The sequence below is a fragment of the Lygodium microphyllum genome, chromosome 24 (assembly GCF_053477565.2).
Source record: "Lygodium microphyllum isolate KBCC chromosome 24, Lygodium_microphyllum_v1.1.10, whole genome shotgun sequence".
Taxonomy (NCBI): domain Eukaryota; kingdom Viridiplantae; phylum Streptophyta; class Polypodiopsida; order Schizaeales; family Lygodiaceae; genus Lygodium; species Lygodium microphyllum.
The window spans coordinates 6,422,454-6,494,542 of NC_141158.1; the positions used below are offsets into that span (position 1 = coordinate 6,422,454).

The 72,089-nt window shown below is 40.3% G+C and overlaps 1 protein-coding gene across 2 annotated transcripts; it reads left to right on the plus strand.

Annotated features, from left to right (window-relative positions):
* The first annotated feature begins 18,092 nt into the window (after positions 1-18,092).
* On the plus strand, positions 18,093-47,565 carry LOC148014814 (uncharacterized). 2 transcript variants are annotated; one of them, XR_015688334.1, is made up of 6 exons: positions 18,093-18,601; positions 18,859-19,171; positions 19,321-19,531; positions 45,255-45,499; positions 45,633-46,372; positions 46,490-47,564. XR_015688334.1 is itself a non-coding variant. In XM_087665284.1 (5 exons), the coding sequence occupies exons 1-5, from the start codon at positions 18,456-18,458 to the stop codon at positions 45,816-45,818; spliced, it is 1,101 nt and encodes a 366-aa protein (XP_087521410.1). In that variant the 5' UTR covers positions 18,093-18,455; the 3' UTR covers positions 45,819-47,565. The 2 variants fall into 2 exon arrangements, 1 of the variants encoding a protein (XP_087521410.1); XM_087665284.1 differs by having other exon boundaries at positions 45,633-47,565.
* The last annotated feature ends 24,524 nt before the right edge of the window (positions 47,566-72,089 follow it).

Consider the following 72,089-nt stretch of genomic DNA (forward strand, 5'->3'; position numbering starts at 1 on the left):
AGTAAGAAGCCATTGGAATTAATCCACTCTGATGTGTGGACTATTAAAGCTGCATCTCTTGGAGGCTGTCACTATTTTGTCACTTTTATTGATGACTATAGCAGAAAAGTTTGGGTGTATTTTATGAAAAAGAAAAGTGAAATTTTTGGGCATTTCAAAACTCTTAAAGCTATGCTTGAAAAAGAAGCAGGCCTGCAAATAAAATGCCTAAGGTCAGATGGAGGGGGAGAGTACCTCTCAAATGAGTTTGCAAGGTTCTTGCAGGAGCATGGCATAAAGCAGTAATATTCATGCAGTCATACCCCACAACAAAATGGAATTGCAGAAAGGAAAAATAGGCATATTGGAGAGGTATCTCGTGCCATGCTCAACGAAAAAGACTTGCCAGATTTTTATTGGGCTGAAGCAGTTGCTACAGCAGTCTACATAATGAACAGGACTCCCACTGCAACAATACATGGGATGACTCCAGAGGAGAGGTATACTGGTAGGAAACCGGATATTTCTCATTTGAAAATTTTTGGTTGCATTGCCTATGTTCATGTGCCAGATGAGTTGAGATCCAAGTTGGATCCAAAAGCTGAGAAGTGCATCTTTATTGGTTACTCTCTACAGCAGCAGAAAGGGTATAGATGCTATAACCCTTCTACTCGTAAGTTTACAATGAGTAGAGATGTTGTTTTTGATGAGATGAGTAGCTGGTATAAACCAATAAATGTGATTGATGATGTATTGCCTGTAAACGAGGGGGAGATTGGATAAAGGAAAAGTGAAAATGTTTGAAGATGTTACTGGGCCACTTACTTCTAGTTGTGAGTCACCTAGGAGTGATACCTTAGACAATGAACTTGGTATACCATCAATGACTATGCCAAGAGTTAGGCAAAACAAGTATGTACCATTGTATTACGAGCGGTGATCGATGAAAATCCTCTCACACAACCCAAGACACATGAGAAAAAGGAGTGTTGGTATAGGTTTGTAGCTTGATGCTAGTATCCAAGTAGGTCAATTTTCAAACCTTAATCAAATTTGAATGTAAACATGGTCCATCAAGAAGATAAGGCACGTAACAAAATCCATTCCCAAACCACCACTGAACCACCCAAACAACTATATGAAATCCTTTATACACAAGGAACCAAATATTCAATTATAGTCATGGAAACACGACCATTGAAACATTACTGGCCAAACTATATCCTCCTTTGATATATATTTGTCTATAATACTTCAAGTCATTTCCAATCTTGTTAGCCATGATGGTTTCACACTTTATGTATTATGCCCTTAGCATGGTTTTACTTTAGCCATGTTAGTTCTATATGTAAAGCTGCCCTTAATGCCTCATGAAGTGTAGTTTTGCAGGCAATTGTAAAAATGTGACATGATGAGGCACACTATGTCATTCTCGTTTTTGGGCTCTTCTCTTATGTTCACGACCTATGTATGATGGATTCTCATTATTATGCAGCAGATCTGATAGTTGGCACCATCATTCATTGTGTTTCTGTTCTATTCTCGTTTTAGATCAATTGAGAAATGAGATCATGGTAGGATGTAACATTTGTGATTTATGCAATCCACTATTAAAATTTGTAAAATATGTGATTAATAGTGAGATTAAACAAAATCTAAATTAATAAGCTATAAGGATAAGTTACAAGGTAGTTAGAGTTGATAAATGGACAAAGACCTTGTAATTGTCCATTTTTTAGGACAATTGAATAATGAAAACTAAAATAAGCAAAGCATATGGATTTTATTGAATGCTGCAAGTAATAAGATGGATAACAATAGGTTCAATAGTACTATGTGTACATATCCATACAAAGCATTTTTTATTTCATGTCCATTCAAAATCTAAGACTATTACATGTACAAACATCTCTTTTATTTATATACAACACGTTGAACAACACTATGTTTCAACGAGCCTCTCTTTTTTCAAACACTATTCTTCTTTGCAAAACTCTACCAACTTTTCATCTATGATAAAACTTATAGAATTTCTATGTTGTCTCAAAAATATTTGTCTTTATCAACTTTATCACATTAAAACCTAGCAGTTCACCTATGAATGCTCCACCAATTGTGATGTTTATGTCACTATTTTCAGTTTCAATGATTCCTTTTAGCTTCATCCATAAAGTTAGTCATTTTGCATTGTAGATGTATTGCAAAACACACCTCGACCACCACCATCACCATCCATGAACAAGAAGGAGAGGGCTGCAAAGAAAAACAGGGAGGGAAGCCGCAAAGGTGAAGAAGGAGGGAGGTGCAAAGGGTTTCATCTTTGAGCCTTTGAGGTAAGTGCATTGCCTCTCCTTTCTTTGTTTTTCTATTTTCTTCTATTCTCTTTTTATTTTTGTTTGTGAAGAGATGCATTGAGAGAGAGAGAGAGAGAGAGAGAGAGAGAGAGAGAGGGATTCATGAAAAATAGAGAGGGAAGGAGAGAGAAAAAAGGAGGGAAATAAAGAGGAAGAGAGAGGGAGGGAGGGAGGAAGAGAAAGAGAGATGGAAGGAGAGGGAGGGAGAAATAAAGAGAGATAGAGGGAGGGAGGAAGAGAGAAATAGAGGGATGTAGAGAAGAGACCCATCCTCCAATCTTGGAGCATGAGACGGAGGCAATGATCAATGCATTAATGCCCATGGATGATGGTCATCCAATACATTGAGAAAGGAGGCATCCATACCATTATACGATGAGTACTGGGTACCTTTCTTAAAGATACTGCTTGCACTCCTAAGTGTACAAGCAAAGTACAAATGGAGCAATGCAAGTGTGACTAAGTTATTTAGGTACATACTACAGTCCTTTGTTTTTTATTCCATTATAAAAATGATTTTCAGTTTCTTCAAAGGTATTTGGGTTTTTTTCCACGTTACTAAAATATTACATACTACCACCTAGAAACACGATACCCGAGTCTCGTGACGATACATTACTAATGTTACAGAAGCTTGGCATGGACTACAATAGCATTCATGCACGTGTCAATGATTGTGTGCTATTTCAAGGAGACTATGGGACCCTAAAGATATACACGAAATGTGGCACTCACAATGACAAGACCTGTAAGGACAAACCATCCGTCAAAAGATTCTCAGACATTTTTCACTTATATTGTGCATCCATCACATGTTTCTCACGTTAGGCATGGCAAGCTTAACAATATGGCATGCACAAAATAGATCCACAGATGAAATCCAACAAATACCAACAAACTCATGAGTATAGAGTCACATTGACTCCATCTTTTTTGTCTTTGCACAAGAGCCAATAAATCTTCGCCTCGGTCTTGCTATGGATGGCATGAGTCCATTTGGTCTCCACTCAACTTCTTACAATGTGTGCCCAATAGTCCTTGTAAACTACAACATCCCGCCATGGCTTTCTACCAAGAAAGGACACCTAATCCTTAGCTTGCTCATTCCAAGTGCTATAAAGCCGAGAACATGGACATTTATCTCCATTCATTAGTTGATGAGCTCAAGATTTGTGGGAGGAAGGGATTGATGTGGAAGACATGAGCAAGCATGTTGACAAGTGGTCCATTAAGATACGAGCCATTCTTATGTGGACCATGCATGACTTTTCGAGGTTTGGGGAGTGCTCAGGTAAACAAGCTTCTATTCTAATAGCTGATATCTAACATGGCTTGTTTACTTTTGTGTTGACTAGAGAGGGATATTGTGATAGGTTTGATTACCTTAAGTTATCATGCATGTCCATTGTGTAGTAGAGACTACAACTGGACTCTCGAAGGTCGCAAACTATGAAGAAGATGGTATATAAGAGGCATGCCATATTCTTGTTGAAGGGGCATGATTTGAGGGTAAGTTTCCTTGGACGACTCTAGCATGAATGAATGCCCAAAGCTGGTATCAATTGAAGATTTTCCATGAGGAGTCGCTTCCAAGAAGAATGCAATGGTTCTCAGTTTTCTATGAGTTGCCATGTTGCACCCATTTATAGATCAACCATTTGTTGAATCCCATTCATATTTTCAAGAATATCGATTGTTTATTGTGGGACCATATCACAGGAAAGAGAGACATTGTAGGGGCATCGTTAGATTTAAAGGAGGTAGGCAAGATGGAGGTGCTTTGGCTATAGCCTATAGCCATGGCTATAGCCAATTGGTTGTAGTTGCAGCTCTAATAGTCATATGCAACTATCTCGTGCTCCTTGGGTCCTATCCACTAAAGAGGAATGCATGGTGAAGCAAATTATCAAGTCTATCTACACATCAATGGATATTATACATTCTCTCATGTTTGCTTTTTCTAAAGATGATCAACTAACAGGACTAAAATCCCATGATTGGCACAAGATATGCCAATTTTGTCCTGGCCTTAATAGTAAATACAACCATTATTTTACTACTTTGTGTCGATCTAATGTTTGTAATGCTTTAAATTTTTGGCAATTCATACTACCGATTGCGATTGTAGGGTGTCTCACTCCAATGATACATTCCGTGATTTATAAGTTGTCGAATTTAGTGCAATGAATCTCACAAAAGGAGATTAAGACGTCCTCCATTGAATCCCCAAGGCAAGGAGCATCAAAGATAGTATATCTCTTTGAGAAGTACCTACCCACGAGCATGCTCACAATACAAACTCACCTCTTAGTACATCTCATGGATGAAGTGGAGATTGCATGACCCATCCATACCCAATAGATGTTCTTCTTTGAATGCTTCATGAAAACTTTGAAGGGCTTTGTATGATAATGTGCTCATCCAAAGGGCAGCATGGCTAAAGGTTTGGCTAGTATTGGAGGCATTGGTGCATATTTCGGAGTGGCTGCTATAAGATGATAATAGATTGATAAGAGATGTGGTGGTTGGAAATGGGATAGAAAAGAGGATGGATGGTACCATGGAGGAGAAAGTGAATCATTTTTATATGTTGTACCATGCATCCATGGAGAAGTTGCTCGATAGATATGAGCAGGGCAGAAGGAAATGGAAGGCACCATGATTATTAGAATTTTGACGTAGCATACGCCATTGGCTAGTTTGATATCCAAAGGGCATGGAGGAGTTCCCACAGCTTATGCCTACAAGGTGGTTGCATGATGCCTTGACCGTAGCTTTATAGAAAGGGGTAGAAGTCTCTAGGGAGGAGTAGGAATTCTCAAGGGATGCAGTCCGAAGGTGACCACATGCTTTCTTTATTATTGTATCTAGATTTTGTACATGGTTACTAACCTAGCCATTTCGATGTACAATATAAAATCTACAATGTGTTGTGGTTAGGTGGACGACATTTTTGAGTCAGTATGTCGACAAAATGTGGTCCACGATAGACTATGGTGCAAAGTTTGAGCAAGACAATTGACATCAGGCCATAGATTTGAATATTGTAGTAGATGAGATGGAGTATTTTGGCAACCTACAAAGTGTTATTTCAGTAGATTACTATAACTTCTCAATTATCATATTCGATGTGCAATGGTTTAAAGTGCCATTGTAAGGAGTAGAGGCAACCGTTTGATGAGAATCGTTTGGATTTTTGGGGGTAGATTTTAAGAAAAGATGGAATGATTTGCATGACATGTTTGTCTTGATAGGTCATTGTGAACACGTACATGAACTTTTTTGTTAATTTTTCCACAACACGAAATAGTCACAAATATTGATTCATTCTTTGTGGCATGCATATATGTGATATTGAACATGTAATCTTCTATCCAAACCCTCGGCAACCTCGTTGGTGGTATGTTGTGCCATCAACACCTCAAAGCACTCAAGTGTATGATAAAAGCAATGTCCCTAGCATGGACAAGGAGAGTATGTAGATAGAGGAGTCGATGTTGTGGGGGGTGGAGGATGAGGAGGACTTGGAGCGTGCGAAGGAGACAAGCATAGTAATGTAGATGAAGAGACATGAGTACAAGAAATTTTCTAGAATGAAGTGGACTCCTCTTTCTATAGAGATCTATGCATAGATCTTCCAGTGTACACCGAGCTATGCCAAGAGCTTGACATGGAGCCATAGGACCGATGATATTTGCATCCGCTTGTCAAATTCGTTGATAATTCACTTTTACTGGGACTTTAGTATATGCTTTTTAACTAACATCCCATTTTACAAAGTAATGTTATCGTGCTTTACATTCACCCTTATATTGATTATGCTACTATGATTTTCCGGCTATGTAGGTTATTATTGATTATCCAGATAGCAAGATGAGGCAAGGGATGACAGATGAGGAGCTATAGGAGATCTTCACGCACATATCTCCGAATCAAATGGCATGCTTCAGAGATATGGAAGACTAGGAGTTGTCTCAGTCATCATCTGGGTGTTTTGCGCATTCTACCTTAGTACGCTTTGACGCATCGATCTCTAACAAGAGGATTCAATACTCTAAACTAGCCATGGAGGGAGGCTCGGGGATGCCTTGCTTGACCGGCAAAGATGGTGGTTGTAGTGTATGCCTTGGAAAGCCGTAGACTTCCTCTCCTCATTGTTCTAGGGGTGGTTCTGAAAGTGTTGCGGAGAAGCAAATATTGTGACCCCACAAATTGCTACTCCTTGATCATGTACTAGTTCTAGAGAGGTTGGCTCAAGTGGGTGTTGCGAATACACTAATGCAGTGTCCCTATCTCACCGATCAAGTGGACACATATCATCTCTAGGGTTCGATACACTTGTAAGGATGTCTACTCGCTTGACTTCAGGTTTCACTTAGCCATCTGTAAGTAGCACCCATATGGGTGCTACTCCAAGAGATACACTCCGAGAGATACCACCCTTACAGGTATGCTAGATGAGAAAGGGTCTCTTGGTTATGCCCAGGATCATAGTCGTAGGTAGAAATTCGATGTTGTACTCATGAATGATGAGGGGAGGAGGGTTATGGCACACATTAGGGAGTTTTGCCAATAAGTATTTATGGCACCAAGGTACGAACACCTAGTGGATAAGAAATTCAATGTTGTACTCATGAATGATGAGGGGAGGAGGGTTATGGAACACATTAGGGAGTTTTGCCAATAAGTATTTAGGCACAATGTTCTAGACCACTAGAAAAATATACACGAGGGGAGTAAGGACTATGTGGTAGCATCCTTGTACAAGGAGTTCTTGGTACTTATAGCAACGGACCAATTTTCCATAGGATAGATGATGGATTGTATGTGTGCATACATATCACATATACGATCAAATGCATGCAAGGTAATCAAGAGTGGTGCTCCAAAACCTGAGGGGTTGGACACAAAGGATTGGTGGAGAGTCATGGAGGAGTCCACATGCTCTTTGGGACGATGGCAGTAACAACGAGAGATAGCAAGTACACAGTTGGAGGCAAGGGTTGTGCATCATCTAGGGAGTGACAGACATAGAACTTATTTGGAGGATTTTATAAGTTTTCTATTGGTCGTGCTTTCTAATGTAGCACACTACTTATACTAATAACCTTATTTCTAACAATGCTACTTTTTTTTTCTTGCATTAGTCAATCACAAACTGCAATTCTCAAGTTTGGAGACTTGGTATGTAGAGAGACATGGTCTCACTACACTCATCGATAGATTACATGTGTACGGCGGGCAAGTAAGTCATGTCGATTTTTTATCTTTTATTATTAGTTGTTTGGTGATGCATTATGTATTATGGATTTATCTCTGGTTGTTTATATTGTTGATTTGGGTTTTTTACAAGCCGGATTTCTACCACAAAATTTGGCCAAAACCCCTATCAAGAGTGTTACCCATAGCTTAAACCCTACATCTTATCACTTTGGGTTTACTCTTCAAGCACTAGGTATACTACATTGCTTCTCGGTTATGATAACTCTAGCAAGTGGAGAAACAAGTTCTTAGGAGGGATGTCAATGTAAAGGGTAAAAGGGATGGATTATCTTAGTGAAGGTGGAAATGGATTACACCTAGGGGTTGAGTGAGTATATAGATTTTTTCAAAGGACCAACCTCCAACTACACTTGGGTTTCACCTGCATCACCAAGATTTGGGATCTATCACCTCATTAGAGGACACCTCACCCTTGAACACAAGTCAATGTCCACATTATGGTGTCATTTGGATCTTACACAAAAGCTTATAAGCATGGACCCCCTCTGTCACATGCTTATATGTATATAAAGAATTAAAGTCAAAGCAGCTTTTGGAAGTTTTTTTTAATAATTTAAATAAATACCATGAGAAATATAATTTCAAGAAAATTTCCATGTAGCCTGACCGGTTTCAACCTAATCTACAAAGTTGCAAAAGAAACTTTTTTCAGATTCTTCACTGATTTGAAGTTACGAAGGCACAGACTGCTGGCTGCATGCAATTTTCTTCTCTCTTTCACCCTTATCACCTCAACTTCCCATTTTATCATTCTTATAAATATATTATAATAATGTGCTTTGGGCACCCACCTCTTGTAATTTAGCTCCATTTCTCTAGCTTGTCTACCACCACCCTTGGCTTCTTACATGATGACCAAGGTGGGACTTGTCCCATCCACTATTCTCTATATTATCAAAGATACCATACATAATCTAAGATTATATTAATCAAGAAGATTAGCTTAATCTAATCCCTCATGGAGGCTATATAAGGTGCCCATGGAGATGTAAAGAAAGACAATGACAAGCACATGAGAGCACTCTAAATCACCAAGCCCAAAGGGGAGCCACTAAGAGCACATTATGCAACACCCTCATGCTAGTCCATTTCTTTGAGGTAAGTTATGAGTGAGTCTCCTTTTTTTATGTAGCATTCCATGAATACATAATGGCAAGCTTCCTCTACCTCTTCTCCTCTTATCTCCCTCTCCCTCTCTCTCATATTCTAATATGATGTCTAGATCATATGGTGTCTAGATCATATGTACTCTCTTCTAATTCTCCCTCTACATTCATACTTAAACTTATTAAGTAAGACTTGCCATATGCTCTATTGGTGGAGAATCCTTATTTCCTCATGTTATATATATGTTCATGGGAGAAATTAGGAGCCATCACCTCTCTTAACTTTCCATCATCTTCATTTTCCTTAAGATGGGCTACAAATTCTCCCTTGTGAAGTTGTGTTTTGGTTCTTTCCACTCATTGAGGAAAGGGATGTCCTAGCCCATCCTCCCTTTGGCTAGGTGGTGCCCTTCTTTAGCTCTCTTAGTGAGGATTGGAGGCTGGGTGGATAAGAGGCAACCCACTCATCTTTTTAGCTCTCATTATAAGGGTTGTTCAACACCCCATTGCATTGGGATGAGCTCTCAAATTGTGAGAGACTATAGCAATCACTTGGATTCATGGAGCACACATTCTTTCCTTTTCGGCCCTATGATCCATGCATGCTCATTCTATGTAGCTTTCGTTGGATATATTTCTCATCCTTTGTATGGATTCACATTTTGTGATATTTATGGATATATTTTTTTTTTTGTTTTGGACTCTCCTCCCTATCATTCCATGTATTTTTATGAGATATCATCATCGATATTATAGTTATTTGAATATTGAATCAATGACTCTTTCTTTCTGGCATCTCACGATGTATATGTTTTAATGATAATTGTGTACTTAATTTATAAATGCTTTATGAAACATTGTTTAGCACATATTGTGACTAGAAAGGGTGACATGGTAGAATGTCGACCTGCCACCCATTTTTCCCCTCTGCAAACAACTGTCGCTCTATTAACATCGCAAGTAGCCCTGCACATGTTGCTATTTACATCATTAAATGCATTGAAAAACATCACTATTCGTGTCGCAAAAGTGATGCAATATCGATGAAGATAGCAATGAAAATAACAAGGGATTTGTAGAGATGTGTATATCATGGTTTTAATAACGATGGGGTTTTTTTTTAATGAATATTTTCATTAGTTTAGACATTGATATGTGGCCTATATCTTGTAGTAAAAACTATGCAAGTCTATTTCAATATCTTAATAGAATTCAAGTAATAATCAAATAATGAATATTTCAATAAGATGTAAAATCAAATTAAAATATGTTTTTTTAGAACAATGTTATTTTTAATATCGGTTTCAACTTTTTTTAGATGAGCCAAGGTTTATGGACTAATAATAGGTGTAATAGTAGTACCCTTCATATATCCAAATTTATAAGATCAAAGTATGAGTATTTATATACTCCACCATTTCAAAATATGTAACATACTTCATGGTGTAACTTTGTGAAGAATTTCCATAGTTTTTGCCATTTGAAAATCATACTCTTTTGGCTTCCAAAAGTGTGCCTGCATTTAAAAAACACTTCAAATTTGAATATAAAATTTTATGATCTATCTATTGAAAATAGGATCATTTGATAAAAAGGAGATAATATCATAAATTCAGTCCAATATATCTAATTGGTTATTCCCCAACTTCCTGCAATGAGCAAAAAGAAAAACAAAGGACTCTATACACACAACAATTCAAGCTACTCCACTAGATCCAAATAATTTAATAGTATTCCCAATCCATTCAGATAGATATTTCAATTCAATTTTGGACCTAAATATATTCTTGTCAAAGATGAGCTTGTTTGCTCAAAAAACAGAAGATTCCTCTCATTTTCTATAGTAGAAGTGGGAATTTCTCAACTGAAACATCATTTTTTAAAAAAAATTATTGATGGATTAGTGACCTTGACTCCATTTTAAGAATATGGGCTTGGATCAACTCGATTTAGATAAGTCTACGGAAGAGAGAATAAGCTTGGTGAATGATTGCATTGAAAATCAGCTTGATCAAAGTGATTCATCTATAAGATCTTTTTAGGAATTAGAAGAATTGGAAACACTTTATTGGTTTAAAAAATCCTCAATTTCCAAATCATTGCAAAAATGATCTTTCATGAAATTGATAAGAAGGGGGGTTCTACACAAATAGAAGCTAGTGGATCTAGATGTCTAAGAAGAACCTATCCGTTTGTCTCATCCCATTGATTTCAAGGAAATTTTAAGTGATTTCAATGAGTCTATGATCTCTTGGATTTGTTAGAGGGACAATAAATTAGAGAAATGGAGCTTGTTTTGGGAATATATACCCTGGTTTTTCACCGTCATATAGTGGAAATACTTCTAATATGATCTCATTCAAGAGACATATATAGAAGTGAGACCAAAAGTAAATGATGATTTACACTACAATATCCCCATAATTGAAGAAAGAATGGTGAATTGTATAGACAGTGCTAGATATTACGTGTTGCAAAACTAGCATCAAGATTTAGAAAGAGATTTAGAAACAATTCAATCAATAACATAATTTGCAAGATAGATATTTTTCTTGCTAAAAAAATGAATGAAATGAAAATTTCATTCTCGAGATGGTCAACAATTAAACTTCCAAATCAATATATTCTCTATTACCTCATTCTCTGGATACTCTTAGTTCTAGTATCTTCTAAGTAGTTTTAGCCCACAATTTCACATTTTAGTTACCTCTATTTATGGAAATGTTTCAATACAATTTTAGCAACAAGTTAATGAATTTAATAACTCTTGCCAACACTACTAAATGTTATGGATAACTTACAAGATGCTTTTCAAGTGTATTTCTCAAACATATATCTTGTGAAAATTCATTTTTAAAAAGCTTCTCAACATGGATTTCTTTGATGTTGTCCTCAATATAACATTCTCCAAAACTCCCATTTAAAATTTTATCATTAAACTTGATTTCACTATGCAATAAGCTTGTCAATAACATTGTATTCTAACATCTTTACAATGTTTTCAATATGACTACTCCCAATATCACTGTCTATACATTCAAGCTCATCCTCATTAAAAAACATCATTTGTTTCTTTCTATTTCTTCTTGATAATATCAACTTGAAGTTCAAACCCTCTTTCTTTTTTTAATCTGCATTTATAATTATTTCATATATCATCCCACTATTTTAATTTTTATATTTCAAAATTTTGGAATACCATTACCAAGATCAACATATGTTTTTTGTGTATTTCTAATTATACTTTCCAATATTTGTCTAATCATCTAAATTTGCAAGAAAAACATAAATGATATTTCTTTATGTTTTTTGGACTCCAATCTTTTTAACATTTTTAAATATAGATTCTTTAAAATTGTGTATTTGCATATTATTGCTGATTACTTTCAACCTTTCATTATTTATATGCTTATTCAAATGGCATATTATTATATATTTGATAAAATGATTAATAATCTTCTTTTGAATTGAACTATATTTTGACTCCATTTGTTATAAAACTTAAAAAAAGTAGATCACTTCAAATAAATTATTTAAAAAAATAATATTAGATTATATATTTTATATTTCAATCCAATAAGTATAATAATAATTAAAAGAGTATGCATAGTATTTTTAAAATAGTTATTCACGTGCGCACACATAGACACACACACATAAGCACATATATCCATAAATATACACACACATCTATATATATCACCTACTAAGTTATATTTATACCTATAATTATTTTATAATGTTATTTTATATATCCAATTTCATGGGCTATTTTATACGTAAGTCAATATTCATAATATTATATAATGTAATTTTGAAGCTTGCAAATAATATGATTGATTTTTTTGATTAAATGTAATATAAATCTCAAGATTTTAGAATCCATAAAATGATTATTTTAAAACTATAGTGATTTATTTTATGATATTTTTATCATAATAAATATATAACATGTATTATAACATGATAAATACTTAACATACCTATTGGAAAATGAGAACTTGTTTTATCATAAACTTCTCACTACCCTATATATAAATTACTTTATATGTACCTCCTATAGCACAATTTATTTTACAAAATAATTTATTTATTTTTTATATTTACTTTGCTTATATTCTCTCTCTCTCTCTCTCTCTCTCTCTCTCCTTATATCTCATACATTATATCTAAAATCTACATTTCATAAAATCGAATACTTTTAATATTTTTTCTTCTACTCCCTCTCTTTGTTTTTCTAAATCACTCTCTTCTAATAGTATATAGAATTCAATATAATAAAAAAACCTTTAAAATAGTATGAGTTATTTTATTAGAGATTTTAATTTTTTATGAATATTAAATCAAGATAAGAAAATTGTAACAATCGCATAACATAACTTTATTAAAATCTTATAATAGTTGTTTTTGCAACATATATATTTCTTATTGTCTATAGTAATCAAATCCATTATTTTCATAATTTCTATTGACCATATATATATATCTATATATATTGCATTCCATGCAATCGACAAGCGGAGTCATTCAATGTAAAAGAGTTGTTTGACAAACTTGAAGGTGCAAAGTATTTTACAAAGACTAACCTTAGGCAAGGTTTTTATCAAGTTAGAATTAGAGCTTAGGATATTTTCAAAACTGCATTTCGAACAAGTTATGAATACTATGAGTTTTTAATTATGCCTTTCGGTGATAGAATGGAATGTGTAAAGTGGATCTATTGGTACTACCTATACTACACTTCGGCCAGCTTGGGGGTGAATGGAGGAGCAATTCAAATCACACACCAGCAAAAAGGATACCTATAAGTCATACGGATTGGTTCCGTTTGGTTATCAATGGACCCACAATCTATTGCAGCAAATTTCATGAGGAAAACTAGACCGCCCATGCCCTACTGATTTGAGACATACATACATACATACATACATACATACATACATACCTATATATATATATATATATATATATATATATATATATATATATATATATATATATATATATATATATATATATATATATATATATATATATAAAATGAGAAATACAAACTTAAAATTTACATTTACAATGTTATATATGTAGAATTTTCTCATTGTGTATAGCAAATCATTTATAATTTGAAGTTTAAAAATAAGATATTAAAACTATATAATCAACATCTTTCGAAACTTTAATGAAAAAATTTACCTTTACAATATAATGTATGTAAAATTTTCTTATTGTGTATACCAAATCATTTATAATTTGAAGTTAAAAAATAAAATATTAAAACTATATAATCAACATGTTTCTAAACTTTAATGAAAAAAATTACATTTCCAATGTAATATGTGTAAAATTTTCTTATTGTGTATACCAAATCATTTATAATTTTAAGTTAAAAAATAAAATATTAAAATAATCAACATGTTTCGAAACTTTAATGATTAAATGAAAAAACACTAGCCCTTGTCATTCTTGTGTTTATTTTTATATTAGTTTTTGAATACAAAAGTTTATAACTAAACTATTTTGATCTACAAGAATATAATTGTTGAATTATATGTTTATAATTCAATTATATAAATTATTGAACCCACATAACTATATTTCATAATAATAATAATTAGACAATCTTAATTTAAATATCAATTACTTAAGACGTTTTTCCTTCTCATTTTTTTTAAACTTTTGTGAAATCAAATTATGATTCAATTTGAAGATGGTTAAGTATACTCCTCTCGAACTTTAAACGATTAATCTTATTTGAAGAAAAATTAGTTTTGTAACTTTCACTCTTCCAATTCAACTTTATAAATGATTAAAATGTAGTCATTGATGTATATTTCATGATTACCATTTTTATCTTGATAAATTTATATCTTTATATAGATATGCTATAAAATTTTAATACCTCATTAGACATTCTTTATTTCATGTTAAAATATTGAAATGATGTTTTCTCCTCTCACATTATTTTTCAAAAGGGAAAATTACTGTTCAAATTTCAAACCAATAAAGATACCCTCTACTAAACTTTATGTTATTGATCTTATCCTAGAAAAATCAATTTCTTAACTTTTAATCATTTATCTGACATGTATATACATGTTGTTATTAAACTCTATTTAAAATGATAATATTTTATTTATATGTGTGTATTAATTAACCAAAGTACCTATTTCAATTTACCTTTTTTATTTTGAACATTATCGAAAAATATATCTACTTGAAGTTTATACTACGTATCTTATTTTAGAAAAAAGTAAAATCATGACTTACAATTCTCCTACTTATATATGCACACAATGTTATTATACTATTCTTAATAAAACAAATTTCTATAAATATGAATTTTAATATTATATATTAAAATAATTTATATTTTAATATAATGCATAATATATTTTTATTTGTATACTTATTTCCAAACTTTATTCATTACATTTAGTAAAATTGAAATTAGAAAATAGTTAAAACTCTTATCATTAATATATGATGGAATTAAAGTTTTATTATTTGGTGCATATAATATGCTTTATCATTCAAAAATAAAAACTATAGTATAACAACCATGCAATGAGACTTGTAAAATTTTTTGAGCTAATTAATGCAAAAACATTGCTTTGTATGTCCTTTATCTTTATTTTTATGCCATCTTGGACACATAAAAGTTTGTCAATAGGCTATTTTTGTTGTAGGAGTATGCTATTTTATTTGTTTGTATTGTATGTTTATAAATTAATACCACATATTCACATATTATTCAATATGTAAGAGATGCAAATACCAATATAACATGAATCTCTATTTTAATGTATATATATATATAAAGTTTATTACCAAAAGTGATAATTTCTATATCTATTTATAAACATAAAAAATTATGTTCTATTTCGAACTCTTTATTTCAATATTAGAACATATAATTTTTAAATATTTGGATCTTATCAAACATGAAATTTATTTTTTAATTTTACAAATTTTATACTCACACTATTAAAATCTTTACATAATTCTTTCATTGAATTTATTTAAGCATAAAATATATAGAAATATAGACTTGCATTCTCACGGTTATATAGGTGCATACAAAGGTTATTTTTCGATAAATCTTTGAATTTTACTTTAATTTTTATTAAGTACTCATTTTCTACTTTTCTTGAAAAAATTAATTGAATATTCTAAATTTTATAGGTTGTATTGCTCATATTAATTATATGAAAAATGCTAATATCTTTATTTTTTAATAGTTTATAAATATTTTTATATTGAAAGTAATATCGATATATACCACATATATATTGTTTATATGTCATATATTAAGTATATTTAAAAATAAATATTCATATATTCCACTTTTAAATCATTATCTCTTCAAACATTAACTTTTTATAAACCTTTTCTATGTTCAAATTATTATCGATATATTTTATATGTGTGTCGTTTATGTGGTCTATAATGAATGAAAAATAAATCTTCATATATTCTATCCTTTAATTAACTATACCGTGGTATACATCTAGCCTCATTAGTATTCTATCTCATTATTATAAAACATATGTATTTATAATTCAAATTCAAACATGCAATTTATTGAATGTAGATAATATTAGGAATGGATTATGAATATAACTCTATAATTTTCATTAGTAATATAGAATTGATTTTATTAAATTACTATTACAAGCTATTTATTTACATATATAACATTATTTAAATAAATCACATAATCTACTAATTGGCCTAAATATAACTACTATTTTTAAAATCATTTAGCAATCATATGTGAATCCATTGTAGATCATGTATTAAGGAAAGATTCACATATGATCATTATGCTAACATATTAATATTTATTAACGTGCTAATCTTAATAATACACATATCTATTCCAAGATTCACAAACTTATTAGAAAAAAACTTATTTTATTGTAAAGCCTTGCTACAAACAATATTATGTAGATATACTAATATCTTAACCATATCTATCTATCTAAAATCTATACATCTAATTGAAATTGAAATTATTAATATTATATGTAACAAAGCATAATGAAACACAATGTGCATAGATGTTATTAAGAAATCATATTACATGTTTTAACAAATACTACACACACACTCTCTCTAGCTTTCTCTCAATATATTACCATTATTGAGAAACACACACACACACACCCGACTCTTGTAATTCAAATTCAAATATATAAGCTAGAATAATTTTTTATGATCAATAATTGGTAATGAATCTTATATATATATATATATATATATATTGCATCTTAACAATTATTAATCATATCTATATGCACACACATGAAAAAACATAAACATATACAGTTATCTATAACTACACACATATAAACAAACATATACATGCACAAAAAGAAAATCATATAAACTTTAAATTTCAATAATAAACCTTGTGCTTATCTTCAAAAAGATTTAATATCAAAAAGACTAATTTTTTAAAATACCTAATTTTTGAAAATTTAATTACAATAAATCAATATCCAAATAACATAAATTCAAAAATCATAATTAAAAAATAAATACTAGTAACTATAAGTTAAAAATATTATTAATAACTATAATATTTACAAATAGAAGGTATAAAATTCAAAAATGCATTATGTTTAATCTAAATAATATGTAAGATAAAAAAATACAATTTAAAAAGCATATATGTTATTCTAAAAAAGTATCTAACATACAAAACAGTTAACATTTAAGTAATACAATTTCTAATAAAAATAATAAATATTTAATTGAAAATATATCTTTAATCAAAATATTTAAGATAAATACAATTTAATATTTAAATTTCATAAATAAATCAAATATTTTATTAGAATTTAATATAATTATTAAAAATCTTAAATCGATTCAAATAATATTTGATAAAAATAGTTATAAGTAATAGATTTAATATTTTAATATAAATATAATTAAAAATTTAATATTTAATTAGCATATTATTTATGCTAAAAATATTAAAATGTCAAATATTTTAAAAGGATGGCAATACACATCGAAAAAAAGGATAAATTATTAAAGTAGAATTGAAAAATGAACCTCATTAGAGGTTGTCTTCAAAATTGATACATTGCAAAAAAGGAAATTTAATATGTTATTAAAAATAAAAAATAGAAATACTTATTTATTTTTCTCTCCCCTCATACCCCACAACAAGAAAGTACAAATCTCTTTATTTATCTTTTCTCATAATCTCTCTCTCCCACAAATCTATTTGTTTTCCTTTTTTTCATAATCTCTCTCCCTCTCTCTCTCTCTCTCTCTCTTTCTCTCTCTCTCTATCTGGTTCTCTCTCTTCTTGCTTAGAAGGTAAAGAGTAGAAATGGGTGAGTCATAGAAACGTGGAGTGCAGGCTTGGCTTGCTCACCATGGTGTCACGAATGCCACCTTACCACGTTATTCTAGCTCGTGGCTCTTGTTAACCAAAGAGAGAGAGAGAGAGAGAGACGCTGCCTCGACCATGTCATCTATGATCTATATCCCTCGCCATTTCTTCAACCGTCCCTAGGGCCTCGAGCCATGGACGACGGGACACGGCGAATTTAAAAAAACCAGAACTTGTTGAAATAGTGTGCACTATTGACTTGGTTGAAGGGTCAGCCACCCCCGCCATATCCAATATTCTGCAATATCCAATACAAATATATAGGAGCTCTGTCGTAGGCTATGGTAGACAGATACAGAGAGAGGAGAGGGAGGCTGATTGGCCATGTCGGATACTGATTCTGCTTCATCAGCAGCTCCTTTGCATCGGAGCAGCCCCGGGGGAAAGAAGTGGCTTGCTCGTTCTTGTCAGAGTACACTGGTGAAGTGGGTCAACGGTCAGACTGCAAACTTCTGCGAAGATTATGAAAGGCAAGCGATCATTCCAGAGGGCTTCTGATACGAAAATGAATGAGAGAGAGAGAGAGAGAGAGAGAGAGAGAGAGAGAGAGAGAGAGAGTGCGTGTGTGTGTGTGACCCCTAACGTTTCTAATACATTTTTGGTGGCGCTGATCCTTTATGTGTATTTTAACAAAAGATGGGGTGTGTGATTGTGTTTGCGTGTGCGCGCGCCCAACCTGGGTTCCAAATGTTTGAATCGCAAGCTGGTGGTACTGATTTCTTGACAGGCCCAGAGGCTTCCACCAGCCCAATGCGCGAGTCCTCACACGCTGCATCTTCACCTCGTTCCTGTGCCTATTGAGTGTGCTGCTGGTATTACTATTGCTCTTTAGACAGGAGTCCACCTTCCACACTGAGCGACACTGGGGCAGAGGCTATGCCTTGCACCGATTCTCTGGTTTTCTTAGCTTAACCAATGCTATAGAGGACCCAAATTACAACACTGAAGCAGCCTCCACCATCTGCCCCTGCGCGAACACCGCCTTCAGCTGGACCCACTTTGTGCAACTCTTCACCATCACTCTGGACCCAGGCCATCAGGTTTGATACATCCTATAGAACATTAAAAGTCGTCTTGCTAAGGCTGGGCTCTGAGAAAAATGATTAGTACATCCAGGTCTCTATCACTTTGAATGGTCTCAGCCTATCAATACCGTTGCTGATTTGAATCATGTATTGTTCTGTCACAGACTCCAGTACGGACATCATTAATCACAAATGGCTCAGAGTTTTGCACGCGTCAAGTCTTAAAGTTATCCTTCAGCTCATTAATCACAACGTTGGGATGCCCTAATCTTCTTAATTCTATTGTGAGCAACTCTGATGAGAGAACAATATTGAGCTCTGTCTCTTTGATGGATCCAATCTTGCTAAGAAGCACTGTCCGGAGGTACATGCAGTGTAAGTTAACCTGAAAGTGCTTCAGTTGGATCCTGTTTCAGGTATATAGTAGTTAGCATGTTCAATTTTAAATACAACTGGTAATGGAGTTCAGCTTTTATCTGTTTCATACATAATCATGCTATCAGGATTGGACTTGGATAATATGCCTCTTCCAGTGCTGTCATACATCTAGACTACTAGCAACTAAGCATAGTTCCAACCATATTTTATAGGCGTCTCTCCATTTGTACCTAATCCTTAATCCAGCTCTTAAATTAAGATCATATCTTATTTCCAACAAGCCTCCCTTAAGCTGCTTTCTGACTTGCATTACTCAACACTGACTTCAAGAATAACGATGCTGCAGGTTTTCAACTAGTATGCTACCATGGACTACTAGGACGAGAACCTTTATCTTCCTGTATATGCAGAGTTTTGGCAATCCAGTCTTTTGTAATGAATTGAGTTGACACATATACATCCCTGAAGCGAAGAAGACAGAGATGTGCATTGCATTGATGTTGGGTGGAGTGGACAACGGAAGCAACAGGAGACGGAGGCAAGAAGCAAAGCGTGCTGCTGAAGTTGTATTACTGAAGATGTGAAGAATACAAAGGATACACCTAATATAATGAAACCCTAACCTAACATGATGAAACCCTAACTGGGTGTCATACATGTACTAGGTGTCCCAACTGGAACTAGTACTAAGTGTACCATAGGTCCTAACTGATAATATCTAGGCCTACAAGGCACAAACCAAGAAATGAGTGACACCTATGGATAGCCCATAGAGTGGCCTACAAACCCCCCTTGACGGTATGGGCTGAAGTATCCTGGAAACGTCTCAAGATACCTGAAAGACTAAGTCATGGTTGCACAAATTCATCCAATGTGGATATAGCAACCTATGACTGTACAGAGAAGGCAGATCACGTAACAAAAGGGACCAAGTGTAAAGCTTGTCGAAAGGCTTCAAACTTAGGCCGCGGAAGAGCCTTAGTGAATAGATCTGCCAAGTTGTCCTCAGTGAGAACATAAGACAACTTGATGTCACCATCTGACCATCTCTCTCTGACATAATGATAATGAACCTCAATGTGCTTTGTGCGAGCATGAAACACTGGATTTTGTGCTATAGCCAAAGCACTCTGACTGTCAGTATGGATGACGGTAGGAGCTGTCTAGCCAACCAGAAGATCTGCAAGTAATTTCCGTAGCCAAACACACTCTACTGTAGCTGTGAAAGCTGCTCTGTACTTAGCTTCACAACTAGATGTGGCAACTGTAGCCTGCTTCTTGCTGAACCATGAGATGCATGAAGAACCAAGCATAAAACAATTGCCATTGTGGGATCTGCGTGTATCCTGGCAACTAGCCCAATCACTATTAGTGAACCCATGCATGATAAGTGAAGTATCAGCCTTGTAGAGAAGGCCCAAGTATTGCGTGCCTTTGATGTACCTGAAGACACGTTTCACTGCATGCCAATGGTGATGAGTGGGACTGTGCATGTATCTGCTCAACTGAGAAACCACATACTGCAAGTCTGGCCGAGTATGACATAGATAAAGCAAACAACCAACTGCCTGCTGATAGGAGGTAGCATCACATGGACCACTGCCATCTTCAGCAGAGAAATGAAAACTAGTCTCTAATGGGGTGGAGACAGGCTTACAATCCTCCATCTGAAATCTATGTAGAAGCTGCCCAATGTACTTCGATTGTGACATCACAATTCCCCCCTCAGATCGAGCAAATTGAATGCCCAAATAGTAGTGCAACTGGCCAAGATCAGTCATGGAAAAAGACTGCTGTAATTCCCGCTTGAAATCTGCAATTTTCTCGGGATGTGGCCTAGTGAGAATCATATCATCCACAGAGGATCAAAATCAGCAAATCTGCCCCCCTCTTGCGGATATATAAAGTCACTTCTGTAGGACTATTCTGAAAGCCAAGGCTGAGCAAATGAGTGTGTATCCTGTCATACCAAGCCCTGGGTGCTTGTTTCAATCCATATAAGACTTTCTTAAGCCGGCATACCTTGCGTTCAGACCCTTCAACCTCAAAGCCTGGAGGTTGAGCAACATAGACTTCCTCTGCCAAAAGACCATTGAGAAATGCTGTCTTTATATCCAACTGATGTACCTCCCGATTATTATGGGCAGCCAGGGCAATAACACATCTAATGGTGGTGATGCGTGAATAATCAATGCCCTCCTTCTGAGCATAGCCTTTGGCCACAAGACGGGCTTTGTACCTGTCAAATGAACCATCAGCTTTTCTTTTTACCTTGTATACCCACTTAGTCCCTACTGCATGTTTGCCTACAGGCAAGTAACATAACTCCCATGTTTTGTTTGCATGAATGGAGTCCAATTCATCCTGCATGGCTTTCATCCACAATTCATTTGAGAAGGCATCTTTGTGACACACAGGCTCCTCATCAAATGCTATAGCAATCAATGCATGAGCAACTGAGTTTGCCAAATCTCTTTTGGCTGCAGCTCTCATACGGGCCTGCAAAGGAGCATCTAACTTGTTGTCCTTCAAAGTTTCAAAGAGCCAGCAAGGAGCTCTTTTAAGCTGTCTAATATCAGCCAATTCTTGCTCTACTGCCTCCTCCACAATGTCTTCAGTAGCATGTGGCATCTGTGTCAAAACAAGTGGCTGTCCGGACTGTGTAGTAGGCTGTAAATGAGCATTAGGTGGAGGAGCATAACCCTGTGGTGCATCATCTGAGGCATCAGATCCAAGCAATAGCACAAGACTATCAAAAATATCTGAGACACCAAGTGTAGACTGCACTTTGCAGTCCCGCAAGGGCATGGAAGATGTCTCATCAAAGATGACATCTCTACTGACAATTACCCTCTTGGTGGAAGGCTCATAAAGTTTATAACCCTTACTCTCTGCACTGTATCCCAAAAATATACATTTTATAGCCTTATCATCCAGCTTTGTCTGCCTCTGTGAAGGCACATGTGCATAGGCCAAACACCCAAAAGTACGCATGTGAGAAATGGTTGGCTTGTGTCCTTTCCAAACCTCATAGGGTGTGATTGTTTTCAATGCTTTGGTGGGGCTCCTGTTGAGCACATAATTGGCACACATCACTGCATCTAGCAAAAACATATTGGGCAAATTCTTGCCCTTAAGCATACACCTGGCCATTTCCATAATTGTCCTATTCTTTCTCTCAGCAACTCCATTCTGCTGAGGAGTGTAAGGCACTGTACACATGATGAATACCATGGGATTTCATGTAAGCATTAAATTCCTCTGACATATATTCACCACCTCTGTCTGATCTCAAGTGTGCAATCTTCAAGCCTGAATCATTGTTAGCCAAGGCAATGAAATGCTTGAAGCAGGTAAACACCTCTGACTTGGACTTCAATGCAAAGATCCAAGTATACCTGGTAAAGTCATCAATGAATGTCACAAAATAATAGAAACCTCCAATTGAAGCAGCCCACATAGGACCACACACATCACTGTGAATCAAGAATAGCTTGCGTGATGCCCCAACTCAACCATCCTTAGGTATGACAAAGCGGTGCATCTTGCCAAGCAAACAAGCTTCATAGACATGCTTATGAGGAATCTGCATCTGTGGCATATCTTCAACCATTTTAGGCAACCTTACCATAGCATTAAAGTTAAAATGCCCAAACCTCTCATGCCACAAGTAAGTATCAGGTAAAACATTTGCATCAACTGCATGAGCATCATGAGCTGAACTGTCATATGCATCCAAGCTGTACAAGCCCCCCTGAAGAGTACCAGTCAATACAATAGCATCGGCATGACTCAAGTCATAGACTGCAGCCCATCAAAGACAATCCGAAATCCACATGTAGCTATGGCTGAAATAGAAATCAGATTTTTTCGTATGCCTGGTACATACAAAACATTCTCCAGAGTGACAACACTGCCTGTAACTGATGTAACAGCCACCTGCCCAATACCCTTAACCATATAAGATGCATTGTTGGCACATGTCGCGGAACCCCCCTTTGGGGCATCAGTAAGAGAAGTAAACAAAGTTTTACAGGAGGTAATGTGCTTAGAAGCACCACTGTCAAAGAACCATGTAGAGGCTGAAACTGTCATACAAGCATGTGAACTTGTATCATGCACTGGAGGATTGTAATGGCATTGAACAATGAAGCCCCAATTCTGATCCCTGGCATAATTAGCTTGCTCATTAGCATGCCCATGTGTATTTGCATCAGTGCCAGAGGTAGATGTGACTGAAAGTCCAGCTTCTTTCTTCTTCTTTTCAGAAGCAATCCTCTTCCTACATTCAACAATTTCATGGCCCGGCTTCCTGCAATAATTGCACCTCTTTTTCTTCTTTTGATCACCCTGAGAGGATGAAGTAGAAGGCTGATTAGTTGCTGTATTTTTGGGGACAGATTTCTGAAATCTCCCCTTATTCCGATCATTGGCTGCAAATGCCTGATCTGAGTGCATACTGGCATTCCGATTCACACGGCTCTGCTCCTCCTGCAGTAAAAGTGCAACCAATTGATCAAAGGAATAATAGTTGGCATTGCCCATGGCAACCAACCTCAAGGTAGTGGCGAAACCTTGGTAAGAGTCAGGCAACCCATCCAATGTTCCTGATACAAGCTGAGTCAGGGATGTCCTCATCAATATTAGCCAATTGCTCCTTTAAATCTTGAATAGCTGTAAGATATGCATCCATATTATCACCCTCATTCAGACGAGTATCCTTCAGTTGCTTGCGAAGATAAGCAACACGGGCCTCATTGCGTACCTGACACAAGGAAGCAAGCTTATCCCAAGAGTCCTTAGCAGTAGTGCATGATCTGATATGAGGAACAATACTTTTTCTGATAGACAGAGCAATAAATGCCTGTGCTTTAGCATCACGGCCATCCCATTGTATCATCTCCTGAGTAGGAGGAATGAAGGCATCACGGGAAGAACCAGTGGATGTAGCTTGCCTGACGGGCCTAGGCTCATTGCCAGATACTAGATTCCACAAGTTCTTGGAAACCAAGACATGCTTCATCATGAATGACCACATAGGGTAGTTAACCCCATCAAGCTTATCATCAGCACCGAAGGCCCCAAAGAAAATCATCTTTGCCACCAGCCATTATGCAGACAAATGCACAAGAATGACAAAAGCAAAGATTAGGAGCCTCAAGCTCTCAACTGCAAATACCAATTACCGACTCCACAAGCCTCAAGGCTTTCCAGGCATAAACCAACTGTATGACCAACTGAAATCTGCCAGCAATATTTGAATGTACCTGAAAAGACAAATCCCCGCAGGCAAAATTCAAACTGAATGCAGGAATTTCAGTCAACCAGTTGACCGGTCAACCCTAAAAATCAACACTGGTCAAACACACAGTAAATCAGCTTTGACCAACTCACCACCAGTAGATGTATGTCTGCAACAGCAAATACTACTGCTGTAACTACAAAACCACTCAATAAACAAGCTGTTTTGACCAAAACCGGGGCAGTTTTGACCAAAATAGTCGTAGTTTTGACCACGAATGTCAAAATCCAGCAGAACCAAGGCAAATGGAACTAGAAGAGAAGGACAACCAGATCTGTACCAAATTTGACCCAAAACAGTCTCTGAAACCCTAAAACCAAGAAGTGGTTTTTGCAAAACCGGAGGTGGTTTTGGAGCAGAAAAGTGATTTTGACCTGATTTTTGCACCCAGTAGGGGCGTCCTGACTTGTGGAACACAGATATGCCAAAAAGTTTGCACTTTGTCAAAACCGTTGTGTGCAAGAAGTGGTTTTCTGACGCAGCAGGTGGTTTTGACAGAAAACAGGCGGTTTTGGCCCAAATGAAGGCTGAATCAGCTTGAATGGAGTCCCCCAAGGTTGGAGAAGCAGCAAGAAGGATGGGAGATCAGATTTGAAGCACTTTCCTGCGACGAAACTTCGAGCAATGGCTGGAAACTCCAGAAAATGGCGATGGGAAGCCTCCTGGGAGTGATGATCAGCAAGAAGAGGAAGCGGGAGGGTCAGATCTGAAGCAATGAAGTGATGGTAACTCGCTCTGATACCACTGTTGGGTGGAGTGGACAACGGAAGCAACAGGAGACGGAGGCAAGAAGCAAAGCGTGCTGCTGAAGTTGTATTACTGAAGATGTGAAGAATACAAAAGATACACCTAATATAATGAAACCCTAACCTAACATGATGAAACCCTAACTGGGTGTCATACATGTACTAGGTGTCCCAACTGGAACTAGTACTAAGTGTACCATAGGTCCTAACTGATAATATCTAGGCCTACAAGGCACATACCAAGAAATGAGTGACACCTATGGATAGCCCATAGAGTGGCCTACAATTGATGCATATACAATATGAATAAGTACAATTTTACTTCTACGTGAAATCCTGTGATGGAGTGGAGGTGAAGTAATCTGCCACATAAACATGCTGCCATGTAGAATGCTGATGAAGTGGAGGGGAGGTAATCACTCACATAAACACAAGCTATGTCAGCTGGTCTTTGCTGCTATGTAGAATGCTGATGAAGTGGAAATGAAGGTATCTGTCATATAAACAATCATCTGAGTTGGAATTACCTTGTAGGACATTGGTGCGTATCATAAAAAATCAAGCATGTGATCTAACTTTAGTTTTGTCTACTTTGTCTCATACTATGTGAAGACATTGCATTGCTGTTGCAATGCTATTGTTGCAGAGATGTCATCTGTTTAGAGAGTACCAAGCTTAAATCAGGTGGTAGTTTTGGGCTGAAGATGGTTTGTATTCAAAGCACACTACTGGCTTGCTTGGGGTTGCAATCACTTCACCTCAGTTTCTTGTAGGTTGTGAGATATCTCCAGCTGGTTATACACACACAGCCCGTGTATATATCTGCCTTCAGTATTCAGCATTCATTCTTTGCAGTCTTCAGCTTTCTACTGTATCTTTCACTTTCTCTCTTTTCTCCATATTCACTTCTTTCAGTCTGGTCACATGCTTCTGCATTCTCTGCAATCTGATATGGTATTGGAGCAGTGTTGAAGGGCTGATCGATTGTGGGCAGACTTGAAGAGCAGATTTCATTGTGACATTAAGGCTGGGTTTTGGGTGTTTGAGGGTGATTGGGAGGCATGTACATTGGCACAAAGCTTAAGTGAGCAGAGACGAATGGAGAAGGAAGTTTATTTGCTGTTTTCGTGAAAAATTGCTGTTAAAGAATGTAACGTGCTTGTCAAACAAACCCTGGACGGTACGATTTGGATAGTCTATCAAGAGATAGTTCTAGGTGATGCCGTTCGGAACTTCCTCAAAATATTGTGGATATTGTTGCCTAGTCTTGCTTAAGTCTGTCTCGCAAGGGGAAGCTCTACTCTACACCCACAAGGATTGACCTAAATTTTAAGGCTCCTAAATAGTACCACAAGGATTGACCTGAATTTTAAGGCTCCTAAATAGTACTACAACTACCTAACAGTTTACTTAGTGTTAGTCATTGAGTAGTTGCTTGTGCAAATCAAAGCAGACTCGTGTCACACTTAGTCCAAAGAGGGTGAGAAATGAGGGGGAGCTAATGTGCTAACCCTTTTGCCCATGAAGCAAAGTCTTACCTGGCTCCCTAAAATGACATGAGGTCAGGCTCTAGAATATTTATTCATGTAATTTATGCACAAATACAAAGACGAGATGAAACAGTCTTTAAAAGATAGCAACAATAATGTATCTTTATTTGCACATTCTTCAAGGTGCAATGCTAATCTAATACTCAGCACATCTTTAAGTATCATGGTATGCTAGAGTCCATCATTAGTGATCGAGACCCTCAAATGGCCAATTCATTTTGGAAGGGATTGTTGGTTGTTTGAGAATATGGGTACCATGCTGAAATTCTCATCATCCTTCCATCTGCAGACAGATGGTTAGTTTGAGGAAGCAAATTCTACAGTGTTAGATCTTTTAGGCGTTATGTTTCAGACCACAAGACATAGTTGGAGCAGTATTTGCCCTTGGTTGAGTTTGCTTACAACAACACAATGCATAGTTCCATGGGCAAAGCTCCATTTGAGGTGGTTGAGGGTGGCAAGAAGGTATCACCTATTTTGCAAACTAAGGATAAGATCTTTGAGGCTGATCGTTATGTGGAAAACTTGAATGTAGCCTGTGCAAAGATAAAGTATGCACTTCGAAGATCACAAGAAAAGCAAAAGAGGGTAGTTGATTGCCACAGATGTGCTTTGCAGTTTGCAGAGGGTGATTCTGTATTGCTGTGTTTTGAAAAGGCAAGGCTGAAAAAGATGAAAGGAAGAGAAAGATTGTATACGAAGTTGAGTACAAGATACTATGGGCCCTTCAAGTGTTGGAGAAGATCAATGATGTGGCATATTGATTGAAATTTCCTCCATATTGGTGGATATACAATGCCTTTCATGTCAGCTTGTTGAGGTCTTTTCATGGTGGTGTGCTAGAGGATATGTCTGCTGAAATTCAGCATGAGGTTAAGGAGTTGGATGAGATTTTGGTACCCTAGCAGATTTTGGCACATAAGGAAAGAAAGGTCAAAGGTAAAGTTTTTAGGAGATACTTGGTGAAATTTCAGAAAGACATCAGCCACCACTTGGGCTTGATTTCCCACATCTCTAGTAGCAGATTGAGCACCCTAGAGGCTGGAAAAGACTAGGCTGAAGCTCCAAGCAACAGCCCGCAATTTGTAGTGCAAATTGTGCTGCTACCGCCCCTTTGCCTTAGCTATCAACCTCTTCCTTGGCCTCCCTCATCCTTGGGTAATAGGCTAAAGCTTCTAGGCAAGATTTGGACCTCCTTTCTCTAACATTTGAGCTCCCATACCTTGAAAACCTTGCTGTACACTATTTGGAACAGCCATTAAAGCTCAGCTCAAGCTCTCAAACCACCCCACAACCTTTGGAAGCTCATCCCTCATCAGGAGATCTTTCAACCCCTTTTGCCCCTTTTACCCGAATTGAAGACATGGAGCTTAGCATGCAAGGAATTCTTATGGGCAGCCATGAAAGCTCTCTTTGAAGCTTTTCCTTACTGAAGGTTAAGCTTGGATACAAGATCGGGAGCCCCCATCATCAGTGGTAGCATTCGAATGCTTGAAGGCTTTGTCCATTGGAGTGCTTTAATCAATCGGGCTTGCTTGATGGAAAAATTGGCATCATGGGTGATCTTGCTTCAACTATTTTTCCAAAACACTGAAAAAGTATGTCGGATCTTAATCTCTCATCTTAATCCACTTGCTGAGCTTAATTCCTTTTGTTGGAGAGATTACAGCTGCATAGGCATTACTAGTTCATTGCTTCATTGTATGCATGTACCCATTGAAATCTATGTCCCATTTGCTTCCCAATGCATCATGATTAATCCTAAATCAATTGCATTTGCTAACATTAACTTTCTTGATCTTGTGTGTCTTGGATTAATCCCAAGTGAGTAATAAGCCTTTGTAAAAAGGGGTAAGTAGCAGCCAGTGAGTCATTGGATTGCTAAGGTAATCCCTATCCAAGCTTTTGTTCACCCTTGCATCTCATGAAAGGGTCCAATGTTTCCTTTCCAATGCATCTCATGCTAATTGCTTAATAAAAATGTATGCCATGTATACTTCGGCTGAGGAAAAAGGCCAATGCCAGGCGAGGTGGTAAGCTAAAAGAGAGATGACCCTCCCTTACCACTCGAAGACCCTGAAGGGGTGCACAACCCGGACCGGGGGGAACTTTGCCCACCTCCCGGTGATCCAGAGCTCAATACTTGTATGTAGGTGTAGTATCCCTCCTATGGTCTACATTGATTATATTTTAGTGTTCTTAGATACTATCAAAGAGCATATTGATCATTTATATCAATTTGCCAAAGCTGTAGAAGACGCAGGCATGGTACTTTCACCCACTAAATCTATCCCATTTACCACTTCTGCGGAATTTTTAGGCTTAGAAATATAGCATGGCACAATCAAGCTTCAAGAACATGTCTTGAAGAAGGCCCTTGAAATACCACTTCTGCGGAATTTTTAGGCTTAGAAATACAGCATGGCACAATCAAGCTTCAAGAACATGTCTTGAAGAAGGCCTTTGAAATATCGGATGACTTGACCAATGTGAAGCAGCTACAACAACAATTAGGTTGTTTAAATTGGCTAAATTTTGCTCCTCCAAATTTGGCGGCTTATGCTAAAGACTTATACCCTCTCCTTCAAAAAGGATAGTTTAACTAGAAACCCCGCCATACACTAGCTGTCCAAAGCATAAAGAATCAAATCCGCCATCTACCTTCTCTTTGGCTACCATCTGACCTTCCTCTAATCCTTTACATCGATGCATCTAACTCCGGATGAGGTGCGTGTTTGTGTAAAAAAGACACGTCCATATAACCACCAACTTTACATATTCGCCGATATGCATCAAGGATCTTTAATCAAACCCAACAAAATTATCCATCCTATCAAAGGGAAATCTTGGCCATGATCAAAGCCATTCAAGCATTTTGTCTCCTTGTCGAATTTGTCCCTTTCACCATACGGACAAATTTGCAACATGTGCCAAGCTACCTCACAAAAAAAGCACCTAATGAAGTCGGCAATAAAAGATTGCTAAGGTGGTCCCAATTTTTTATACCCTTGATTTAACTTTTCAACATATTCCTGGCATGCAAAATACGGTGGCAGACTTTTTATCACACCAACTACCTTAGATACCTCAACTATCTACTTTTTGTATAATATTCCTTGCGCATTATTAACTTTACAGCTAGCATGCACTCAAAGATACACACTACCTACTCATACCAATGATTCTTTCCACTACTGAGGGTCTATAAATACATCCCTTGTAACTCAGTTGAAGGCATGCATTCAAGCAATCCTTCAAGCCTTATATTCTCTCCTAGCCTTGTATCTCAAGCTTTCAAGTCTGCAAAATAATTCTGCACCTTTACTCACTTTGTGAGCAAAGATTTTTGCGATTGTGTGTCGTTTCTCTCTTTGTGCTCGCTTCTGCCGTGATCCTCTGTGTTTGGTATCAGAGCAGTGTAACATAACGCCATCTGTTGTTTTTTTTTTTTTTTTTTTTGTTGGAAATAAAGTGTGGCTAATTATATTACTTCAGAAAATCTTGAATACAAAGAAGTTCTCTTGCTCAAGAGACTAGCTGGAGCTGATACAGAGTCACAAAAATATCAAATATATAGGCTTCTCAGGGTGGTCTAGAGGGGATGGGGGTAAGAAGCCATGGAGGGGGGTGTATTGCCATTTGGGGTTGCCTGCTTGCATCACGAAAAACAAGTCATGACAGCCCCAAGTGCGCATGGAGTGAAGATGGAGCTCTTGACGAGCTCGAGACTCGCCCTACACCTGTCCCATCGGCCGTGAAGGGAGTGGATGATGGAGGTCCAGAGTTCTTGCCAAAGTTGCTTGTACAGAAAGTCTCTCTTCTCCAAAAACCTCTTGATATCGCGCCTTCCAGATATGCCGTCTAGTGAGACTCCCTACAATCTCTCATACCTCAGAGCGGTCTACTGTGGGCTCCAATACTTGACAGACGGATAGAGCCTCCAAGCCGGCTACTGTGCATGACCTAGCCTCAATAAGGAAGATTGTGTCTTGCATCCCAACCTCATATAGAAGGTGACGACCTTGGTTGACTCCCTGCCAGTAGAAAGCTCCCCAAGCGATACATCCAAGACTGGGTGCAATGCGGCGGAGGATGCGGCATGCTCCTCTCCACACTAGTTGCGCAAACTCGCACGACCAGAGGCAGTGCTTTGGAGTTTCCAGAAGCTGCTACATGCAACGTTTGGCCTCCATGTGCCACCAGGCATACAAAGCACAATACTCTCCTCGGTCTCCAGCTGTCCCATAGGCGGCGCCGGAAAGTTCGTTGGAAATTATCCATGATGCTGTGCTCTGCCCAATACCTGCTACGTGACGACACCCAATCCATGTCCTCCTGCATCAGCACATGTCTGCCAATCCTGGCTGTGTACTCTAGGAACCTTGGTGGCTTCTTGGCGACTGCAGTGGCCATCCTTAGCCACTCTCTGGGATTCCACTCCAGCTCATCTAGTGGTTTATCCTCCCAAATCTAGAGGTGCCACTCTTGAAGCTTCTCCTAGAAAACATAGAGTTTTAGTTGCCATGTCTTCCCCTGAAGGCCCACCACCCGAATCCTCCTCCACGAAAGGATAGCTATCCCCTCATCTTGCTGCCCTTTGTCAAGGGCCAGATGCCCCCCCCTCCTGAACGATGAAAAAAGTCCCATGCGGGGCGCTGCCCACTCTCCCTGCCACCTGTAGGGAGATACCTGTTGGTGAAAACTTAGCAGCCCATACCTCCCTGAGATCTACTGGCTCTCGTACCGGGGAGCCAAGCCACTCCTGGGGTATTGCTTCATCAATCTCCCTTCTCCTCAACTCGACTTCTCTTTGGAAACCTGATGCCCGTTGCAATACCTCCTCGTCCGCCAACCTGTACACCTCTTGCCAGGTCTTGATGATGCGAGCCGGGCCGGCCTCCCAACCAGCCCATTGGATGCTGGGGCGCTCGCCGATCTGTACCCCCTGCTGATCTCTAACTTGAGGGTTCCAGATCATCGGTTGGTGGTCTATCTCCTCCTAGCAACCTGGGGGGCTTTGAACTAGGAGAGGCCTTGCCACACCCAAAGTAAGCTACGTAGGAAGGGGGGATTTTGGGGCTGTGATCTAGGCCGTCGTGAAGATCCATCTCAAGGACAGTCTCCAATCCCTGCCGAGCCTCGATCTGCACTCTTGGAGACCCTCCTGCCATAGGACCTTCTAGGTTTGCCCTCCTGGTGTGAGACCGTAGACTATCAGCTTGCCTAAAACAGCCATACTCTGATACTCTGATACTTTGAGTCAATGTTCCCAAGCCCTCCCTCTGACCGATGTTGGACGATGGTCACCCACACCGCCTTGGCCCGAGAGTCCTTGGAGCCGTGCGACTCGGCCCAGAGGAAATTCTGCACTAGGCGGAGAAGCTGAGCAGGACTGGACGAAGAGAAGCACCAACATGAGGCGATGTACCAAGCCGTCGCTAGGAGGACCTGGTTGACCACCAGGGCTTGGCCCACTAGGGAGAGGTGAGCAATACTCCGAATAGAATCGAGGACTGGTAGAAATTGTTGGCCGGGGGTGATGTCGAGTCCCACCTAGAACCCTAGGTAGCGGACGGTCTGCCCTTTGCACACCCATCTAAATCCCAAGTGGATGCCCCACTCCATACTAGAGTCTGGGTTTGTAAGAAAACCAACTGACTTTCACTAGTTGATTTTTGCTCCTGCTGCAGTACAGAATACCTGGAGAGCTAGTCTCACTCTCTCCAGCATCACCTCATTGTCCTCTATGTAGAGTGCTATATCATTTGCATACTCTGAGTCTAATAGCTCCGTCTCCTCTCTCATTGGAAGTCGGAGGTCACGTAGCCCACTCATGCGTGATCTGAGGAAGTAAGACATTGCCTTCGCAAAGAGTAGGAATAGATACGGGGCCAATGGGCAGCCTTGCCGTACCGATCTCTCTAGCCGAAACTCCTCTGCACCTATGAGAACCCTACTAGTAGCCGATCTGTAGAGTATAGAGACCCCATGGATCCATGCTTTGGGGAAGCCCAACCTCTCCTTAGTGTCCTCCAAAAAGTCCCAGTCCACCTTGCCATAGGCTTTCTCAAGATCTAGGAGTAGTATATCCAAACCTTGACCACTGTGTTGGGCCCACTCTGTCGCCTCAAAGAAGGTAAAGACATTATCTAGGATGCTCCTATCCTGGACAAAGCCTGTCTGTGTGTCATGAATGATGTCTGGCAGCACGGGGCGGAGTCGCCTACCAATCATCTTTGCCAGTGCCTTATAGGCAATTGGCAACAGAGTGATCGGTCTCCACTAGGATAGCTCCAACTGGTCTCCCCCTTTGGGGTGGAGACTGATAAGACTTGCCGATAAACTCCCTGGCATCCGATGTGAGCTGAAGAAAATCTCCTGGAAAGCCAACAGTAAGGGGTCCTTCACTACCTCCCGAGAGGTGGTGAAGAAAGCCTTGGAGAGGCCATCCTCTCTCTGGCATTTCTGCACGTCTTGTGTGTGGAAAGCCTCCTCTAATTCCTTCTCTATGAAGGGGGCTAGGAGGGAGTGTCCCATCTCCTGTGTGACGAGGGACGGGATGTGGTCCCAAACCTGCTGTCTGCAACGCTGTCCTCTGGCTGAGGCTATCTCCTGCTGGAAAAGGCGTGTGTAATAGTCGGTGGCAATCTCCATCACCTCGTTTGGGCTAGAACGAATCCTCCCATACTGATCCCGAAGGCTGCGTATGTGCTCTCTTGAGGTGCGGGGATAGTGTGCTTGAAAGAAAGAACTTGCACATCGTGTCCCTCTTCTGCGCCTAGAAGGTTGTTGAGGTGCGGAATGAGAATTTCGAGCACCTGTCCTCTAGGCCAGCGATGGCTACTCGTGCGCGCACCTCCTGTGTGTGGAGGATGGGATCCCTTGGTGTCTCCTATAATAATCTCTACGTAGCTGCTAGGTCCTGCCGAAGTGCTCTCTTCTCCCAGCACTGCTACCTGGCTTGTAGGACTACCTCCTGGCATATACTGCTCGACTCAGCTAGGACCTTTGCAACCTCCTCTGCGATTTGTTCCCTCTTGCTCCACTCCCTAGTCCAAGTCTGCTCAATCTATCTCTTCACCTCCTTTCTCCTGTAGATCGAGTCAGGGATCCGGCAGTATCGTGTACCTAGGGAAGATGCTGGGGAATCAAGTGTTAGGAGGATCCGGACAGAGTGGCGCTAGCCAACTGCAATTGCCCTATCTGGACTCTGCAAGAGTATCCCCACTCTCCCACATAGAACCTATCCAATTGCTCCAGCAAGACTCTGCCTAGCCGCATGTATCCCCACAATAAATCCAACGATCTTTCCCTCCTGTGGAAAGCTGGGTCTCTCCAAACATCGCGAGCTCCTACTACCAATAGGAAGACCTCCCATGCCTTCTGCTCCTCCCCAGCTGCGCCCTGGTAGTTTTTGCCTCTACCTTGTTGGTCCTCTAAGGCCTCCAGAAGTCTCCTTCAATCCAGAAGTTCACCTTCGGGAGTCCTGCTGCTATCTCCACCTAGAACCTGCTGCATGCCTTGACCTCAGTGGGAGCATAGACATTGAGGACTCCGATGCACGATTCCTCAATATCCATCTTGACCCATAGAACCCTCCGAGCCACAATCGCCCCATGATTCCGTATGTAGGCGGTAAGGCTCGGGCCAATAGAGGTGCATATGTCTCCACTCCTGCCGTGGGCACAGATGGAGTACTCTCAGTAGGTGTGTGATCTGCCTTCTGGGAGAACCTTTTCTACTCGATGGGCCTGGGCGGGGGTGAGCTTGTGCTCCTGCTGCAAAAGTAGGATGTCTATCCGTCCCGCAAGGGTCTGGTTGCAACTCCTGTTGAACAATCAACTTCTTGGAACCATGTGTCCCATTGTAGTGGAGACTATTCACATTCCAGGATGCAAGGTGTAGGCTGATGGGGAAACCTGTGACTGACCAAACAGGTATCTGTTCGATGTGGAAGCTGCTGATGAGGAGGAAAAACTATGGGGCATGCAAGTATGCTTTGCCGTAGGCCTGGACGGCGAACTCCAGTCCCCCATGGTGACCCTCGGACGGACCACAGGGGTGATATATGCCCCAGGTGGTACTACAATGCATCTATCAGCCATGCTGAGAGTCGTGGCTTTGTACACTGGTAGAAATGGGCCGCTTGTGCTAGGGGCCACTCGATCACATCCCTCGGAGATCTCTACTGTGGGGGGGGCTCGAATGATAATGCTCAAGTGTGGGACCTCGGCACTAGTCCACCAGTTAATGTCTATCATTCAACCAGGCCACTACTGTGCAAATAATACTAGTCCTTCCTCTCCCATCCATTGGGAGATGTGGTCCGCTACTTGACTCTTTACCTCCTCTATCTGTGTCGTCGTCCAATCCCCTGAGTGAGAGGACTAAAGGAAAAAAGCGTAGTTTGGTCCATCCGATGGTGCCAGTAGATGGACCTTGCTCCTCCTTGACTTACGAACCACGAAGATCCCCACCTCTAGAGATAGTGGAAACTCTCCGCGCTCCGTAACTCTTAGGTAGGACCACGGGCCACTGCGGAAGAACTCTTGTGGTAACAGCTGCGCCTGTCTTGGGAAAGTGTGACGGGTGGCATGGGCAAATGAGCTGGTGGCTGTGTGGGAGGGGGAAGACTACTGGTGTGAGGAGGATGAAGGCGTGTGTGGCTCATCACCTCCTGTGAGATGGGGGGGGTGGGTCTGGGGGGGATCACGTGAAATGGCGGGTGCGGATCAGGGGGGTACTCGGTAGGGGAGGTGGTGGGAGGGAAGAGGATCGAGGGATGGTGGGATGGTCAGAGATATGTGGCAGGTGTGAGGGGGAGCTGGTGGCCCTGGGAAGGGGGGGGGCTTTGGGCCAGGGTCAGTGGGAGGCCATGGGAGGTTTTGGGTGTAGGGGTTGTGGGCTCTCAAGTGAGGTAGTTTGTGGCGCGGGTGGTGGATGTGGGGGATTGCAGTCCTGCTGGGTGGAGCGGGCAGGGGAGTGCTCTGTTGAGGAGGTGTCGCTCGCCTTCCTGCTCCTTGTTGTCGAGGTTGCGTCTGAGGAGTTGGCTGCGGCTCCCCTTGCCATCTCCCTCTTTGCCGTCTCTGGACTCGTGTGAAGCCGTTAGCGTCCACCTACAAGCTTGTCGGCGGAGCCGCCTTGGCTCTGAAACGCGTGCAATCTATTGCCTGATGCCCAGGGTCATGGCAGTGTAGGCACTGCCCTAGTTGCCTAGTCACAATGACCTGCTGCTTAAAGGAGTGATCTCCTGCCTTAATCTCCAGGAACTTTGGTATATTCTTTGTCTCTTTCACGGCCACTCATACCTTTGGGACTCCTGTAGCTGCCACTGCATCCGCGAAGGAGGCAGGAAAAACTGTGCCGAAGAACCATCCAAAGTCCTCCACTGACTGGCGGTACTCTACTGCCAGTCTAGGGGAAAGTAGAGTGACTGGATGTCTAAGAAATCTGTTATGGAGTGCAAATGTCTCCACTGTGAAGCCGCTACACCAGGGGACCATGTAAATGATCCCCTTCGTCGAGGCATAGGGTGCGCTCTTCACTAACTCACGAGCTGCATCCTCAGAGGTGAGTTGAACCATGAAGATCCCTTGGCCCATGAGGACTGCCTCCGCGATCTGCGCTGTGCAAACGCGCAGCGTGGAGTGGAGCCATTCCCGCAGCTAGGCCCTCGATGGGGAGTGTTCAAGAACGTGACCAAAGATCATTGTTTCTTTCAACTCTAGTTCTGTGGCTCGTATGGCTAAGAGCTGTTCCTCTGAGAGGATGATACGCAAGGTGTTTGATTGGGGGGCACTCGTAGAATTGCGTCGGCGTCTGACTAGAGGTTTCCATTGCGCGTCCCTGCTGAGAACCTATCTATCATGTTGCAATGCTACCGGAAGAGGGGGGAGAGTTGCTTTTTGGGGGGGGGGGGGGAGAGTTGTTGTTTTTCAAAAATAGGTGGTGTATCTGCCTTGCCAGGCCTCGAGGCGGAGGTAGCGCCGGGGGGGGGGGGGGGATTGCAAGGTCTTGCTTGGTGGGGGAGGGGGAGGAGCTGGCATAGGGTCTTGCAGGCACCGGGGGTGGGGGGGTTTGGTGGGGTAGGCGCACCATTGACTGCATGTAGGGCGGTGTCACTAGGGAAGGGCGACAGGGGGCGGGGGCGGGGGCGATGGGCCACAAGCGGAGGCGACGGCTAGGGGTTGAGGGCGACAAGCAAGCCAAGCGCCACCAGGGGCGGGGTAGCAGGCGACGTGATGAGCAAGAGTATACACCATCTGAGTGAAGTAAGGTCGTCAATGATGTGTGAGGTTTTACTTGTTGTAAGGCAGTTAGGCTGTGGTGTCGTTTGTGCCATTGTTTGAGCGTTTATCTCTCAAAGTCTCGTAAATCCTTCATGGCTTTCTTAAAGTTTGGTGGCAATGTGTTCATCTTTGCTTTCAAGACAGTGTCCGAACGCTACAAATCGTTGGGCAATTCAACAATTATTTTCGACCAAGCACACCCTAGCTCAAAATGGATTCTATTTGAGATTGGTGCAGCGCATATCTATGGTGAGAACCAAATATCCAAGTTTAAAGCTTCAACCGTGTACACTGAAGATCAAGGCATTTTAACTGTTGGCGACACTCTAGCATAAGATCGGCATGGTAATCTTCTCTTTAGTTCTTCTTAAAATACAAAAACACCAAACAAAAAAGGATTACCCATATTTGCATCTAGGCTATATTGCCATAGGTATCATCCCACAATGCCGTAGAGGTTTGAATGTCTCTTCATGGTAGCTATTCTGGAGACTAGACATGTAGAGTTAATGGATATGATAGTAGGTGTTGCTGTGTCCCCTTTGTCCAATAGTCCGATTTTCTTTGAACTTAGACCTAACTATATGATTGCTATGGATGACCCTTACCTTCTTGAGTTACTAATGCTCCACATCTGTACTATGGGACTCCAGATGAAAACATCCTTTGCTCACTTAGCTATCCAATATAGAATGGTTTTTAGATGTATGTCTCTTGCTATTCCTAGAGTCATAGAAGGAATGAATTCTTTTAAGGATCAAGGTCAGACGATAATTATGAAGTTTGATGAGAGTATTCTGTTAGAATTTGCTGATTCTATGGGCAACGCCCAATGTAATTTGTGTGGTGTGGACACTTATTAAAGTGTCAATGTAAGGTGTGTACACCTAGTGTCTTAGAAACTTAAAGTAGTGACACTAGGCTCTAGAGTAAAATAAACCTAACTCTAGTTAGTTGGTGGAAGGCTGGTTAGGTCAACCCTTGACCTAAACATAAGTTGTACTTTCACTCTATTTTTTTTCATTCTAGCAAGTACACTCTTCTCTTTTTTACTTCAGCTCACTCTCTTGCTGTCATTGTCTCTCTTCTCTCTCTCTCTCCATAGCTAGCTGCCATTTTCCAACATACTCAAAGGTTTCTTCTAGAGTGTACAAACAGGTCTGAAATAGAATTACCTCATGAGTGGCAGTTAGATATAGCTTCTATTAAGAAAGAAGAATTGCTTCCTCCTAGAGTGATTAACGTTTAAAATATTAAAGGAAAAACCCTACACCTTCCTCAAAGAATGGTCCTTGAAGAAGAATAAAAGGACTCTTCCAAGCTTCCTGTTTCAGTCCAGCCTCAACTCAAAATCTCTCCATCTCAAAGAGCAAATGTGTTGAAGTTCCATACTCAATCATGTGATCATTCCACAGTAATTCATGGAATATGTTAATATTGCAAAAAGTCAATAGAGCAAGCTTCTTCCTCCATTGTAAATGTTATTCAGAAGTTTGAATATGAGAATAACAAACACAAAACTGCTCCGTATCTGTGACCACAGGTTTCTGCTTCTTGGACAACAGAACTTCAAGCATCAAATTGGACTCATCTAGCCTTGATAGGTTTGATTGAGAAAATGGAGAATGTGCAATAAGTGTGTGATAATATTTTGGTGCTTACTCAGCAATTGGTTAAATCCAAAATTCAACAACAATGAGTAGGAGTTTCTTCTTCTTTTTCTTCAACCATTACTTTTTTTTCATCATTATTATCTGTTTCCCCTTCATCTACTATTACAGATTGGAATGCCTTCTGTGCCAGAAGGTTACAGAAAGGATGGAGCTCTTACTTTGCCTCTCCTTCTCCTAGCTCTCTCGACATGCATCATATAGTCTATTTTGGTGAAGAACAGCCCACTGACAAACGCAAAGCACAAGAAAAAGACAAAGCTAAAATAGACCTTGGTCAAACTTCTTCTTCTTCTCTTCTTGATCTTAATTCAAGATATTACTGATTTTGAGGACCTCTATGGTATCTTCAAAGACTTGCAAGAAATTTACAGTCCATCATTAATGGCTGTTATGAAGGGTGAATCTTCATAGCCAAGTCTCTTCCAAGTTGTTCCAACCCTCTTTGCCCGGTGATCAAGCTGAGGAATTGTCAGAATATTTAGAGTTTATGTTTTCGGATTGGTCTGAGCATGATTATAGAATTGCATTTGATCAAATAGATGAATATGTCTTTGATAGAATTTGAAGACAAAGAGAAGCTAACAAGGTGTTATACCAAATGCCGTTGTGTATAGACCTTGTAGACCAAAATAAGCCAAATGATCAGAGAAAAGAGGAAACCCGTGTGACTTCAAGACTCATGGGTGAAAGCCTTGAACAACATCCTCCATATGGCCCTCCAAATGAACTATCAGCCTGGTACTTCAGAGATCAAGCAACATTTCAACATGAAGCTGCTTACACACTATCTTCTTCTGATGAGGATGGTGACAACATTGTGGATGATGAGTTTGTACCCATTAATCCTCACAGATCAAATGTACCTCCAGATACATTACTACAAGCCCTGTTAAATGCTCATGACACTATTGTAAGTACCTTACTTGTGAATAAAGCTTCTTCATTTCCTTATACTAGCAAGCTCAATGCTACTTCAACTTCTCTTCTTCAAGAGCTACATATACCAATTTTTACAAGAAAATTGGTGTTTTGGGAAAGTTGGCTCCTTTCCAATATGGTCCATTGATGGCAAGACACCTGAAGAGACTAAACTCTTAATCTACATGATGTATGCTTATGTAGGCTAGAAAATCATTGATAAGCCACAAACCAGCTGCATTGATATACTTATGACTCATGGTTTTGTTAGTGGCCTAAAGCAGCGGTGGATCTCTATTCACCCATAGGTAAATGTGGCTATTGTCTAGCATAATGACCCTATACGACTATTTTTTGAGTTACTTCATGGTGAGTTAGTTGGAAACAAATTAGATGATGTGTTAGAAGCTCGGGAAGTATTCTTCAGATCAAAACTTTGTGACCCCATGCAATACAAAGAGTATCTGATCTACACGAGAGACCTCCTTTATGAAGGTCTAGGTGCCCATGATAACAACATGGAGGAACATCTGGTATGCTCCTTTTCAGAACCAATTTTCTTTTATTGCAAACAAAAAATGAAAAATGAAAATAGAGATTTTTTAGATAGTGTATGTCAGATTATACAAATCATAGAGCAGACAATCAAAGAAGTATGTCAACATCAAAAGATGACAGTCCTCAATCAGAAATTCCCACAATTAGTATGTAAATCAGATGTAAAATATGATATGGATTTCGGTTGTAAGCAATGTGCTTGTGCTGGTGGAAATGGAAATTACTCCGAACACCACCGTTCTTACTGTTTCCGCTAGCATAGGGGAAGAGGCCATAATTACTTTAATAGACAAAATGCACAAGAGTATCAGTCTAACAGACACCATAGACATTCCTATCACCATAGTAGGCATGGTAGATATGCTACACATTCCAAGAAATGTTCTTCTGAGCCCCTGTAGAAAAATTCTCATCAAGAGAAGAAAAAAGATCTTAAATGTTTTCTATGTGGAAGTTTCTTACATTTGACAAACAATTGCCCTACTAAAAATAAGCAGTCAAACAACGTTACTAAAGTTAATATGCACTACTTGAGTGATGACACTTCTAGTGCCAGTGATTACTCCTATGATGAGTATGATTCTTATAGTGACAGTGAAACTGCTAGTGACAGCTCTTGGTACATTGTAGTAACTCGTTCTCCTAGTGAGACTGAGTTTGAATTTGTTGAGTCAGCTACCGACTCCCCACACAGAAGATGAAAACCTCTATACTGAATCTAGTTTAGAGTTGTTTCCTCTTTCTTTAGAAACTACTATTTCTTCCGAGAATTCTATACATTCTGACTCCTTTGTGCTTGTTAATGCACATTCTGTACATTTTTTAGGTAGGAAAGATAAAGTCTTTCTTGGTGCAACGTGTTCTATTGGTGGATCTTCTTCGTTGACAATTTATTGAATTGCCCAACGATTTGTAGCGTTCGGATAGTGTCTTGAAACTAGAACTCGATGCATTGCTACCAGTCTTTGAGGAAGCCATGAAGGATTTACAGGACTTTGAGGGATAAACACTCAAACAATAGTACAAATAGCACCACAGCCTAACGGCCTTAGAACGAGCAAAATCTCACATGTCATTGATGACCTTACTTCACTCAGAATTGCCCAACGATTTGTAGTGTTCGGATAGTGTCTTGAAAGCAGAGCTGAACACATTGCCACCAATCTTTGAGGAAGCCATGAAGGATTTACGGGACTTTGAGGGATAAACGCGCAAACAATGGCACAAACGGCGCCACAGCCTAATTGCCTTGCAATGAGCAAAATCTCACATGTCATTGACGACCTTACTTCACTTAGACAGTGTTATGTTACATGGCTTTGATACCAAACACAGAGGAGCGTGGCGGAAGTGGGCATAGAGAGACAAACGGCATACAATCTTAGAAATCTTTGCTCACAAAGTGAGTGAAGGTGCAAAATAATATTGCAGACTTGAAAGCTTGAGATACAAGGCTAGGAGAGAATACAAGGCTTGAAGGATTACTTGAATGTGTACCTTCAACTGAGTTACAAGGGGTGTATTTATAGGCTCTCAGTAGTGGAAAGAATCATTGGTGTGAGTAGGTGAGTGTGCATTTTTGAGTGTATGCTAGCTGTAAAGTTAATAGTGCGCAAGGAATATTGTACAAAAAGTAGATGGTTGAGATGTCTAAGGTGGTTGGCATGATAAAAGGTCTGCTACCGTATTTTGCACGCCAAGAATACTTTGAAAAGTTACATCAAGGGTATCAAAAAATAGGGACCACCTTAGCAATCGTTTATTGCCAATTTCATTAGGTGCTTTTTTTGTGAGGTAGCTTGGCACATGTTGCAATTCTGTCCGTATGGTGAAAGGGACAAATTTGACAAAGAGACGAAATGCTTTAATGGCTTTGATTATGGCCAAGATTTTCCTTTGATAGGATGGATAATTTTGTTGGGTTTGATTAAAGATCCCTGATGCATATCAGCAAATGTGTAAAGTTGGTGGTGATATAGATGTGTTTTTTTTTACACAAACACGCTCCTCATCCAGAGTTAGATGCATCAGTATAAAGGATTAGAGGAAGGCTGGACGGTAGCCGAAGAGGAGGCAGATGGTGGATTTGATTCTTTATGCTTTGGATAGCTAGTGTATGGCGGGGTTTCCAGTTAAACTGTCCTTTTTGGAGGAGAGGGTACAAGTCTTTAGCATAAGCCACCAAATCTGGAATAGTAGAATTTAGCCAATTTAAACAGCCTAATAGTTGTTGTAGCTGCTTCACATTGGTCAAGTCATCCGGTATTTCAAGGACCTTCTTCAAGTCATGTTCTTGAAGCTTGATTGTGCCATGTTGTATTTCTAAGCCTAAAAATTCCACAGAAGTGGTAAATAGGATAGATTTAGTGGGTGAAAGTACCATGCCTGTGTCTTCTACAGCTTTGGCAAATTGATATAAATGATCAATATGCTCTTTGATAGTGTTTGAAAACACTAAAATATCATCAATGTAGACCAAGCAGAAAGGAAACTTTGAGAAAAGAGAGTCAGTCCAAGATTGGAAGTATGTTGGCAGTGTCTTAATGCCAAAAGGGAGCACAGTCCACTGATAATGGCCTTGGGGAACACAGAACCCAGTTTTGTATCGGTCTTCTTCTTTGAGAGGCAATTGCCAAAAGCCTGATTTCAAATCAAACTCATTGAAAATGTTAGCCTTTTTAATCTTTTAATCAAGATATCTTTCAAGGAAATAGGATGACCATGCCCAATAGGACAAGCATTTAAGGGTTTGTAGTTGATCACCATTCTTTTTCCGCCTCTTTTCTATTTTGAGTGTTTGTTTACATAGAACACTTGACAAGCCCATGGAGAGATTGTTGGTTCTATTAGGCCTTTATCCAGTAAGGTTTGGATTTCTTGTTTACAGAGGAGTAAATCCTCTTCCTTCATTCTTGAATGGATTGCCTTAGTCGGTATCGCATTAGGTTTTAGAGGTAGAGAGATAGCAAAAGAGACTCTCTTTTCTTTATACATGAGTGGATCCTCTTGCATAAAAGACTTCAATGACTCGTAATCTTTTGGATTTCTGTAGTATACTTTTACCTTTTTGTCTCAAGCCAATTTGTTCTTGCAGTAGTCTTTTGAGGAGAAGGAAGTTCAGTAAGAGCATAAATGCTGCGGCCAATTTTAGGAAGAAGTGGAATATCAGCCTTTTTGCTGAGATAGGATGCTATAAAGTGTTCTGCCCATAAGGTATAGGGTACAAGATGTTGTAGGATATCGGTACCATTCAAGAGATTAGATCTCATCTGCTTCATCAACTGTATCTCAATAGGGACCTTTATCAAGCCAAGATGTAAATAAGCTTGTGTCACATGTATCAATGTTACCTTTTTGTTATTGGATAATTCTACAATAATGGGACTGGTTACCTTGATACAATTGGGTGTAAACAATTCATATGGAGTAATTGTGAGACTGGATCCTGTGTCTAGCAGTGCATCCACATATAAAGAAAACCGAGGCATGTTCTTGAGTTGAACATAGATCATTGGCATGGGTCCACCTGTAGTCAATGCATTGACTTTGTGTATTGGTTTGGGATGTGTCATCCTTATTTGATTCACTGGCTTGGCCGGGATGTCTGCAGCTGCCGCTTGACTCTGTAATTCAGTCAAGATTTCTGTTGTCCCTTGAGCAAGTTGTTTTTGGCTTCGGAGGATTTTTTCAAAAGCCTTGCAAAGAGAATGTAATTCTCTTTGCATATCTGTGAAAGCTTGAAGCATTTCTATGCCTTCTTTTTGTGTGGAGTGAGGAGTAGAAGATAGAGACTAAAGCAATTGGGTAGCAGTTTTGGGATTATGCATTTGTTCCAAATTATGAGGAATAAACATATTTGCCCTTGATTTTGTCTCAGAACATAGTGTACCTGGCTTTGGCAAGCCATAAGGATTATTGAAGAATTCTTGCCTAAGCTTGTCTTTGGCCGTTTTGTCTGGAGATTCTGTCTCAGATGTAGTACTGTTATCTTCAGAATCGGATTGCTTTTGTTTACCTTTGTATCTTCGGGAAGAAGATCCACCAGTAGAAGTTACTCTTTTTTTTTTTTTTTTTTCCAATACCTATGCTTGGGGTTTTGAGGTCGTGCCCCAAAATGGGGTTACAGCCCAAGCTAAAAAGAGAATGAAACCCCTATACTTAAGGTTTTGAGGTTGTGCCGAAAATGGGGTTGGAGCCCTGAATTCTGATTGGTCAAGGTATCTGGTGTCATAGATCTCCCCTCCTCCCCCTCACAAAACTCTGGGCAATATTTTCATCAAAGGATTAGCTTTGCAGGCCCCACACCGCACCGTAGTAGAAAACTGCTGTCCAGAAATTAGATTGTTGCCTCACTCCATGCTAGTGAGCAGGGCCCCATAGCTCTGATGGTGAAATTATGTGGGATCTGAGAATGTGATAGGGGGCCCACCAGCTGTCACTAAGCTGGCCCCCTTACTCTATTTCTGGCATGTATGGGTTGGGTGCTGTGAGTTCCACTTGAGAACATAGTGATGGGATCCCTTGAGAGACTACACTAGTGCTCACATTAGCAAGGAAGGAAACATAAACCTGAAAATTATGAAAGGCTTAACTTACTGTATTTCCTAATTGTTTTCACCATAGATGACTTTGCAGTTTGCTTGTTTGCATGTTCTCACATGACTGATGAGTGTGTCTTCTGCAGCAAATCTGGACAAGGCCCTGAATGACTGCGTGTTCTTGATGGCAAATGAAACAAACTGGAATGTGTCACAGCCCTTCGCACGGCTGCGTAATCTGTATGAACTACTCACAGCAGCCCTGCAGCAATATGAATCCAACTCGAGCAGCTCGGAGATGGATTTCTGGAGCTCCGCTAACAAGTCATCCATTGCTCCTGGTTTACCGTTGGTACAACTGTTGGGTAACGATACAGCGGTGGGCATGCAGGTTAGTGTTGTGGAATTACTTTATCAGTTTCTATGCATTTTGTGCTGTAGGGTTCTTCAATATGCAAAATTTAATGTTTAAACGTGATTTGCATAACAGCCAATTCTAATTACTTATTGGTACGTGGATGCAGATAAATTGGATAGACTATTTGGCAGGGTGCAGCCCCATCTATTGTGATGTGGTAAAGGAAACTTCCATGGGAGCTAAATTTTTCTCTGTCTTAGCCCAGATAGGAGGATTTGGTGCTCTTATGCTCCTGCTTATTAGGAAGGTTCTTTGGCCTGTAGTCTGCATTCTCTGTAGGTGGAGTGTATAAAGAATATCAACTTACGAATTTCAGATTTTGAGCATAACCTTCTGCAGAGCGGTTGCATTGAATCCTTGCAACAGCATCATCTGATGAGGCACTTATGGCTAGTTATATCCAGCACAGAAGTATGACTGTCACGTAGCAATGCCAGCAACCAAAACAAGAAAACACACAAACAGGAGAAGGGATTAGCACTAAAGGCACAAATTTTGTACCAATGAGGGCTTATTTACAACGGGCTCCCAGAAATGTTGGGTTACCATGTGGATGGCACCTCCTCTATGCAACTACCAAGCTATGTATCATATTATCCAATGCATGTTTTTGAAATAGTTGTAAATATAATTGCTCAGATAAATTGATTTATTTGTAGAATCTTTAGTTTGTAGAGAGAGAGAGAGAGAGAGAGAGAGAGAGAGAGAGAGAGAGAGTTTATTAATGTCCTTTTAGATGCTACAAAGGCATGTAGGACAAAGACATACAAATCAAGATGCAACGGGCTCCCAGGGTCAAACACCTCCTAGCTAAAGTAGTGCACAAGCAGTATGGATTCATCCATGGTAGGAAAATCCAGGTTGCGTTGTTAAACCTCATCTACTCCATGGACTATGCCTTAGCAATGAAGTCAGATTGGCTCCATTGTTGTGTGCATTGATCTCTGATTCGTCGCTGTTCAGGATCTATTAGAAGACCCCCTCTTCCCCATGGCTCACAAGTGGCTGCCTAGTTCTGTGCCGATGATAATGCATCAATTGTGGAGGCTGCTAAGGAATCAACGACTAATCTCCTGGAGATCTACACCGAGTTCATCTTTCGGCATCGAAGGTCAATCAGAATAAAACTGAACTCTTGCTCCTCTTGGAGCGAGCCTGAACAGTGGGTGATAAACCTTGGATTTAGGGGCATGAAGCAAGGTGAGATGGTAAGATACTTAGGAGCTCCTATCGGGGGTAGGGATGACATTATCCCAAAGGTTCCAATGGTTTTACGATAAATTCTTGAACAAAATAAAGGATTGGACCTTAAGAGAATGCACACTTGCAGGAAGGTGGGCAATGACCAAGACCATATGCACGGCTTTAGAAGTATGCATAGCCTCACTCTTGGCTTGGATCAAGTTGGAGAAATTGTTGTGAAGGTTGGGGGAGCAGGTATGGAAGGTTTAGTTGACAAGGCCAACAGCTTACACATAACTCTGCTCAAAAGGATGGATTCGAGCCAGCCATGGATGATAATACTGATAAGTTGGTTGATGTCTGCAAAAATTAAAGGTGTGGTCTGGGCCGATTGGCAAGATATACTTGCTTGCCCACAGTGTCTCATCAAAATACCTTACTCTGAGGCAGCGCATGCAATGGTAGCCAGCTCGCAAGGAATGATTAGCAACACCTCTTGGTGTTCAAGGGGAGGAATGAAGGGTGACTTGGCACTGAGTAGGAATATATGGCTCTCCCCATATGCATACAACCTTGAGATGGTGCCCGTGCATAGGAAACCACTCTTGGCCAAAGCTATGCATAGAAAGGGTCTCAGTACATGGGCTGAGCTGTGGGATGCACAGAACAACAAATGGAAATTGGTAGAGCAAATACTAAACCAGCTCCAACTGATTGAGAAACATTTTAGTTCCCTTGAAACATTTTGATTGCTTTAATATTATAACTTTATATTCTATGTTTCCAAATCCCAAGGTTGCATGACTCTTGCTTACAAATACACTAATGTCCACCCAAATCGAACGAATATTTGTTCTTTAGATATTTCTCTAGCCTCTAGGACCTTTGAACATGTTTGGCAATCTTCATCATCTAGTTTTTTTTCTTCATGCCATTTGTTTATAGGTAGTGAAAATATAATGTTTATCATGTCTTGTTTACTTGCCTTGGTCCTTGATTCAATTTCCTCATCTCCTCTAACAATTTCGTTGTCGTTTTCTAAACTTCATCTTTAATTTTCTTATTAGATGTAACCACCTCCCAATGATTATGGAAAACATTCTTGTTAGTAGATACAAAAATCTTTAAGTTCTCAAAAATTTGGAGGGATTCTTAAATCAAATTGCATATATTTGTCATTGATATAACTAGATATTTTATAAAAGTTTAAGGTTTTAAGCTTTCCTATTTAAATTTTGAAGGTTTGTTTGAAATTTTTACAAGTCATTTTTCATTGAATCTCAGTTCTTTGTGAACATTGATGTCTCCATTGCCAATTTTTTCTCTTAACTATATCAAGTGTGTTAGCCGTTTAGCAATTGAGTCCTTCAAAATCACATTCTTTGCTTCCAAGATGAGGATCACAAAGAAGAGAGTAAGCTATTCCACTCGCACACAAAACCTCTTCCAAAGAGTAACATAGAATGCAATGAGAGCCAAAAGAAGAAGATAAGCCTTTTGTATTTTGCACAATTTGGAATGCCTTACACTAGGGTTTCCCCCCCTTAAATATGGAGTCCTTCCTTTTTTGATTATAAGGGGGCGAAGCCTGACTTGTGGGTGGTGCATGTGGTGCCAAATTCACTTATGCATTTTTTGTGGTCTTTGGTTACCCGTATGGTAGTCTTAATTTTTCTCTAACTCACATCTCTCATACGCTTTAACTATGCATTACATAATTTTCCACTTTGTACAGGATTGAGCTTGTCACTTGAAAAATAAGTAGAAAGTCTTTTCAAACTCAATTTTACAAATTTTCAAATGTAATGTGCTTCCAAAGTCATTATTTTTTGTTGTCCTTGGCTTCTACGCTCCCTTTGGATCTTGTGTCACATAGAATTTTCCTCTCACTTGCACTTCTTTGCTTAACTCTAAAATTTTTATAGGTCTTTGCTCTTTATCACTTTCTAAATTTGTATCTTGCTTCCCTCTTGCTTCTTGATTCTACACATGGTTAACATTACCCCCCTCACTATTTAGTGCCAGTCTTGTGGCACTTGTAAGGATGCTTGGGACTTGTATGGAATGGCAACAAGGAGGGTAAGAGAGCATATGATGAGATGAAGGATGGGTTGAGGTTGATGGCTCTTAGCTCCTCAAGATATTTGCAAGGAAAAGTTGTGTGTGGTGCATGAAGTGTAAGTGGGTAAAGCGTATGATTGGGAGATGGGCTACGCTAGGGAAGTCGAGGCTTTCTATGTCTATCCCACACTTGAGGACCAAAGTAGTGAGGGGTTAGGTGTAATATGATGTGAAATTTAGGGCTATATGTTCGCAAATTTTTTGGGATGCGTTGTTGTTGAGAATCTTAAACATGTTGTGGAGAAAGGGCTAGGGGGTTGAAGGTGGAGCCAGTCGAACACCCTTAATCTTAAGGACCCCTACGTGTTGTAGATGTTTGTGGTTTTTTAATGTGGTGGAGTGATGAGCCACTATTACTTTTGTTTTTTTCTATCCTGACTTGGCAAATGGAGTGGCTTGAGGGAGTCCAATGTAAGAGCCGTCGCTCGATCGCCAAGGCCCATGGATCGCTTATTGCTTCAAGCATTTCAAGCCAAGTACAATGGGTGGCTATATCTCACATAGCCATACGCGCTCTCACACCTACCAGTGTAGTGAGCATACCTCCATACTGGATCGAGTTCCTTCTACATCAAGTGTTGAGAATAACAAATGATGCTTGCTCATAGAGGCTAGATGTATGCCTTGAAGAGGCTAGAAGATAGACAAATGATGTATGCTCTAGGAAGAGATGTTCATAATCCCATATGCATAGTGATGATAGTGGTACTATCCAAAAAGCTATAAAGGCATGTACTTGGTTGACACTCATAACAAGGCAATGGAACTATCAGTTTGAGTCACTATTAGTGTCATTGTCCATCTTACACAATAATGCGTTTATGAGTCCACGCTAAAACCTAATTCACTTGTGTTACAGTCGGTCTATTTAAGTCTATGTCATCATGAGTTGTATATTTATCTTCTATCCTCCATAGCTTTTGCCATGCTCTAGATCCCGTGTTTATCAACATGGTATCAAAGCTCAGCTGAGCATGGCATTGCTTCTTTTAGCTCTTCTCTTAGCTCCTCTCAGTTTCGGATCAACTCTCAGGATAAGTGTATGACTTCACATTCTTCATTTTCTTCTTGCCCTGCTTGGCAGCCATAGCCAAACAAGACCTATCCATCTTGGAGCAACTGGTGTAGCCAAAAGAAAGCATATCTTGCCTTGCTTCCTTTTGGAGACTTCTTCTTCACATCAAGGCGCAATATCCTATCATCTCACAGCTCGACATTAGCTTGTGTACAGGCCAGCATTGCAAAAATTCGACCTCGCTGCCGTGTTTGCGTATGTCCTCTGTTGTATTACTATCATCGTCCACATAGTCCGCCATTTTTCTTGTGAGCATAGGGCAATTCAAGCTCACTATATGGGCCACCTTCTCATAAAATATCTCATTGAATGGTCCATGCATCGAGCTGTTGCAATAGAATTATTAGGCGCCTGTGGGAACCCTAGTGCAAGAATCCATAGTCATTCACTTCAAGCTAATTTTTCCACATCATTCTCTCACTCCTGCCACTTGGACAAGGCTACTGCCACTTAGATATGAAGTTTCCAGCAAGAAGAAGATTTGGAAGACTCCAGTTCAACACAAGAAAATCGAGCATCAACATCAGGCTCTTGAAGAAAGTGTCTATTGACACTCCACTAGTATTAATTGGCATTACTAGTGTTCTTGGGACACTCAAGAGCAACTCACTTTCTCGTATTATCTCAGCTATTTAAAGTTCATTTTTTATAATATTTTAATGTGGAAATGTCAAATGGATAAAACACCTTGTAAGCCTCATTATAAGGGACTAGACATTGCCTTGAGCATTGCTCAATGGTAAGACCTTCCCATGCCTTTAAAAGGGAGATGTTTTATGCACAAATGGCAAGAAAATCCAATGTCAGTGTAATACCAAGCCATCATCATATAGCCACCACTAATCCAAAGCTCCAAACTCTATGTATCCAAGCCCAATGTCATAATGTACTGTCAAGCAATGCATTTCAACAAGGCCCAAAGCTATCCAAAGAGAAATATATCTGCCTTGCAAAGTTGCATGGAACCCCCAAATCTATGTATCCCAAACATACTTGCCTCCGTATGTGGTATGAAACAGTCTGTATAGTACGATCCGTATGGTACTGTACGGTATGATTTCGTACGATAAAATTGGCCTATTTCGACCACCTGGCCTGCACGTGCTCTTTCCGCGTAAATTCTTGCACCCCCACGTCTTGTGTTTTGCACTTTTCTTGTAGGCTATACTTTGTGCGTTTTGGGGGGGTGGGAAGCCTTGGATACCTCACCCCATCCCTCTTTTCCAAATTCCAACCATCATCCATGCAAAACTTAATGCTTCTCTTATTGAGATATCGAGCTCCACTCGTGATATGCCAGGGTGACCGTTGTGTATTTATGTCACCGACTTGTCAGTTGCAGATGTGGTTGGTACATCGCCTATGAATAATAGCTAGATGACAGTTATCCTTATCTACTCTAGCTCGTGGCTCAGTTAGTATGCCACCTTAGTTAGTTGAGTTTGGTTTGAGACCCATATATAGGGTTCTTCTATTTCTTTGTATGTGAGTTCTTTTTGGCTTACACAACTAAGAAGAAGAAAATTGTTTTTAGCCTCCACCCTTGTGTGTATTCCCCCATTGTGCAAGCAAGAAAGCTACAAGTGAGACTCCTTCCTTCTCTCCCATAATCTTGACATGGTATCAGAGCCTTGTTCGTAGTAAGGAGCTCAAGAAAGCAAGCCAAGCTCGCGGCGTTCTGGTAAGAGGACCAGTATTGCTTTCATTTTTTTATTTGGGAGTAAGTCTCTGCAGGTAGCACAGCCGAAAAGTGCAAGAGTGCATTGTCTCAGATTGAGACGCCCTTCGCGATGAAGCAAGAGGGCAGTATATGCTGCGAGATAAGTCTTTAGTCCTTAGTGACCCTGTTTTTTTGATTTGAGGCCATTTCAGGGCCTGTTTTGGAGGTGGAAGTTTTCTGCACGTACTCAAGAAAAGGCCTTGTTTTATGTTGTGCGACCACTGTTCTACAGGTCGGTGAAAAGTTACCACAGAAATTGCATCGTATGCTTGTGTGCAGAGGCATTGGGAGTTACAGAATCATCCTTGGCTCGTGTTTATGCAAAATCGTCACTAGGAAGTGACTGTGTGGTCAAATACCACTTTCACCAGTTTTGCAGATTTGCCCTTGTGAGGGTGAAGCTGTGCTTTTTGCAATGACAGAATTTTTTGCAGTGTTCTGTAATGGCGTCTGATTCTCTTTCACAGATTGTAACTGAAAAGCTTGATAAGAACAACTTCCAAGCATGGAAGTTTAGAATGACGAATTTCCTTATGGGAAAAGGATATTGGGAATTTGTTGCAGGAAATGAAGAAGAACCAGTTCTTCCTGATGTTCCCAATCAACAGCAAATGCAGGCATTTAAAGCATGGCATGAGAGAGCTAGGAAAGTTATGTATTGGCTGTCTATCAGTATTTCAGACTCTATGATTGTGCATATTCAGGATGCAAGTACGCCAAAGGAGGCATGGGATACTTTGTCAAAAATGTATAGCACAAATACGCAAGCCAGAAAAATGCAGCTCAAGTAAGAGTTGCATAATGTGCAAAGAGAAAGTATGAGCATCAATGACTACCACATGAAGGTGAAGAAGATTGCAGATGCACTTGCTTCCATTGGGTCGCCAGTGGAAGATGATGATTTAGTCTCTGTGACCTTGAATGGTCTAGGAAAGGATTATGCACAGTTCCGAACATCCATTTCCGTCCGTGAAAGATTTCCTGATTTTGAGGAGTTGATTGCTCTTCTAATTTCTGAGGAGCAGAGAAATAGTGGTGCATCTTCGTCAGGAGGAACTTCAAAAGAAGCTGTCTTCTCAAATGCTGGAAGAGGTAGAGGCAGAGGTAGAGGAGGCCGATTTGGAGGCCGTGGTAGAAATCAGAATATGCAGCAAACTCAAGAAAACCAGTCCTATGGAGGAGGACGTGGTAAGTCTAGAGGCAAGGGGAGCCAAAGAGGTCGTGGTGGATGTCAAAGAGGCCAAAATGCAAACAGTAATGTTGAATGCTACTACTGTGGTAAAATGGGTAATATGGCTAAAAACTGCTATAAAAAGCAGAATGACATCATGAATGAAAAATTGCAACAAGGAAATTATGCATCTTCTAGTAGACAGGGTGATGACAGAAATGAGCATTTGTTTATGGTGCAACACATGAACAATTCTGTGACAAGTGCAGAAAGCAACGATGTATGGTATGTTGACTCAGGTGCATCAAACCACATGACAGGTCATGTAGAATGGATGGAGGATGCAAGGAAAATGGAAAAACCAGGATTTGTGGAGATTGGTGATGATAATGCACATCTTATTGTGCAGATTGGAAAAATTCATTTGTCTATGCAGGATGGGAAAAAGAAATACCTGTCTGATGTATTTCATGTCCCGAATATCACCAAGAATTTGGTTTCTGTTGGTCAAATGGTTGAGCAGGGCTTGCAGGTCAGATTTAATCCTCATGGATGCTTTGTTGAGGATATGAAAAATAAAGGTCACTTGATAGCAAAAGGAAAGAAGAAGGGCAGAATGTTTACGTTGGATGCAGACATGTCTGAATTGAGTGCAGCAATGTTTGCACATGGGACCGGTGTAGTTACAAATATTGATATCTGGCATAAACGCATTGGTCATGTTAATGTACAACGACTTAAATCAATGCAAGCCCAAAATATTGTTGCAGGATTGCCTAAATTCAAGGTTGTAGAAATGCATAAGGTATGTGAAGCCTGTTAGTTTGGAAAACAGGCAAGGAAACCATTTTCTAGACATGTTCAAGAGAGTAAGAAGCCATTGGAATTAATCCACTCTGATGTGTGGACTACTAAAGCTGCATCTCTTGGAGGCTATCATTATTTTGTCACTTTTATTGATGATTATAGCAGAAAAGTTTGGGTGTATTTTATGAAAAAGAAAAGTGAAGTTTTTGGGCATTTCAAAACTCTTAAAGCTATGGTTGAAAAAGAAACAGGCCTGCAGATAAAATGCCTAAGGTCAGATGGAGGGGGAGAGTACCTCTCAAATGAGTTTGCAAGGTTCCTGCAGGAGCATGGCATAAAGCAGCAATATTCATGCAGTCATACCCCACAACAAAATGGAATTGCAAAAAGAAAAAACAAGCATATTGGAGAGGTATCTCGTGTCATGCTCAACGAAAAAGACTTGCCAGATTTTTATTGGGCTGAGGCAGTTGTTACAGCAGTCTACATAATGAACATGACTCCCACTGCAGCAATACATGGCATGACTCCAAAGGAGAGGTATACTGGTAGAAAACCAGATATTTCTCATTTGAAAATTTTTGGCTGCATTGCCTATGTTCATGTGCCAGATGAGTTGAGATCCAAGTTGGATCCAAAAGCTGAGAAGTGCATCTTTATTGGTTATTCTCTGTAGCAAAAAGGGTATAGATGCTATAACCCTTCTACTCGTAAGTTTACAGTTAGCAGAGATGTTGTTTTTGATGAGATGAGTAGCTGGTATAAATCAGTAAATGTGATTGATAATGTAGATGCACAAAATGGTAATGTTGCACAGAATTCTCAGCAGCAGTCACAAGATATTAGTGGACCTAGAGCGTCCTCTATCAGTGGTTCACATTCTTCACCATGGACAGGTAGATTGAGATCAGGAGAATCTTCTCAAGGCAGCGCAAATAGTGGTATGCAGGTATCACGAAAAGGAAAAGAGAAGGTAGATCAGCCCATGTTTGATGTGAATGCAAGTCGCTCTTATGTGGATGGTGAATCTAGTGGCTCAGAACATAGCATTGATGATGAGTTGGGTATTCCTTCTATTGTTACACCTAGAGTAAGGAAGATCAGGGATGTTTTGAGAGCATCTGGGAGTGAACCTACTTTGCCAGGTCTATTAGAGCTAGGTATCCTGTGGATAGGCTGAAATATGATGGATTTACAGCCATTCACTATGCATATATGGTCAAAGTAATACATGAACCAGAACCCACTTCCTTTGAGCAAGCCATGGGAAAAGAAAAATGGGAGAAAGCCATGGATGAAGAAATGGATGCCTTGGAAGCAAATGCTACATGGGAATCGGTACCTTTGCCTAAATATAAGAATGCAATTGGTTGTAAGTGAGTTTATAAGGTGAAACACAATGTAGATGGTTCTGTGAATAGATACAAGGCAAGATTAGTAGTCAAGGGATATGCACAAACATATGGCATTGATTATGAATAAACATTCAGTCCGGTTGCAAGGATGGCAACCGTAAGAGCAGTCATTGCTATGGCTGCATCAAAGGAATGGTCTTTACATCAGATGAATGTAAAGAATGCCTTCTTGCATGGTGATTTGCAAGAAGAGGTATATATGGAGCAGCCACCAGGTTATGTGCATACTATTCATCCTGAGTTTGTTTGCAGGTTGAAGAAAGCATTGTATGGCTTGAAGCAAGCACCTAGAGCATGGTCTGACAAGATAGGACTGTATCTTGTCACTATTGGTTTTTAGATTTCCAAGGCAGATTTCTCACTTTATGTGAGAAAAACAGAGAAATGTATTATACTACTTGTCATTTATGTTGATGATTTGATTATGACAGGTGACATTGATGAAGATATCCTTCATGTGAAAATGCTATTGAAGCAGAAGTTTGAGATGAAGAATTTGGGAGAGCTGCGTTATTTCTTGGGCATTGAGGTGATTAGATCACCAAGTGGGATACAGCTCTTGCAGAGGCAGTATGGATTGGACATGCTGTCCAAATATGGGATGACAGGCTGTAAGTCTATTTCAGTTCCTTTGGAGCAGAATGTGAAGCTGAGCGCAAATGCATGTGAACTTCTGGAAGACCCTACTATGTACAGACACATAGTAGGAAGTTTGATTTATATGACTATTACTAGGCCAGATTTGAGCTATGCTGTTGGATTGGTAAGTTAGTTTATGCAGGCTCCAAGGAAACCGCATTTGGATGCGGCTAGATGCATACTCAGATATGTGAAGTCCACATTGCAGTATGGACTATTTTATGAGACTGGGGTTCAGATACAATTGCATGGATACACTGATGCTGATTGGCTGATAGTATTTCTGATAGACGATCTACCAGTGGATATGTGTTCTCTTTTGGAAGTGCTGCAGTTACTTGGAGCAGCAAGAAACAACCTATAGTTGCCTTGTCGAGCACAGAGGCTGAGTACAGGGGTGCAGCAATGGCTGCATGTGAGGTAGCTTGGTTGCATAAGCTACTTTATGATATGCATCAGTCTACAGATGGGCCAGTTGTCATTTATTATGACAACATGAGTAGTATACACTTGGTAAATAACCCAGTCTATCATGCTAGAACAAAGCACATTGAGGTGCATTATCACTATGTACGGGAGAGGGTTTTACTAGGTCTTATTGATCTAGTTTATGTTAGCACAGAGGATCAGGTAGCTGACATATTTACGAAGGCATTGGGCGCAGAGAAGCTGCGCAAGTTCAAAGACCTGCTTGGTGTGTAGGAATTGGGATTGAGCTCGAGGGGGAGTATTGAGATATCGAGCTCCACTCGTGATATGCCAGGGTGACCGTTGTGTATTTATATCATTGACTTGTCAGTTGCAGATGCGTTGGTACACCGCCTATGAATAATAGCTAGATGACAGCTATCCTTATCTACTCTAGCTCGTGGCTCAATTAGTATGCCGCCTTAGTTAGTTGAGTTTGGTTTGAGACCCATATATAAGGTTCTTCTATTTCTTTGTATGTGAGTTCTTTTTGGCTTACACAACTAAGAATAGGAAAATCATTTTTAGCCTCCACCCTTGTGTGTATTCCCCCATTGTGCAAGCAAGAAAGCTACAAGTGAGACTCCTTCCTTCTCTCCCACAATCTTGACACCTCTTTGGATTCCTTCTAGGCTCCAGCTTGCAGTCCTCTCTTTAGACTTTGGATTCCTTCTCTCTTTAGACTTTGATTGTTTGAACTTTGAACTTTGACCCTTCTCTCATCTACAAAAGGTGCTCCTCTCCATGCTTCCACACCATTTTAGAAAGCACTTACAAGTTACCATTCTCATCTTCCTCTTTCCCACACCCCATCGAAGCATTTCCCATTCTCAAAGAATCAAATCTCATCTCCCATCCCCTCTATCCCGTACCCTATCAAAGCATTTGCCATTCTCATCTCCCATTCCCTCTCTCTCACTCTTGCTCTTTCAACTTTACCCCAACCCTCGGGCCTCTCAAGTCTCCCTCCCTTTCAACTTTCAAGACTCAAGTTTCAACTTTCAAGAGTCGAGAGTCAAGACTCAAGCATCTCTCTCTCTCTCTCTCTCTCTCTCTCTCTCTCTCTCTCTCTCTCTCTCTCTCTCTCTCTCTCTCTCTCTCTCTCGTGTTTCTTTATTCGTCATCGGCACCATGACTCATGAGAAGCATGAGGACTTTAATTTGCATCTCTCTCTCTCTCTCTCTCTCTCTCTTGTGCCTCTTTATTCGTCATCAGCACCATGACTCGTGAGAAGCACAAGGATTTCAATTTGCATGCGATCCATGTGGAGAGGGACACAAAGAAGTCCAACTTTCACCATTGGACATGCAAGTATTGCAGGAAGCGCTATACCAGTGGTGCAACTCGGATTTTCCAACATCTTTCCAAGACGGGGGGGCAAGTTGCTCCATGCAAGGAGATCCCTGCAAACATTGTGGAGGAGATTCTCACCATGATGAGAGGGGGATCCACAAGAGGAGGAGGAAGTGGCTTATCGGCACCAACTCCTATGCCTACTAATAAGGAAGCATCCAATGTGGGCATATCTTCAACTGATGCGGGGGAGGCCTCTACCATTGGTGGTGGGGGCTCCACATCCGCATCTGGCTTCGGTAAAAGACAGAGTGGAGGCTTATGCGGTGCCGGAGAGACAATCGTCTCTCTCTCAAGCACCTAGTCATGTGCGTGGATCGGTTGTCTTTCTTAGAGAAAGGCAATGACTTGCGGACATTGAAATTGCATGCACGATGATTGAGTGCAATCTTGCATTCAATGTCCTAAAGCAAGAGAAATGGAAGAAAATGGTAAAAGCCATTGCCAATGTGGGTCCATGTGAAGGATGTACCAGTGTCAGATACAACAACGTGAAGATGAGAAAGATTGATGAAGAGAAGAAGAGGATTGATAGAGCCCTTGATCCTATTCGGGCCGCATGGATAAAATATGATTGCTCCATTCTCATTGACGGACGGAGTAATCATAAGAAATGGGGCATTATCAACATACTCGTCTCATGTCCACTCGGCACTTACTTTTTGCGGGCTGTAGATACTGGCAAGAGGGGGAGAAAAACGATGGGCGCATTCATCTACAGCCACATTTGACAAGCTATCATTGAGGTATACATTGTAATTTTCATTTTAAATTTGTTTCACTTTCTTTCATTATGATAAATCATAATATCATGATTCATAATTGAAATCTGATTTATACATAACTTGTAATTTGTAAATTGTGGTTGTAGGTGGATCCCTCAAATGTAGTGCAAGTTGTTACCGACAATGCATTGAATTGTCGGTGCATGGGTCGTTTACTTGAGGCCGAGTTCCCTACCATTGTGTAGACTCCATGTGCAAGTCATTGTTTGGACTTGCTCATGGAGGACATTGGGAAGCTCAAGTGGGTGAAGAGGGTTTTCCGCAAAGCTACATCAATTGTCACATTCTTCATGGTAAAGGTAAAGGTGCTTGCGATATATCGTGAGCATAGCACACTTGAGTTGAAGAAGCCTTCTGCAACTCGCTTTTCTTACATGTGGTTGTTGTTGGAGTGCCTTTATGAGGTGCGGTCTGCCTACCGCCAGACAATGGTGTCCACTTTATGGAATGAGTGAGATGAGCATGAGACAGAGAAGACCAAAGCCATGCAATGCTTGTGCCTTAATGAGCAGTTTTAGCAAAAAGTCCATGCCGTTGTCATTATCGTGACTCCCTTTTATAGGGTGTTATGTATGAGTGATTGCAAGGGGTCCACCATGGGCCTTCTCGTTCACTTCTTTAGAGCGGCATTGGCGGAGGCACATGCTTATACAGTGATCACACAGACACAATGTGCACATGTTTTAGAGATAGCAGAGAGGAGATGGGCATGGATGCATAAGCCCATCCATGGTTTTGCCGCATTGGTACATCCAACCTATAAGTCACCGGTGGTCATGGATGATAGAGAGTTCCGTTCAGACCAGTTTGCTTATTTGACTCATGTGGTCCCTGTTGATGACCACAATGCAGTGCTAGAGGAGCTAGGATGCTATGTAGATCAGAGAGGGCATGTGACTTTTGCTTCTCCCACTTGTTGGAGGAGAGAGTCACTTGTGAAGCCTTTATTTTGGTGGCAAAACTTTGGATATGCACTGGAGACCCTTCAACCCTCAGCCATGAGGGTCCTTGCCGAGGATTGCTCTTTGGGTGCATGTGAGAGAAACTGGAGTGCCTATTCTCTCATTCACACAAATATTCGCAATTGTCTTAGCACATGACAGTTAGAGCGGCTAGTCTATTGCCACAGTAACTTACGCATAATGATGGCTATGATGAGCATGGGTAGTTCGAAGAAGCTTGTAAAGTTTAAACACTTAACCATAACATTTAAAATTTATTGTTTTAACTTTTAAACTTTAAACTTTGAAGTTTAAACTTTACACGATGATTGTGTAGGTGAATGTTGATATATTCAAGTTGACGGGCGACACTCTTCTGAGTGTACATAAGGAGGTGGAGGAGGAGGAGGAGATGATTTTTGCAGAGCTCTATAAAGAGCTTATAGTAGCAGATACTCGTAACACTCACAGCCAGTGTGCGCGTGGGCGAGGAGTTCGAGTAGGTGATAGCAGGGGCATAATCATTTGACGCCCTCCATCATTGAGGAGGGGGTGGTTCGAGTGGCTTGCAGACATATGTAAGACGGGGCTCTAGTAGCTCACGTCCTGTGCCTCATGATGACATTCCCACCATTGCCTACATAGCCGCCACCTAGGGAGCCATCATTTGATGATGATGGTAACCTCATCAGTGAGGATCCTGTCTCATCATCGGACGTCGAGGAGTCATCTTCAGACTCTCTTGATAAGCACTTAGATGGTTTTGATGTTGATGATGATGATGATGATGATGATGATAGTGATGCCTCATCATAGATTCATCATTCATATGACGCCACATAGGTTTTTTTTTTGGTATAAGATATACTAGACTGTAGTTGTATCGCATGTTTTGCGTAGCCCATGCGACCACGATGGTCACCCTCGTTCATCTTATTCTGTAATAAAATGACTATTTTCACTTTAAACATGTATTCTATGATCTATAATTTAATGATTTATGGTTTTTGTTATTTAAAAAATCATTTAATTTTTTTTCATACTAATATTGTACAGTACCTTATAAAATCATAAGATATCAATTAGTACCGTATTTTATTGTACTCTACCGTATCATACCTTTCGTTCTTGACAACTATGATCCCAAGGTTTATGTCATGTCAAGCTACATCAATGTACCTATTTGTATTGGTCTCAAACTCACTGAGAAAGAAGATCAAAAGAACCTCACAAAGAAGACTAGAGTAGAAGATAATGTAAAACAAGTAAAAAATGAAGAGCATGAAGACCAAGGAGTCCAAGAAGATCAAAGACACCTAGAAGATCAAGAAAAGCAAAGGATGCCAAAGAAGCATGAAGAAGATACTTTCCATTGTTGACAACAAAGAATTTTCCATAGTGGATGTAAAAACCCTACCAATATGTAAAGTTTCAAGTCTTAACTTGACTAGGCTACTAAAGAGCTAGTCTCCTTGTAACGTGTCTGCTTGTCCACTTGTGGGACACGTCTTAGCAGCCCATCGGGAGGGGAGTCTAGAAAGCACCACCTGGCACTCGCAAGGAATGTCACAGGGTTTGCGATCTAGGTCTTCCCGAGTCTGCCCTGAAGCGGAAGTATCCGGCTGTTCCCACTTAGGACCGACTTGAAGTCAGGGTTTCTTTCCTATCAGCCAAGTCTCTAGGAAGTAGCTAGTGTCGAGCTCTAGATGAACCACTTTGTGTAGGAACAACAGAGTCAAAGCGGATTTATGCTGCACTTGGTTCATGGAGAATGGAAAACGAGAGGGATGCGAAGCTCAACCTCTCTACCCATAAGGCATAGTCCCATTCCGCTCCCCTAAAACAACATAAATCGGGATTCTAACTCTATTAACTCTAGGTCTTCACAGTTTCGTTATTACGTCTTTTGAGAAAAGTTCCCAGCTAACCGGGACCACCCTTCCGTAGGACGGACCCAAGTCACGTCCACCGCACTTTCCTCGATAGCTTTAGTTGTCTAATTAGGTCCTACCACATTTATGTGTGACATTTAAAATCAGCTTCATTAATTAAGTTTAGGGCATAGAGTTCATTCACGTAATTTACAACACATACACAAAAATAAAACAAGTAGTCCTTTTATCAAACAAGTTCCTTAACTTATCTTTAAGTTAATCTTTGTCTCCTATCCATAAAGGAGAATTATGTATCCCTTTTGTCCAACAGAAGTACCCGATCCAAATCTCATGACACCAAAATTTCCATCCTTTATCTAGAATAGGATCTTCCAACGTCCCATACATTGGGCTCACGGGGATCTCCAACTCCATTCTGGATAGGCAAGGGGTGTCTAGAGCTCCATTTGACCCGCAAGCGGTCTAGGAGTGAGATGCCATTTCCGTGATTGGCCTTTTCACCACTCGACCATCGGCCTGTGAATCGAGCAGTGCCCTCTCGAGATAATCCACGATGTGATCTTGGAGATGATCCATGCGTGAAAAATATCCTTTCTTAATTAATCCAATTAAAATTCAAGCACAATCAAAGCAATCATCCCTAATATCATATTCTAGAAAAACATTCCTTTATTCCCATGGCAACTTGTCATTACAGACCCCTGCCATGCATTTACCATCAACACAAGCCTTGGAATATTTATCCAAATCACAATGCAACAATCCCTTGATTGAAAGAAAAACATTTAGGGTGCTATTCAATCAACCAACAAAATTAATTGTATTTTTTCCAAACAATACAATAATAGACGCGACAATAATTCCATCGCATATTCACTCTCCCCCCTTGGGGCCAAAGACTAGAATCTACTTAATATTCCCTCCTTTAGCCTAAGGCATATGCTAAAGGTTTCAATACTATACATGACGTAAGTCCTATAATTCCAATGCAAATTAATCAATCTAGCAAGAGCATTTATGCATTTTCTCTAAGTGACAATTATCTTTTAGCATTTTCCTACTATGCAACATTTTTTTTCTTGGCTTTATCTTCCTTTCTCCTAAGGCAAGGAGTCGCATGTCATCAATGTAAAGTTTACATAATCTCTCCCATGTATGTACTGTATATATGCATTTGCGAACTTTAAACAATATTATCCTCGGTAAAGATTAATCAAAGACTCATCGATGCTCAATACTTTATTGTCCCATATGTTGCTTATGCTATGCATGGATTCATCACATAGCAACTAGGTGCAATTTAACTCCCTTTGATACAAGCACTTCACAAACTTCATCTTTGAATATTTGAGATGCGATTTATCCTTTACAATGACCTATTCTAGCACCATAAGGTACGGAGCCTAATGTATCACTTGTGAGCATTAAAACAAGCATCGATGAATTTGAAAATATATTACTTAGACCAGTATTGCAATTGGATTGACAGTGATGCCTTCGCCCGAAGCTCTGTTGCTGGTTGTAGGATTGTCATTTGCATGCGACATTCTTCACTTGGAGGCCATCATCCGAAAGTAGACTCTAGAGATTAAGAAGGTGGAATATATTCGAGATGGGAGAGCATAAGAGAAGATGGTTAAACCGAGGATCGAGATAGTGGAAAATTGTGCAGCCTCTCAGGGTAACTCTTCTCTCTCTCTCTCTCTCTCTCTCTCTCAAGCTCTCTCTCACAATCTCTTGGAGGGGTATACTCTCTCTCTCTCTCTCTCTCTCTTGTAGCCTTTCAGGGTCTCCTTATGCCCCCTTGTGCCTCCCCATGTCTCATATTTATAATGAATTAGAGAGGAGGGGATAAGTCTGAGAACACGAGTGGAGGGGCTCTTAGAAGACTCAGTGATTTGATGCTCAGATCATAAATCTAATGGTTGCATTGGCTCCAAAAGGGGGGTAAAACCACAAGACACTTGCTTAGAAATCTCTTAGTTCACTCCTTCTTCTTTTCTCTGTTCGAAGTGTTGTCTACTGCCTGTAGACTGCGATCGCGGCGCGCGTGATTTTGCCAGTCACTTTTCTTTATTTCTCTTTTTATAAAATCTCCAAAACTAACTAAACCATCACTTGTCTTTTTTTAAAAATGACTTTTAGTTCTATCTTTTTAGGATAATATCTAAAATATAATAGTTCCCCCCTCTCCCCCTCCCCCCAAAGAATCTAATATTTTTGGACCATTCAAACTATACACATTAATACTAGTGATTAATATGGGTCATAAGTCCCGTTCACATTGTACTTTTCGTGAAGGGTGGCTACGGTCCTTATCAATCCGAGAAAAATGTCAGATTTATGACTCTTGATTTTTTTAAATATATTTTAATTAAATGAAAATTATTAGCTATTAATGCTAGTCAGTTTTTACCTTAGTTAGTCTTTAGTTAGTAATCTTACTAACTTATTAATTGACTAACTAACTTTCAAACTAACCAACTAACTTTTATTGCGTGGAAATATTATACTCATAGTCCATGTTCACATGCACGGGGAGAAAAAGCCAGCAAGGGTAGGGACTCATCATTTGAGGGGGTGTTGAGAATAGCAAATGATGCTTGCCCATAGAGGTAGAAGATATACAAATGATGTATGCTTTAGGAAGAGATGTTTAGAATCCCATATGCACAGTGAGGAGAGTGGTACTATCCAAAAAGCTATAAAGGCATGTACTTGGTTGACACTCATAACAAGGCAATGGAACTATCAGTTTGAGTCACTGTTAGTGTCATTGTCCATCTTACACAAGAATGTGTTTATGAGTCCAAGCTAATCTATCTTGGAACCCAATTCACTTGTGTTACAGTTGGTCTATTTAAGTCTATGTCATCATGAGTTGTACATTCATCTTCCATTCTCCATAGCTTTTGCCATACTCTAGATCCCGTGTTTATCAACATCAAGCACTCAGGTAGCTCCACGGTCCAAGATACAAGCTCAATCCTCAAACTCCAAGATCCATGCTCTATTGCTGCACACGAGACAAGAGAAGAGAAGAGAAAAGAAGAAGAGAGGAGAAGATGGAGAGCTTCTCCACCATGGTCCCTCACCCTCACACACTCACTCCCTCACTCCCTCACTCCCTCACACTCCCTTTTTCAAGCACAAGCTCAAGCAAACAAGAATAATAAGAAGAAGAAGAAAAGAGGAGAGCTAGTTTTGGCCACACACAAGGATTAGCTTCTTCATTCACTTTTTAGCTTTTCTACATGTCCTCATCCCTTTTGGGCACCCACTCCTTTTTTACATGACCGACTGTTTAGCCTAGGTTCTCTTTTTCTACTTCCTTCTATTTACATTGTGGCTTTACCTATGCTCGTCTACCTTTTACCAATTGCATAGGAGGGAGTCTAGCGCTCTTTTACAAAGATTCAGGGGCACCTTTGCATTTTAAAATGTGCTTTTTCTATTCTTGCACTCGCCTTGGGTTTTTAAGGTGTCTTTGTGCTTTTGGCAAATTTTCCTCTTATTTTTGCTGTCAGGTCGCCTTTTTCCACTTTGCCATGTATTTTAAAATTTTCTTTTGCTTTTCTCTTTTTATTTTTTGCATTTCTTGCACTGGGGTTAACATTAACCTCTCCTAGTCGAGTGCCAAAGCATGGAGGTTGATGAGGACTTGGGTGGTTGAAGGGTTGCATGGAGGTCGATGATGGGGGTTTGTGGGAATTAGACATGGAGAAGAAGCATATCAAAGTGGTTGAGATTGTGGAGGCCAAGAGTGGAGTGAGTGGGTGACAAGGCCTCCGAGGTCAATGGGTTGCCGCAATTGGTCGAGTTCACCTATAAAGGAAAAGAAGGTGCACTGCCTAGGGGGTGTATCTAACTTGTTGTGTAGTGCATTGTGTCCGTGCTAGTGGAATTGGGAGTTGGGTTGAAGGCCTGGGGTGTTGTCTCACACTTGAGGACCCAGTTCCTGTAGAGGGGAGGTGCAGTGGTGTAGCTTCGGGAGACATGTCTAACCATAGGAGGCAAGTGTGACCTTTCTAGGTGTGTTCAGCCCTTCATTAGCCCTAAGGGTGGAGTAGGGGACAAAAGGGCTAGGGGGCTAGGCAACTAAGGCCACTGGGCATATCTAACTTGAGGACCCCTAGGTGAGGTGATTGTGGTGCTCATCAAAAGCGAGATATAATGATTGTACTTCTTTTGGTTTTCTTTTCCTTTTCTCTACTCTTTCCTCCTTTTTTCTCTCTTTTTTTTTCTTTTTTCTTTTTGTTTTGAAGTTATGCAAAAAACTAGTCCTCGTGTTCATGGTTGTGGGAGGAAGTGGTTGGGGCTTTAGGGACTTACTAAGGAAGTTATTACTTTGCATTTAGTCCTTTATATTCATACATACATTTGAAGGGGTTTCCGACAAGAAGGGATGATTACGTCTAGAATCGGGTATCATTCATATCTTCTAGTAGAGCCATGCAAAAAGATGGAAGAAGCGTGGCTTGCATCATGAGTCTAGCCATTGTGTAGTTGTCTATGTTGGCGTTCAAGTCAAAAAAGAGGGGCGATAGGCAATATTCTTGAGAGGTACGAGCCTATGTAAGCAACACCCTAAGTGACCTAAGGTAATTACAGGTTGTAATGAATGCTGGGTTAGGGCAAGAGGAGAACTCAATAAGGAAGTGGGAGATGGAGAGCCTAAGGTCATCTACAGAAAATGTGAGGGCTTCTTCTGGTTTAGTAGCATTTACATGATATATTTTGGGGAAGCAATAGTAGTTGTGGATGTCGGAATTGAAATCCACCCCTATCCTTTTGGGATATGACATGTAGGTTGGGTCATTTCTCTCGTAGGGTAGGGTGCTGCAATAAGACATCCATGCATTCATATTTGCATCCCAAATTCTTCTCCTCCACTTGGATTGTGCTTCATACCCCTTCACAATCTTGGGAACTTCCATGACCTAATCTTCCTATAGTTTGGTGACTGTCCTCCACAGTGTTGGGTTCTTTTCTCTTTCTTCGTTCCATCGGTCCCCTAGTCTTCTACCCATGTTTATCATATCTTTCACCATTCTAGGGGATAGCACTCGGTTGATTGCGGGTGGGAATCAGAAGGTGAACTCAAAGGGTTTGCACTTGTTTTCCCATTGTTCCCATACCATGAGTTCCATGTTTTGATTAATAGGAAAGCATTCTTCTTTTTGTGGAATAGGAACTTTTGGGATTGCTAGGGGTTGCGCCCTTAGCCTTCTTCGTGCCTATTCCAACAACTTTTCTCTCCTTTCTAAGTTTGACTTTCCTTTCTGGTATTGGGCCTTCTTGTGGAACCTATTGTTGTGATTGTGATCGTGGGGGGCTCAGTTGTGGGACTTCTTCTTCTTTTTTTTTGCCTACCTCGAAATCCTGCCCTCCTTCGGTAGGTGGCACTTGCTGCTCTTTTCCTCTTGCAGGATCTAGTGATCTTTGTTCCTTCTAATACCCTAGCAACTCTACTTCTTGTGCCATCAATATTGCCCTCAGTAAGTATTCTCTTTGCTCTTGCTAGCTTAGATGGGTCTTTGCTTCTTGCGTTTGAGCACATAAGCCATGCCTTATGGCTTTGCGGGCAATTTCTAGCTTCTTCTTCAAAGTTTCTCTGGCCTCCTCCTCTTCTGGTTGCATGATATCTAAGATGGTGTTGAGGAAGGCATGTTACTAGCCCACCATCCTTGTCTCCATGGCCTCTGCCTGCTCTCTGCTAGCACTCTGTTGCTCTTCACATGGGCTAGATCGCTTGCCAAGTCTTTCATTCTTTCCTCGCTCCTAGCCACCCACTCTCTTTGACTCTTTGCTTCATTTCTTCTAGACTCTCTTTTTGTATTTTGGCTAAAGCCACCATTTTTGGCTCCTGCTCTTTCCACATCTGTGTAGCTTGAGCTCTCTTCTCTTCCAAGAGCTTCACCTCACCTTTCAGCCTTTCTTGCTCTTCTAGCACGCGATGACATCAGCTTATTCTCCATTTCCTCCATTTCTTTGTGGTGCTTTTCCTCTTCATCAACTTTTGAGGTGTCTTTTGCTGCAAGCCTACTCCTCTATCCTTTCCAATTGCTCTCTTAATTTCTCCCATTGTACAACAAAGAGCTTATACTCTCTTTGTAGCCCTATGAACTCTTGTCTTTTCTCCTCAAACCTTTCTTGCCAATGGCCTTTTTTTTCCTTGGCCTTGAGGTTTTTCTTTAGCTCATAGATCTCTTTTTGGTACCCTGAAACTTGGCGTGTCCTCTCCAATTGGGATGTTGCTGATTCTTCTTTTTTAACCTCTAGCTTAGCCACAATTATCATTGTTTCTTTCTTTACCCTTTCTAGGTATGTATGGAGCTCTTTGACATCTCGTCATACCCCATTAACAATGGCATTGTTGTAGGTATTGACATTGTTGATGCCTCTACATTTTGCTTTTTGGGATCCTGCGTCGATTCGACATCCACAGCTATCGGTCTCTTCATTCCCACAGTTGGAGCTCCTCCACTTGAATCTAGGCCTATCTCTTGCACTCTACCTACTAGATATTGCACCCAGGCCATTAAATTGCTTTCGTTCACCGTGTTTGTGGTGCCTTGGGTGGTTATTATGGTTGCAGTTGGGGCCATGAGAACTAGTGGGATCAGATGTAGTAAGTCCTTGCTCTTTCCTTGCTCAATTTCCACGGACTTGGCATTGGTGCTTGGTCCCTCTTCTATCAATGGGCTCATGGCTGCTAACTCCTCCTCCTTGGTGCGCTGTTCTATTGACATGTGAATAGCTTTCATTGTGTCTTCTTCCTCCTTGTGTGGTCTTTTTACTTCTTCTTCCAATTTCTTCACCCTCTCTTCTTCGGCCTTTTTTGACTCATCTTGCACCTTTTTGAGCTTAACCTTTTCTTTTCTTGTCATCCTCTCCTTAGTTTCCATTTACTTCTCTAGAGGGATCCTTTTTTGCAACTTCTTTGGCTCTCCTCAACTAGGTGGTGTCTCTTGTTCTCCACCCTCACTTATTGTTCTTTCGCTTGATTGATCGTGCTCATGGAGTGGCGATCTCCAGGGGTCTCCCCCACTTCCTCTTCACCTTCCACTGCTTCTTGGATAATGGTGGTTAGTACCCTACCAAACCCTATGGTCGATGCTTTGGACGCAAGTGTTCTACGGTCGGATTTGGAAGTGGCAGCTTGTGACTCGTCCCTTACTAGTTTTTGCCTGGATGCTAGCACCTTGATTGAAGTTTCTATGGTTCTCCAGACATAAGCATTCAGGTTGACTTTCTCTAGGCCTCTTATCGTGATGCTTTCAAGCATCACATGGGCACTTGGATTCTTGTCATAAGTGCGTTATACCAATTTCTTACAACTGGATGGTAACATCGTGAATGTCTGCCGAGCTAGTTTCATCATTAGTGTGTACTCTTGCCTTCGTAATCTTCATCATGTTGTGGACATCCCTCTTTTGTGTTTTTCCTTGGACATTCACCAGCCCTAATGCTTTCTCCACCAGTTTTGGCCTTAGTGCAATCTTGACCTTCCTGAGAGAGCTTCCTTGCCTAACAATTATGATGCTGTTGCTCTTGCTTGCATCAAAGGTCCTCAAGAACTCTGTGCATCGATGGCTGTGGTCAATCTCTTGGCCAGCTTTTTCCATGTATTTGTGAAGGTTGTACTAGTCGATTATCCTATTCACTGTGTTTTCAACATTTATCAGTTTCTTTATGTTGTCGATGCTACGAGGCTTGAGTTGGTTGAAGACTCTTGTTTTGACGGCCAATCAATAGCTATTATGCTCTTCTTCTAAGAATGGAATTTGTGCTACCATTTTGGGTTCCTGCTAAGATAAAATGACTTCTATTAGTTCACTTGCAAGACCATTTTCCAACATGAAAGCAAAAGATTGCAACTTTACGCAATGAAACAAGGGGACTTCAAGATAAAATGAAATTTTTTGCTTCAAGCAATCCGTAAATTGCAAGCAAGCATTTTCTGACTATTCTTCTTAAGTGCAAAGTCTTTTTATCTGCCTTTTTACTTTTGGGTTTTGATCTCAAAGTTTTCTTCATGTCTACCTCCCCTTTTTATGCATTATCATTCATGTTCCTCTAAGGTTTTTTTTTCCACCTTAGTCTCCCCCTCCCTTCTAAGAATGATGCAAATCCTTCTTAGGATTGGATGATGAAGGGTATTAAGTGCATGGGCATGATGCTTTTAATTTTTTATGAGCCGAGTGCAAAATTGTGGGTTGTACTCTAAGGTGGCATGATGGTCCATGTCCTGAGGTTGAATGCCAATACGTGTGATATAGGTTAGACATCAGTTAGGAAGTCACCAAAGTTGATCAGGCTAGCAATATGTAGTTCTTCCTCACTCAGGATGCAAAGTAAGGATGTGGGCCATAACATGATCTTCTAAGGGTCGATTATGGGTGACGGCCAATACTCTGAAGGAGGCGGGAGCTACATAATGATTTGGCAGCCCTCTTGTTCCCATTGGAGACGGAGAGCAGCATATCATTTCCATAGAAAAGGAGAGTCAGAGTTGGCTAGTGTTTCTAGCTTTACTATTTCCTGACAGGTTGTAGAGATTTTTCCCTTGCTATAGGATGTGAGTAGCCATTGTTTGCAAACTTGCTCTCAAGAAATTTCATTGGCAATCAACTCCTCAACTACCATGGGGACTTTAACAAATGTGAATTTTGATTCTTCCCAGGTGCATGGCAGCGTGCCTACATCAGTTGCCAAAGGCTCTTCTAGGAGACCTAAGTCCAACCACTAGTAGCTTTTAGCAAGCATAGTGAAGATGGTATCCAAATGTCGAATGCAAGTGACTGAGTCATCCCCCATATTCTTAGCTAATATCGGAGGCCAAAGTGAGAATAGATCGACACTCATAAGAGGGTCTAAGGCTTGTAGGAGTTCAGGGGTTTGATTGGGCTAAATAACCCAGTGTGGATTGATCAGTAGAGCTCTCATCAACGACTTCTGTGAGGGGCTTATCTGGGGGTTTCTAGGTTGCACTACTTTCTGCTTGTGGAACAGCAATGACATTGAGATTGTTGGTTTGCGTCGATTGAGGGGAAACAAGCTGCGGGTTTGGTTGATAGACCCATTGAGACTCTATGGGTTTGGTGGCTTTTAGTTCAAGTAGTATCTTAGTTCTAGGCGGCTTCAAAGTTTTTGGAGATGGGCTGGAGGGCTTGGATTAAGGGGCATGCCTACTACTCCTAGTCTTGGGCAACCAAATCTAGTTGTTGCTTTCATAGTAGCCTTGAGCATGCAATAGGCCTTTAGGTACCCATCGCAACTTGACTATTTGTCTGCTTTGGTAGCGCCAGCTTTGCCTCTTAGGCCTAGATGTGAGGTTCTATGGTTATGAGTTAGTGCAGGAGGCTAGCTTCTAGGTGGCTTTGGTTGTCATTTGGGTGCCTATTTGAGTTTTTGCTCAATGGTCTTGGATGTGTCTCCTTTGGGTTGTGGGAAATTTGTCTTAGCAGGGCAGGACAAGTTACAACTCCCCTCCGTAGACCTTGCACTTGTTTCCTCTAGTGGTGGCACTGCAAGCTGCGATGGAGCTGCATTACCCTTGCTGAAAGCCGTCACTATCTGAACATTGCCAATGGCGAGATGAATGCACTGCGAGTCATAGTCAATATGGCAGTGGGCTTGCTTCTTGAATGCGCGACCCAATAGCGATTCCCTACTAGCGTCCTTAGTGTTTGGTAACACATAGAAGATCATAGGGAGGCTTTCAGTCTCAATAGAGACTACTACTTTGCACTTTTCTAATAGTAGTGGGTAGGACTGTCCCCCAAATGGGTTGAGCTTAGCATTCATGGGCTGCAATTGGGCTAACCAATGAGAGTCCAATGCTCATGGGTAAGGATGTTGAAGTTAACTCCCTCATCGATAAATCACATCAAAAGTGTGTATTTTTTGAGCAATGATTGTTATTTGCAAGTAAGCATGTGCTATTTTTTCCTTGTCTATGCCCTCAATCTCTGTGATAGTGGCCACTTTTACATTTACAGGGGATTGTAGCATTGGTGGCTCATGTAATGGATGGGTTGGAGGGTAGTACTTCTTGAGGCGACTACCATTGAAGAAGCCTATGCCCTTGCCTTCTAAGGTCTTGAGCTTGACATTGCCAGTTCAACTAATGTTATGGACTTTGAAGGGCCCTAATCCTCTTAATTTCATTTTGTGCTTATGGTCCTTCATAGAGTATAGCAACACAAGGCCACCTTGCTCGAAGTCACGCTATTTGACATGCTTGTCAAACCAACTCTTACATCGTGCTTTTCCATAGATTAGCACATGGGTAGCTAAGAGCTGGGTCTCAGAAAAATGTTCTAGCTCTACTAGGCATTCTATTCATGCCTCCTTTCCATCCCATCTCTCTTGTACTACTACTCTGAAGCTTGAAATGAAAAACTCCACTAGCAGGATTGCTTTGGTCCCATAGGTTAGCATGAAGGGTGTTTGCCCCACTACCATTTTATAGGTTGTCCTATAAGCCCATAGTGCTACCATGAGCTTGTTATCCCAATTTCTATGTGAGGCAGAGAACAGTTTAGTCAGGACATTCACTAGGTTTTGTTCGTGGATTTCACCTAATTGTTGGCTTGAGGGTAGTATGGTGATGCTTCTCTATGGATAATCAGGAATGCGAATAGAAAATGAGAAATCATTTTATTAATAAAGTGTGTGCCTTGGTCGCTAACTAGCTTGATGGTGTAGTCGAATTGTGAGATCACATGCTCCCAAAGGAACTTAGCTATAATCCTAGCATTATTATTCTTGGTGGCTCGAGAGCTTCAGTCCATTTTGTGAGATAGTCAATGGCTACTATGATGTGCTTGGCCTCGGAGTACTTTGCTGTGGGATTGATTGGCCCAATGAAGTCGATTTTCCATTTTTCAAAGGGTTTAGAGGGTTGTTGTGCTATGATCGAGGTCAACTCCATCTTATCTTTACAAATAGGGACTTTGATCCTTTTGGCACTCCTTACAATGCT

Coding starts and splice junctions, on each gene's coding strand:
- LOC148014814 (XM_087665284.1), top strand. CDS start 18,456: ATGTCGGATACTGATTCTGCTTCATCAGCAGCTCCTTTGCATCGGAGC. Junction 18,602..18,858: donor TTCTGCGAAGATTATGAAAG/GCAAGCGATCAT, acceptor ATTTCTTGACAG/GCCCAGAGGCTTCCACCAGC. Junction 19,532..45,254: donor TGTCCGGAGGTACATGCAGT/GTAAGTTAACCT, acceptor TGTCTTCTGCAG/CAAATCTGGACAAGGCCCTG.